Genomic DNA, 72089 nt, shown 5'->3' on the forward strand with positions numbered 1-72089 from the left:
TCCCAGTTTGCAGTCATCAGCGAACTTGGTTAACCATAGTCCTCCTGTGTTTGCCTGTATTTCTGAGAAGTATATGCTGAAGAGTAGGGCGTCCCAGGACTGAGCCTTGTGGGACACCACTTGTGACTGGTTTAGAGTCGGACCTGGAGCCCGCAATTCTTACCGTGTGAATTCTGTCTGTAAGCCAGCTGGCAGCCCATCTCAGGACATAGGGGTTTATGTTCAGGCTGGTGAGTTTTTCTATAATTCCCAAGTAGGGAATGGTGTCAAAAGCCTTGGCGAGGTCAAGGTAGGCTGTGTGAACCACCTTCCCCTCATCTATGGCCTTGGTGAATGTCTCAAAGAAGTCAACCAGGTTTAGTAGGCATGATCTGCCCTTAACAAAGCTGAACTGGGTTGGGTCAAGTGTTTGGAGGTTCCCAATGTCTTTGTTAATGAGTTCCATGATGATGCGCATCATAGCCTTGCAGACCAGGCAGTCAGGCTTATGGTACAATAGTTACCAGGGTCAGTTTTGGCCCCTAGTTTGTGGAGCGGAATAACCATTCTACGGGCAGGTAACCTGTGGAGAGGCTGAGGGTGGACTGTGTGTTTAAGTGGAGGGATAGTTTATTCTGTAGTTCGTGCAAAATGCAGCCTGGAACACCATCTGGCCCCACTGATGCTGTGATTTGGCTTTTGAAAGGGCTGTTTTCACCTGTGCATCTGTGATGTCTGGGACACTACACTTTTCCACTATTGTTGTGGGCCCTTTTGGGGGTGAGAGGGGGATGAAGTTTGCACTGAGTCTATCTGCCAGGATGTTGGCAATATCAGTAGGTTCAGTATATTTTGTGCTATTTTGTACTAGATCAGAGCATATCTGTCAGTTGCCACTTAGATTCTTGGCATAGCTAAAGAAGGCTTTGTGGTTATCTTTTGAATCCTTGGCTATTTTTCTTTCAAAGTTAGCCTTAGATGATTTTATGAGGGACCTTACTTTCTTACTGATACTGATCAGGGATGTCTTTCCTTCTTGGGATTTGCTTTTTTTCTGAACTAGTTTCCTCCTTCTGTTGTATAGCCTGTTTATGGCAGGGGTCCACCAGACTGGTTTCCTTCTCTTAGGGGAGTGAGTCTTGGTTTTGCTAGGGATGGCATGATCCATGCATCCTTGTAGGTGCTCATAGAGTGCATTTGTAAAGGTTCCTGCATCTTGGACACTGTTATCCTTTAGCGTGGGGGCTGTAGAACTTACCACCTCTGTCTTAAGTAAGGTGAAGTTTGCTATAGAAAAGTTTTTCACTGTAGTTTCCTTGGTTGGGGGTGTTGGTGTAGTGTGGACATCCAGAGTGATTAGGTTATGGTCTGATCTGACAAGAGACGGGTTGACCTTTGGTGCAGAACACCTGTCGCCCATGTTGGTGATGACCAGGTCCAATATGTTTTCACCTCTGGTAGGGGAGCTTACCAGCTGATCCAGGGCATTTGAGTTGATAAATTCCAGGAAGTCCTGGACCTGGGAGTTTATACTTGAGTTGTTTTCCCAGTTAACGGTTGGGTAATTGAAATTGCCCAATATCAGGGGGTTTGGTAGGACCTTCATGTTTTCCAGTGTCTCCAGAAAGGCAGAGTGGTGGTCCTGGGTCATGGAGGGTGATCTGTAGCAGGCCACAATTTGCATTGCAGATTTGCCCGATGTTAGTTGCACATGGATGATCTGAGAGATATTATGCTATGCCACTAACCTGGAGGTGTAGGTATCCTTGATGAATATGGATACACCCCCTCCTTATGTGTTTCGGTCCATGTTCTGTGGCCAAAATGTGTGGTATGAGTTGTAGACCAGTAGTGCTGGGGTGCTCTGTGGAGCCTTGAACCAGGTTTCAGTTACTGCACAGATGTCGACGTTCTCCATACTGACAAGTGCTTCAAGTGCATGCATTTTGAGATTTAAACTCCTGGCATTGAGTAGCATAACCCTCATTTTTTTATTTTTGCTGTTTACGGAGGTGGGTTTGACTTTTGAGCCTTGCCTAAAAAAGGCACTATATGGGCAGCAAGAGCCTTGGCCAGTATTCAAAAGCCTAGGGGTGACAGGTGCAAGCCATCTCTTGTGAAGCAACGAGGCTTGTCGAGTCTGTCATCCCAGGCTGACAGACACTGGATCCCCTTTGAATGACACCAGAAGCTTATCCAATTGTTGAAATTGGTCATTTTTTATTTATACTGCAGTATCATTCTTGGTGAGGGCAGGATGCTACTCAGGGTCAGGGTCATACCCGCCTGGGCTATGAGATCAGAGAGCTCTTCCAATACTCTTCTCATGTAGTCCAGGGAGGTACGTCTCAGGTCATTCACACCAACATGGACAATGACAGAGTCATATTTGTACTTGTTCTGGAGTGACCTCAGTGCTTGTGTTATGTGTCGGATTCTGGCTCTCGATAGGCAGCTAACAGTAACCTTCTCCTTGTCCAGCCTAGTGAGTGGAACATCAGTGTGCCTGAACATAGAGTCACCTATTACTAGTGTGTTAGGTGCGTTATTTCACCTTAAGGGCTGTGAATGTGCAGCACACTGATTTTGTGTTTGATGTGTTGTCTGGTTTGTGATGGGAGGTGAAGGATTTTTGGGTGTCTGCTTTGGAGGTCTCTGATGCTTTTGCAGGTTTTTATTTAGAGCCTCCGAGTATCATTTTGTGTATTTATGTGTATTTTTTGCCAGTGCTGGCTTAGTTTGTCTATATGAGGCTGGAGGTGTGGTGCAAGTGTTAACCTTCTCCTCATGACTGCCTGTTCCAGTTTTGGGTGGAGAGAGCTTAGCCTCCATTTTAGCTATATAATTGCATCTCTCACATATGTTAATGTTTTGTGGTAGGAGGAGAGGTTTGTCTGTGTACATGAGGCAGTTTTAACATTGCCTCAGGATACCCAGGTTCACCAGCTGGACTGGAGAGTATACCTGAAATTGCCCTTTGGTCATGCCTGAATAGTAGGGTGAGCTGCTTAGTCACTTGGTTAGTGAGGGGTGAATAATGAGCCTTGCCCTGCTGGGCAATCAAGTGTCAGGGTATATTAGTGCTTGCTATTAGGTCTGAGCAAGTGCTGGACTGTAGGATGCTTTTTAAGGGCTTAGGTTGAGAGTTAGACTACTTTCAAGGGAAAAACTGAAGAGGATACTTGTTGGAGCCGGGAATAATTTAGCCCTAGCTAACCGGTGCTGCCTGGATGTGCAAAACCGTGCAAACATGTTTTTTTACAGCAGGGAAATGAAAGAGATATAAATTAGCCAAAAATGGCCTATAAACTACTAACTTCTGGGCTGGAACCACTCCTCCAGGGACAAATGGCTGCTCAAAGCTCCCTCTCTCACAGGTGAACAGAGAAACCTCCCTCTATCCAAGCAAGGTATGGGCAACTCAGAAACTTATTTCACAGCCCTGAATTCAGCACTAGCCTGAAAACTGGAGTATAGTAGCTTAGAAAGGTGGGAAACAAGGAACATATTTTTTTGAAAAGATAAGGCAAAAACAGTAAAAAAAATACACTTAAAACAGCTTTAAATGACTACAAACAGTATAAAATACACTTTAAACAGTTTTGATAACTACATGCAATCAGAAAATGCTTTTAAACAAATTACCCAATTAACCTGTTCCTGTAGTCTTCAATCAGACAAGTTCTAACTGCACACTCCTGCCACTGGGGTGCAAGGGATCCTTCTACAAAAAAGAAAGCCTGGATTAGTGCTCAAGTTAATCAAACACAGCTAGATTCAGCAGGGCTGAATTTAGTTTATGCAACAGCAAACAAGACACACCAATTTCAGTAAGAAACAGTTCAAATATTCAGGCACTATAAGCCTCTAACCAGAAATTACCATCTCAGAAGGGCAGAGTCCAGCCTCTCCTCCCACAAGAGTGCAGACCACAAACCTTCTTAATGTAAAATGACTGGCCTGAGGCCCAAGTACTTAAACCAGAACTATGACACTTTTAGAATAACAGACACTGAGAGTTCAAACAGCAGTTCCCATCTTAGAAGGATGTAAGCTACCTGTCGTGCCACAACAGTGCAGACCACAAACCTTCTTAATGTAAAACAACGGGTCTGAAGCCCAAGTGCTTAGACCAGAAGGCTTAGAATGATAGCTACACTTTAATCAGGTTACTACCAAGCAGTAATAAATACAATTGAATAAAGAAGGCCTGGATTAGTGATCATGTTATATGAACAAAGCTAGATTCAGCAGGCCTGGATCTAGTCTATGCTGCAGCAAACAAGGCACAACAATTTCAGTAAGAAACAGTTCAAATATGCAGGCACTATAAGCCTTTAACCAGAAATTCCCAGTTCAGAAGGGCAGAGTCCAGCCTCTCCTCCCACAAGAGTGCAGACCACAAACCTTCTTAATGTAAAATAACTGGCCTGAAGCCCAAGTGCTTAAACCAGAACTAATACACTTTTAGAATAACAGACACTGAGCCCTCAATCAGCAGTTCCCAGCTTAGAAGGATGTAAGCTACCTGTCCTGCCACAACAGTGCAGACTACAAACCTTCCTAATGTAAAAAAACTGGTCTGAAGCCCAAGTGCTTAAACCAAAAGGCATAGAATGATAGTTACACCAAGCAGTAATAAATACAATTGAGTACTTTTAAGATGACGCAAAAGCAAAATAAAGTAATAAAGTAGGAAGAAACACAAATACAGTGAAAGTAGATGAATAAAGTGCATTTTTTTGAGTGAGCAAATGAGATGGGCCCTGGAGGAGTATCCAAATGCAAATTTACAAGAGAGGCGGGCAGTTTCAAAGCCATCAAGATTAACACCAAAACAAAAGCAAGGAGGGTGGGTGGGAAACTAACTGAAAAAACAAAGCCACAACTTCCAGCTAGATAGTATTCAATGCAACACAAATAAATCAATTTAAATGCTGTATTATTTTAAAAAGCGCAGATAAATATTTACTGAAGTGTACTTATACGTCCAGTTGATTGCAGGTAGGTCTTAGCTGGTCAAAGCTCAGAGTTTAAGCAGAAAATAATCCAAAATATACCTCTTATATAAGGCAGAAACCAAATATCAATGAAGTGAAACTTTTCCCACTTATCACTGGCTATGCAGGAATTCTAACTAGCACTAAATTCTAACAAGCATTAACTGAAAAAACAGAACCATAACTTCCAGCTAGATAATATTCAATGCAACACAAATAAATCAATGTAAATGCTATATTATTTGAAAAAGTGCAGATAAAGATTTACTTAAATTCACTTATACGTCCAGCTGATTGCAGGTAGGTTGGGACTATTGAGGCTGAGGTAGGGCTCCACTCCATGTTCAGGACATATGGTGAACATATATGTATATATAATTATCCATATAGCTATATAGATATATACACATATACATATAAACATACATATATGGATATGTATATGCACACATATATATATATCCATATAAACACTCAGATATATACATATACAGAGAAATGTATGTCTACACATATACAGATAGAGATACATATGCACATATACGTATGGATATCTACATATATATTGACAGCAGTAGGTATATCAGAATAGATATTTATGCACATATAGTTATAGATATCTACATATATATGCCAAAGTAATTAGACATATCTGTACACATAGGATGTGCATACATATATAGCTATATATACATATATCTTCATATACATATATGTGTGTATATATATATATATATATATATATATATATATATATATATATATATATATATATATATACATATACATATATCTATATATACATGCATGTATATATATATATATATATATATATATATATATATATTTATATATATCTATATATATATATATATATATATATATATATATATATATATATATATACATATGAAGAGATGTACACATGGCCATATATATGTTGCACTATACAGATGTGCATACAGACATATGTATGAGTATGGTTACCTATCAAAACATCTGCTCTTCATAACATTTAAACTCAAAACATCTAGACCATAACATCTAAACTTCAAAACATCTAAAACTCATACCATCGAATCTCAAAACATTGAAAACTACGAAGCAACTATAAATAACATCCCACACACTGTTTGCTACATTTATGCAGGGGCAAGCCCCCCTGCACCCCCCCCATAAATTAAATATACCAACTCCAAGGTCGCACTACAGTGGCACTGTAGTGTGACCTTGGAGTTGGTATATTTAATTTATGGGGGGTGTGGGGGGTGCAGGGGGGCTTGCCCCCTGCATAAACATAGTAAAAACTCTGTGGGATGTTATTGATAGTTGCTTTGAAGTTTTCAATGTTTTGAGATTCGATGTTATGAGTTTTAGATGTTTTGAAGTTTAGATGTTATGGTCTTGATGTTTTGAGTTTAGATGTTATGAAGAGTAGATGTTTTGATATGTAACCATGAGTATACATGTGTATGTATATGTAGACGTATATAGACCTATTATATGTATATAACCATATTCCTGTCATGTGTAAACCTCATGGTTGTGTATACCCTTCCAGATGTATCTCATCTTATGTGTCTGCTATGTGTACATTATGATAAAACAACATATGTGATGCAACAGTCATATTATTAACAAGGACTACACAATTTAGGAAGTAAAGGTAATTGTTCAATACTACTCAATATGTGTATTGACAGCTATATTGGTGAAACAACAGCTCTTTTCACAGTGGTCATGGTGTAGTGGTTAAGTGTTGTGACTTTAGTGTACATGGTGCCGGGTTCAATACCTTGTTGCTGGGCAGAACAAGGGCTGTTGGATACAGAGTGGTAAAGGCAGTTTTGATCAGCTTTAAATGGGTTTGCATGAAGCTAAGCTGTGCTGAACTATGGATAAACATAAGGGTGCTTACACAGTGTAGACTTCACTTACCAGTGCACAAATCAGCTCAGCTGTTATATTGCAGCAATGTTTATACTTGCTAAGCATGGCTTAGCCCTAGAAACCAGGTCCAAGCACCCAGTCTGATATAGCAGGGTAATGACATCTGTAATAACTGTACGCAATGCCATGTACAATACATGCACCTATGTGCTGTCATTACAGTAGCAAGGGGTGTGAGTGTCATCTGTGGGACACAGATGTATATGAGGCCTGTACAGCACTGTTATCCATGTGAATGTGTCACATACAAGGGTAGTAGCCAGGGGTACGTGCTGTCACACTGACATGTAGTGTATAATGGCAGTACTACTGTTGACATTCCTTACCCAGGCAAGAGCAGAGTGCTAAATGTAGTACTGACAAAAGGCACACCTAGTAGGCATAGCTGGACACTGAGGCCTCCCTGTTGTATCCCTAGTATGTGAGCTGTGTTACAGTATATACCCCTTGCTGGCTAATGATCCCTCATGTGGAATGTAACTTTAGACTACCGTCTGTACAGCACATGTTAGTGAGGGCTTCTGATATGTAGTTATGGCATACATATTGTTGTCAAACATCTATCTGTCAACACACTCATCCTATTGCATAGCTACTTGCCAAGCTGATGACTGTCAGTCCCTGTACAGATGTGCAGATGGAAAGGCAACGTAAGCTTAATTGACACTGACATGTCTGCCCAGCTGTGTAAGAACTGGCACATATAGGAGATGTCACCTTGTATGTACCACATGCCATGGGTACCTCCATTACATTACCACAGTCAATAGAACATGCTTGGGTACAGGTCTCCATCACAGACACTAACCATGTGTTGTAATGCATGTTGCATGCATGTCAACTTGATCACCTCAGTGACCAAATGCAGGAGGCACCTGGAGGATTGGCTGATGCATGTCATTCTCAACCTGAGGGTCACCACAGTAGTGTCTGTTGATAGATTGCCTGCTGCCACCTGGCAGGTGGCAGGATAGCACTGTACACACAACCCCTACACAACCCATCTCCCCTAGGACAATAGCTATGTACACAGTTATGCCCAACTGCAGAGATGCACCCCTGTACTGACTCATGTGTACATGTGCATGACTGAGTATAGCAATGTCTGTGTGTTAGCACACCTGTACTTGGGAATTTCATGAGTGCCTTCACAACCAACGCGACACCCATTGCCATAGTCAGTTGTGGATGCTGCTGTATGGGATATTACATGTAAGCTGTTAAGCTCCTCCCCATACTGGCAACATGAGCCTTGCAGTTCCAGCACAACAGTGTTTTATAAATGGGTTGATATGCATGGTATACCCATTGTGTTCTGGCATGTGTGTGCAGTTGTGCATGTCCATATATCTGTAGGGTACAGCATTCTGAGGCCACATACTCCTATTACAATACTCATTGTCACACAGTAGTACAGATAGTGTTGTTGCTGCCCATAGGTGAGGCATGACAGTGCAACACCCTACTACGCATATGGCATGTGCATTAGATGCATATCCCTGTAGTACCACTGTTGGGGCATACTATGGGTTGTATCACAGTCGTGGCCAATGTGTGATTGTTGGTATGGTACAGTGTCATCATGGGTATTAGGGAGTACAATATCTACTGGGGGATATTGGTGCTGTGTACACTGTCATTACACCAAGGTACACCTGGTATATGTCCCATGTATCACATTATGGTTACTACTGTCACCATCAACCATACAGGTAACTGATACCACAATCCAAGCTAGTCATGCATGTGCTGTGTGCAGCCTACCTGTAACACATTGGACACACACTCAAGTTAGTTAGCAGTGATAGGCCCTGGTATCTTGGATGTGTGTCTGCCTATGTGTCTGTTAATGTGTATATGAAGGTATGTCACACTATATATTGTCCATATACACCCATTACATCTCCCATTAGCATACTGTACATGTCTGGGGATGTTCTGCATGTAACATGTAACCTGGGATACATCTCATCCTAAACACTGTGTGGTGTGTGCAATGTAAGCCACACACTTCAGTATCACTACATGGCTAGGTAGGGGTCTAGTTCCAGTGTTGCCAAGTAACAGTGTGCATGTATGCAGATGGGTCTACATCAGGTTGCAGGGTATACATGCCTCAGCGGGCACCTGTCCATGTGGCACAGGTAATAACCATTTTAGTAACTTGTGACATGTGTTCAACTGTACCCCAGATATGTCACAGCCAAGGTGTCACCACAGTGCCTTACCCCATTGTGGAATATGACTGCACACCATCCTCATGCTGACACATCTACACCTACAACACAAATGGATAACATTATAGAGACTACAACCAACCAGTGTTACTAACACCTATAATGCATCATTGCTGGATGGCTACACTACCTGCCATATATGCATTACACTTTACTCCTTACACATGTTACACTGCAGTACTGTGGTACACTGTAGTACAGTCATTGTGTGCATCAGAACCATATTAGCCTGTCCCTGCATTGATGGTATGGATGACAGGGATGTGGCACAGGTATCATCATATGCACAGGGCATCCTTGCGCTGACCCAAGTACACCTACGCCACAAATGGATAACATTATAGAGACCTCAATCAACCAGTGTTACGAACAGCTATAATGCATCATTGCTGGATGGCTACACTACCTGCCATATATGCATTACACTTTACTCCTTACAACATGTTACACTGCAGTACTGTGGTACACTGTAGTACAGTCACCATGTGCATCAGAACCATATTAGCCTGCCCCTGCATTGATGGTATAGATGACAGGTAATTGGCACATGTATCATCATATGCACAGGGTGTGATGTTGGTTTTCCAGAGGCTGAGGGTGGGCCATACATTTGACACCATGTGTGTGGGTGTGGGGTGTACTGGGGTGAGCTGGGCATGGTGCTGTGGTGTGTGTGTAGGTATGGGGTTGCCCTTGGTATGTTTGTATAGTGTGGGTATGCATGCACACAGTTGTGCATGTGGCTGCCCTACACAGGTGTGTATGGACAGCTGCAGACCATACCTGGCAGGGTGTGCAGTTCACTGCCTCCAGCCACAAACACGTGGACTGTGCCTGCCATGGGTTCCATGGGCTTGTCCAGGTACAGGCCTCAATATGCTACTCTCACCTGCTGATGACAAATGTCCGCTGGTGCCAGGCCCATCCTAGGACTGGCCAGGACCATGTGCACATGGCCTGCTGTGGTGTGGTATGGACAGTACCACCCCACACTGCTGGGGCTGGTACTGCCAATATGGAAGCCCCCTTGATGTCCTAGCATGTCCACATTGACTGCCAACTGTTGGCAATGCTGGCCTATGTCCACACAGCCATCACTGCACTCCCACCACATGTTCAAGCACAGACAGACCACGGTCGATGAGGGCCATCATCTCACCAGACCATCTGTCCATGAACTCAGTTAATGCATGGAGGGCACCAGCCAGTTCACAGGTGTTGTCACTTGCAGATGTGAGAGCAGCCCTCTGCAGCCTCAGGCCCTGTCTGGTGAAACATTCTGTATGTGCCTGCACCTCCATGACAGCCTGAAACATGCACCTGCTGGTACCAGCTATGCCACCTCTGCCAGGGGCATGATGTCCAGCGGCCCTACCATGAGCACTCTGGGACATCTGCCTATGTGGTGCCCTGCCGGGCATCTGGCAATGCCTGCTATGACCTGACACAGTAGGCATGGTTACCAAACTTTCCTGTGAACTGCCACCAAATGCCAGCTGTCCCTCTGCTATGGCCACTGGTGATAGGGGATATATAGGCACTGAAACTGTGTGCGAGGTTGGGGTGGCTAAAAGGGGGATATCAAATGTTGGCACAGTGTCAGCCCCTGACAACCCCACCTGTGCCTCAACAGTACTATTATCATCTTCGGTGTCTGTATGGACACCAACATCAGACTGCATGCAGGAGGGGCCCTGACCCACCTCACCACCTATGGGGGAAAACAATAAATGTACTTTAAAACTTCTACAGCATTCCCTAACAGTACACACACACACACACACACACACACACACACACACACACACACACACACACACACACACACACACATACACACACGCACACACACACACCTCCGTAATACCTACCTATCCATTGCTTTACAGACAGTCCCACATATATGTCCATGTGGTACCCCATCCTGCATCACACTTGTTAACATTCACACATTGATCCCACTCATTAACATATCAGTCCTCTAAATGCCTATACAAGAGGTCACAAGACAAGGCCTATTACTACATTACCTGCCTGACTTGTGTGTAGTGGTTTTATATGGCCTTGCTGCCATCATTCGGTATGCACCCTCTATATATCCGGACATCATGAGCTTGGCCCCTATATGTGTGGGCTACTTTGTCTATTTATAATATCATGCACTGGTGTGTCATGTGTATGTAATGCTCAGTATATGCCAGATATGCTGCTCATTCAGCCTATCATGTGACAGCTATAATATATGGATACACTTCCTGGTGTTGACTAGTACTTCCCCAATGAATCTGTAGTGCTGCATACGTGGGTTGTAGTTGACCTCTCTGCTGCATGCGATATTAAGGATGTACCTGGTGTCTACCTTCCCTCTTGATGCCTTTTCCATGCTACGGGCCATATTATACTATCAGCTGTCCTTTGATTATACACATGACAAGTATTCCTGGTGTGTAATGTGGCAGTCCATGTACATGTACTGCATGATCCCAAAGGGAGGTACTGCTGTATGAACACCCCACAATCAAACATGTGCATACATGGTCAGCCACACAAAGACACACACATGCACACAAGCATCTTGCATGCATCAATCTCCCTTCACTTCACCAGTGTGACCCTACAGACAAACTAACTACCCACCAGGATGCACACGCTCACACATACAGGTGAGGTTCCACAATGATAGTACACATGGTCCTCCTATTACACCTCTGTCAACATGCATAACATATGGAACCCAACAGCATGCGGTGCATCTATAGTCAATCCATGCTGGCAACAGTATACATGTGTGTGATGCATGTCCTCTGTCACTAGGTGAAGCCCCTTCCCCTGGATACCACTGCGCCCATGAATACAGTATTGCTGTGCTCCTGTTCTGCACCCTGCCATGTACTGTGCACCACACCTCACAGGTGTACAGCCCATTGCTGCATGTGTACTACTGTGTCAGTTATGTCAGCTTTAATGCTAACAGCCCCTATGTTTTCCAGCAACAAATACCTGGTATGATATGTGGACAGATGTCATTTGTGAATGCCTGACATCTGATGCACAGCTCTCAACATCAGCGGGCCATGCATGACCAATCCAATACTCTTAAACTGACAACCATCAGCGCATACCATGGCTATGGGGGTGCACACACCTTTATTGATATGACACACTGATCCTTGATCTGTCATAGGACCACATCACAGCATATCTCAGCAGTACATGAGCCCGATATGTGACATATGTCCTGTACTTTCACATGCAGTGTCTACAGAATTTGTTAGGTGTGCAGATGCTGACCATGATGCATACACACCATGTGGGCATATGTTTGCACACTCTTATCATAATGGTTTGTTGCACCTCTTGTTGTGTGTACTACAGCAGTCACTACTCCTGGCAGGGGTATACCAGCGTGGGCCATCTGCATTTGCTAGTATATGTTCAGTCTGCCCTACACGTCCCCCTATTCTGCATGATTGCAAGGTTTACTTATGTGCACATCCCTTGGTGTTCACACACTGCAGTCACTATTGCTGTGGGAGTAGGGTTACAGCTGCCACAGGTCCTGAACCTGACTATATGCAGATACAGCCATTCTTAGCCTCATTAGGATCCCTGCTGCAGTGCACAGGTGAGTCATGCTGACATGCTTCCCCCCTCCGTCAGCCTTTTTGCAGATGCATGACGAGAAAGCCCTACACATGAGTCACTTTGCAGTGTCCCATAAACTAAACACCACATGTTACAGCCTAGTCCCAGCTGATAATGTGGACCACTGTAATGCCTTATGCCACAGGGTATCTCTGCAGCAGTTGCCATTGTCCTACAGGTATATACACTGGTGTTGCACTGCATATGGGTGTTGTTCCAAACATGTCCCTACTGTAGGCCACATGTCCCACCATTATGTTACTCCCTGTGGACACATTCTGCAATGACAGGATGTTAGTTATCATGCAGGTGTCTGACATACCCTTCCAATACCTCATCATGGTCACCCCTGTGATGCTGTGCATTTTCACAGCAACAATACAGTCACATGTACAGCATGTATTCTGGGTAGGTGTGTTAGATGTGTGCATAGCATATACCATAACCGTTACATGCCCAGTGTATTGGAAAGCATCTACATAAACCATACTCACCAGCTACAGGCTGCTGCCTTGGTGGTATCCTGGAGGGACCTACATAAGAGGGTGAGAGATGCATAGTCAGTGGCCGCAACTTTGGCAGTGCTACAGGGTGGGTGCAGAATTACAATACATCAACAGTACATTTCCACAATACTACCACATATGGACATCTGTTTACCGCTACTATGCAGCAACAGAATATATCTTTGACATGTCAGATATGCATGATCTACCTGTACTGATGTGGATGTATACACAACAGTAGTCTACGGATGTGCTCTGTGGCCTTACCTGCATGCTCCTCGGCCCATGTGTGGGTGGCACCCACCTCCACAAAGGTATCTGGAGGTTAGTGTGTCTCTGGACTGGCAGGTGCCACAAGGCTGGTCAGGAGCTCCTCCACACGTATCGGGGGGATGGATGGCATTGTCCCACCCTGTGGTGAGGTGATCTCCCAGACTGCAGCAGCACGCCTATGGGCATTGCTAAGCAGGTCAGAACAATGGTGCCGGACCTGCTCATAACTGCGGTTGTGCAGTCCAACATCATTGACCCTGTGGACTAGGTCATTCCACAGGGCGGTCCACTACTGCTGATCATGGGCGTCCCAGCCAAACAGGACAGGGTAGTGCAGGATTAAATAGATAAGCACTACTCCATTTTTCAGCAGCTGTATACGATGGGAGCTGTGCATGTGACATCTTGCCTGAAAGACATAAAGATGGAAACAGGTCTGAGCAACTCATAGAGCAAGGTTACCACAGTTCTTAATACACATCTCTGTCACCCTCCCATCATATCAGCGACAAGAAACTGTACACACAACTCATTAGGTATGGCTATAGCTTACCTACCAGTGGGACAGATATTGTATTGTACCACACTTTGTGCTATGTGTTTGTAGCCATGTTCCCTGTGTGGACACTATCATTGCTGGCGTGTTACAGACTATTCACCTGTGTGCCATTGTCAGGGCCACTATGGTTCCATATATGCCTGTGGTATGGCTGCTTTGTGATTGCTGCAAATCTGACATTCTGTGTTTTTGGAGATATCTATGCATGCTGTTGTACATGTTCTGGGATTGTGTAGACTATTACTACCAACATATGTTCTATAACAGTGACACAATAGCATGTATATGTACTATTGCCCAGCAGAACCACCTCTTCCAACCCATTTGCTCATGTTACCCGGCCACATCATATGTGTGTGTCCCACCCTGGGGCCTCCTCATGTACTGGTCCAGCAATACCATCAGGTGGAACCAACCCTGGGGATGTTGTCCCACCCCAAGGGGCACACACAGACAAGTTCCTGTCCCCTGAGGTCAGGTCCAAGGTCTGTTGCATAACGGGCTCCACAGACACATGTGGGATGTGCTACATCACTCTGAGGCACCCAGTACACATTCACAGGGCCGACATGTTCTTTCTGCTCAGCCTCCAAGCCAGGCACCTTCAGCACATGGACTGCTCTTGTGAGTAGCAATGGGTGGGAGGCTTGTTCCCATTGTGTCCATATTGGGGCCCATGGGGCATCCAAATCACAGACCGCACACAACATCCAGGGTGTTTACCCACCACACGTGTCACATACCACCCCTGTAGACTGTCCTCTATATCTACCAACCCTGACCACCTCCACAACTATACCTGCCATACTTCCCCATAGTCCCATTTCATACTTCACAGACAAGGGCAATGTGGTCCCAACATGGGGTTCACATGTGACATACCCGCCCATGTTGCACATACTGACAGCTGTAGATATCTGTGTGTATTGCTATGCGTGCTGTTTCCTCACACATAGCATGCATCATTGAGGTAGTAATATAGGGGACATGTATTTACATACAAATATGTTTGTGTGTGTGTTTGTATACATGTAGACTTGTGCATATAGGTATATATCTATATATGTGTAGATATATGTGATGTATATATGTGCTCATATATATGTCTACACATAGGTATCTTTATATTTGTGGACATACATGTAGACATGTATATATATATATATATATATATATATATATATATATATATATATATATATATATATATATATTATTTATATGTATATGTGTACACATATGCATACTGCATACCTATATGTGGGGTACATTAAGACATCAGGTCCACAATCTCACAACACCTTCCTGCACAGCTGCACTGTTCTGCCTTGCTACAACACAGACAGGTGCCACATATGGATACAGCCTGACATTAGAGGGGGTATATGTAGGGCCATATTGCAGATAACCCTGTTATACACCTATGGCATTCCTGCATGCTACAATACAGATTAACCTGAGTACCTGCAAGGGGTGGGCTGTGGATCCCACATGTCCATTATAATGGCAATACTTCCACAACCAGCTATTGGCCATGTAATATACATACTTCCCATTACACAACACACACTATGATGGCTTGCATCTTATCAGTCAGTGCTGCACTGCATGGTTGAGGGGTATAGCCCACTACCCACAGGGATGGACTCTATTGTCCTTAGCAGTTGTTCAGCTGAACATCATTACAACAACACCTGATGGCACATATAAAGCATTCCACATCATCTATCTCATTATTATGGACCAAGTACTACATTCAGTTACATGCATATATACTTCACATCTCTCTCTCTCTCTCTCTCTCTCTCTTTTGTAGGTGATGCACATGATCAGGTGATGGCCTCTGCACCAATCAGTGTCCTCCACTTGCTACCTGCATGCAGCATGCTGTGTAGTACTTCCAATTACCACTGTCATGGCAACCAACTACTATAAATACCTACATAATGTGGGCATGATCCCTTTACCTTTCCTATATGATGGACATACTTCCTGTGTGTGGGCATCAGTGTTACAGACAGCAGGTAGCAGTATCTCTTACAGGAGAACATGCACACTCAGACCAGCTACACATTTGTAAGAGGTTCCAGAACTACAGACAGAGTATGAGTAGAGTTGTATGCATTGTATAGCACTGGTATTACAGGGTTTGTGTGTACATACTAGTTTGACATGGAATGCAGTTTGTCTGCATAGCTCCCAACTGTGGGCCTATCCTCTTGATGGCCAGAGGTGTGCCTATTATGTTTTTTCTGTCCACAACACAGGTCTTGTGTCAGATATATCACAGGCAGTGTATGTGTTGAGTGCTATCAGTACATGGCTACATCCATTTCTGTTTCTAACTTCATATTCCTGACTAAGGGTATGTTGCAGACTATTCTGTAACACCAGTGGCTTGCTTAGTGTATTACAACAGTTTTTCACATATGGGCCTGTGTTCCATCCTCTGTCCTCCACCTACATACCAGGCTTTGCATATATGACATGCTGTCAGAGGTTGTTATGTAGTGGGCTGTGAGTATGTCATGTTGCCATTCCTGCCATCAATCCACTGCTGTTGTGCCCCCCACACATACTGTGTGGTTGGAGCCATACATGTGTGGTCTTCACCTACACAATACATGTGTGCCATTATGCACACCAGAGGCTAGTGTATGTAACAGTGGTATGCGGCCCTGTATTATTGAGTCTGAGGGGGAGCACCATAACTAACCAAGGCTGTTACAACATGTGGGGGTATCAGGGGTAAGCTGCCTTAATGTATCTGGATGTACATTACCATACAATCCACCTTGGGTAAATGCAGGCCTACTGCTTCCTGCCATACAGACTGTTCGGTTTGTCAGCATGATTGTGATGGTGTCAGTTATGCCTTGTTATGTAACAGTTACATCCCATTGTGTCAACTGAGGTCTTTACCCCTTAGAGATTGTGTATAGAGTGTAGATAGAGGTTGCTGAACTATACATCTGCATTGCTTACTGTTGATTGTTTGGTATCCTGTAGCCTACTCTGTCTTTACTATTGTACTACTTGAAGGCCTCAGCCTGGACAGCAACATATGTAAACCTTTCCAGATTACTGTATGGGCGTAACTGTTTCACAGTTGCATTACACATTTTATATGGATGTCAGTGTCTAAACAGCTATATCACATGGCATATACAACTGTAATAGTACAGAAATAAAGCTTTCTCATGTATGCAAACCTGTGTATGGTGTTATATCCTTTGACCTCTCTGTGGGTATATGTTGCAGGCAAAAATTGTCATTTGTATGGGTGGCTCATACAGTGTCTTACTCTCATAAGGTTTTGGGGAGTTGCTAGTGCGACAGCTTTGCTCTCATAGATGTATGTCAATCAGCTGTATTTCCTATTTGCTGCCTATATGTCTGGGATTATCCCACTAATTTCCCAGGGGGACAGGTTGACAGGCAACAGATATGGGCCACTTTATTAGACATTCTGGATATATCTGTACAGTTGTGGGGTATGATTCTGTATGCAGACTGCTACCACCACTAGGAATCGAACCATGGCTGTCTGTGCTAAAAATGAAACAGTTAGCATCTCAGTTGCATGTGCTATTCGGGTTTTGTCTGCCTTTTCCCTGTTTTCTGTCTATGTGTCTCTCAGTTGTACTAAATGGTCTCTGGGGATTACACCAATCATATACAGGCATTCCTACACATTCTATTTATGGTGCACAGTGTGAGTAACAGTGCTTAATACACCAGTACTATTACGTGAATGCAAATCTACATTACTATATCATACCAGAGTATACACATGCAGTCCAGCAGTTAGACATTTATTGTCAGGCTATTATGCTTTTATTTACATGCAAACTATATGAGACTCTTCCTGCCATATTTTCCAGTGGATGCAGTACTTTCTTTAAACAATATAGGTTTAATACAGGCAATTAATTTACTAATACGTTTAGATTTATTTCCTATGACAGTACATGCAAAGTTATTACTGACCTGCCTCACGTCGCAACCTCTCCAGGTGACTGCCATTGGCCCCCTGGTTCGCGGCCTGCTCACTTGCAGCTGTGGAGGACATAAGAGGAATATTTAGCCATACCTATCCATGATATACATGAGCTGACAATTATTACACACATAGTGGAGTGATACTTACACACAGCTGGGACAGCCCCTGCCATTCTAGCCTCTTGGATCCACTGCTCCAAGAGGTCCCCCTTATGCTGCTTCAGGCTGGCATAGTGATACCTGACCTGCTTACCAGTTTAAGGTATGCCAGTGGCACTGGTGAGGTCACAGGCAAGATGGCCCCAGGTTTCCGCCTTATATTGGGAACCCTGGTACTGGCCCTGCAGCAGTCTCTGCTCATGATCTTTGACAAGGAGTCCTGCCATGACTCTGGACTCTTGGATGCTCCAACGCTGCACCCAGAAGTGCACACCTTCTCCCCTTTCTGCCATTGTGCCTGCAAGGGGAAGCTACAACCAGCTATGAGATGTATTCCTGCCTGTAGGGTTTAAATAGGGCCAATTTCCCACACTTTTCTGTGATTGGCCAGTTCTGAAAAGGCTAGGCTATGGGAAAACCTGCTTACCTAAGGTTGGCATTGTTTAAAGGGGTATATCACTGGGCACAATGTGTTAGCTAGCCTACATATTGCTTACACCTCCTAAGCTGGCCTGTGCAATGCTTAGCGTTGCTTACATTAGACTTTGCATTATATTTTCTTTTTGGCATTTATTATTCATTACATCTTATATATATGCCGGATATCCATGATTCATGTGTACGTACACTGTATGGGGTCCTTGTGTTTTATTGGAGTCTTCAACACTCTTTTGGAATTACACCTCACATCAGTGCTTACTGCTGTACTCCAGTTCACATATTTATGTTATTTAGTGGGTTATGGAACATATGACTGTATACTGATTCCTTTCACAGGTTCAGTTTGATTTTACTACATAGAGGACTTGTTTGGTGATACCTCATTCTTCTGTACTGCTGTGATGGCTTGGTGGTTAACTACTGTGACTATAGTGTCTAGGGTCCTGGGTTCAGGACATGCAAGGCTGTTTATTTTGTTGATGGGCAGAACAAGGGCCTTGGGATCCAGAGTGATAAAGGCACTTTTGAGCAGCTGCAAGCGAGTTTGCATGGGTTTGCACGAGAGTAAGCAATGTTAACCTCTGGTTAAATATGCTTACAGAGAGTTAGCTTCAAAATTGCTTAACTCATTCCCTCCAGTAGAGCTCTTTTGAGTGTGTACCTTTAACTCCCAGTGGGCATGGCTTTAGCATTTAAAAAAATGAAGTTATAACCTTATATTTTTAACAAATACCCATTGACAGAGGTCATATATCAATACAACTGTGTTTGCCATCATGTATGCTGCAAGATAAAATTTTCTGATACCTTGTATGTAACATGGTTTTGGAATTATTAATGCAAATATTAACAGGCAATATTTGACGCCTAGAGGAGCAGTAGGAGGTAACTGCAGAAACGCCTGAAGACATCACTCGGCTGTAATGATTTGTGTGCGCATTGCTTACCCCCGCACAAACAAGCTTAAAACCACTTACTAGTGCTTAAACATGCTTACTACTGCTTATTGGTGCTTACACTTGCTTACTAGTGCTTACTCCCGCTTACAATTGCACTGATTTAGACAGTAATATCTAATGGCTCTTGGGAAGGTGGGGGATTTGGAAGCTGTATGGAGTTGTCATTCATTACACATTTTACCTTCCATTTGTATCCATGATTCCTGTGTATATATACTGTATGGGGCACATGTGCTTATCTGCGGACTTTGCAATATTATGACACTGACACCTCACATGTGCATTTAATGCAGTACTCCAGGTCACAAATATATGTTATTTAGTAGGTTATGCAACTAAAATATTGGTCATAAAGTGATTTGCCATGGAAAATGGAATGTGCTGCAGTGGGACTTGAACCAGGAATGTCTGCTCATAAAGCAAATGCTCTGCCCACTACACTATTGCTATACTGCTTCATTTTCATATATCTTCCTTGTTATCCTCTTCAGCCACTTACGCTGCATTAACCATGGCTAAGCGATGGGCACACCCACGCACCTACAGTTAGCTTTAATCAGATTCATAATAAAAAAAAGGGTTTGTTTATTTGATTTGTATTTACTATTGCTGTTGTACTCATGGGGGAATGTTGTTGGGGATATGCGGACACCTATGAGCGGTCTCACTCATTTCTCTGACCTTTCTGCTGCTCTTCATTGCGGGGGCATGTATATTCTGAGAGCTCTGCTCTCAGACATGTCCCCTGCACTCTTACACTCTCCATGTAAGATTAGGAGCTCAGGCAGTGTGCCTTCATTAATATGCATGGTGCGCGGCCATCCTTCTCCTAAACGGATACTTCTGTGCAGAGCTAAGCTAGTCCTGCATGGAAGATTAGTAAATCCGGGGGTTCATTTTATCCATCAATGTTAGTAAGCATATCTTCTATAGATTTTTCCATAGCCTTCTGATACATTATGACCATAACCCCCCTTATCGTTTATGTATCAGACATTATTTGACATTTCAGTTCCTTTAATGCATTTCCGTAATCATTGTTAAAATTGTAATACCAGTTGTAATCCTTATTTGTTAATAGCTATTTCTCACAAATGTCCTGAAATGTTTGTAAGATCAAAACTAAGGAAAGGTTGTATGTAGAAGGCTTAGTCAAATTGCATTTTTTAAGTTGATATTTTGAAATACATATCCAATATTCACCTTTCTTATAAAATAAGTCTCGATTCCTTTAATGTATTGGCTGGTATATATAAAAAAAAATGACAATATTTTCATTTGCATGGGGTTAAAAGTCTCTTTTGTTAAATTCAAAATAGAAATCTCACCCTTCATTTGAGATGATAATGGTTGCTTCAGCTCCATGCTCTCCTCGTTCATGCTGTAAACTCTTTGACTGGGGCTGAATGATCTTTCTTCCATTTGTGTCCCATGTTTTATTTCACCCATCATAGTTTTGATGTATGTTAGAGAAATCTCTCCTACTTCCTGCTAGTTGAGTTGACCTTCCTGAAGGTCAAAACTCAGCCTCTTTTTTTATTGACTTATAAAAAATCTTATAGGTTGAGGTTGCAGACTTCTTCCTATTGGTCTGTGCCGCAGCAGTAAGTCCAGTGCGTGGGAGAGGGAAGACAGCACCATTACCACAGACTGCATCATATCTATTATTATTTCTTTTCTGTAAATAGTTTTAATCACTCTTTCAACTCATTCATAAATTCAAATTAAGAATCTTATCAAGTTTCTTATTGATTGTGTCATTGTACCTAATCAATAACTTCATCAGTTGCAAGCCTGTATTATTAACAAATCTTTTCAATCTTTTTTATCATTAACTGTAATACCGAAAACAAACTGTTACTCGACCAAAAAAACCCAGAAGAACAAACTGGAACAGTGAAATCAGAAAGCCACTAGTCCACTCAGTGATATTAGTCTTAACGCACTTTTTATTGTTATAAAACAAGCAACGTTTTCGCTACAGCTCCTGCTATAGCTTCCAAAAAAGCTATAGCAGGAGCTGCCCATACGCTGTGCTCTTTATAACAATAAAAAGCTTTCTGATTTCACTGTTCCAGTTTATTAACTGTAATACCATTAGGGCACTTTGCTAATCTTAATCCCTTAGGACATTATCTATGAAAATGAACTTAATGGAAAAAGATTGTCATAAACCAATGCCTTGTACTGTCTGGATTCTTTTCTCAAATTGTAATAATAATTCTTTAACACTAATTATATCAGTATAATTGATTTGTGTCTTATTGTTGATATTTATGAAAAGCTTGTGAATATAGATTGCTTGGTCTCTTGTAAAAGGAAATAATATTGTAAGTATTACCTTCAGACCCAAAGTCATATGCTCACAAATTACAGGTAGTGCCTAGAGACCCTTTATCCATGGAAACACAGTTAACAGAACTACCATATTCTCCTTGCCATCAGTTGTTTCGTTGAATATTTCTTGTGACACTACAAGTGAAGTAACTGTTTGTGATAATGTGGACATAGTTGTTTTGAGTGCAATTAATGCATCCAAAATAGTTTTGTTGGTGTTGGTAGGAGAATTCACAGATAATTCTATAACTTCTTCTTCATCACTGACCACAATACAAGTGAATGCAGTAGCATTTCAAACTGTCGTAAAAACATCACCACATTCAGCAGTAAACTAAACCAACAGAAGAATGGAACATCAAAATGGGCTATAACCATAAATAATTTATTTAACACTTTCATACACAAATTGTGCAAGACGTCTTCAGAATACCTCCTTCAATTAAAACCAACTATATATCATTCAACAATTACATGATACATCACATGTTGAATCACATTTTCAACACCTGACAACAACTACAAATAATTAATTAATTGCAAATGCATTTCAATCTGTTGTTGGAGCTCTTATCCTCTTGTGTATAACATACCCCCAATCTGTTGTAAAGAGTTTTATCTGTTGTGGGGCATTTTTCCCATTGTGTATAATTACTTATCAGCTATTGCAAAATGTTTTTGCATTGGTTTGTGGAGCCTTTATCCCTAACTCATTGTAAAATATTTAATTGATTGTGAACTTTTCTGCCCCTGGATATAATTACTCATTAATTATTGTCTAAATGTTTTTTAATCTTTTGTGAAGCTTTTCTCTCCAGGCCTCCACTGAAAATTGGCCATTGGCTCAGTCTAACTTTCTTAGATACCAAACGGCAAATAAATTAAACTATTAAAACAATTGACATATACAATATTAAATATTCTTACTTATGTAATGTTTTACATTTTAAAATGTTTTAACATTAATAACCCTGTTTAATTTGGGTGCTTTGTCTGCTTAAGCATAATCTCCAAATAGTTGATAATTTTTTCTACCTTATTTTTATTAAAAATCACATTCTTTGAGATCCAAATGGACTTGATCTAAATGTTTGTTAATCTTTTGTGAAGCTTTTCTCCCCAGGCCTGCACTGAAAACTGGCTATTGGCTCAGTCCAACTTTTTCGGATCCCAAAGGACAAATAAACAAATTGAACAATAAAAACAACGACATATAAAATATTAAATATTTTCTACTAATATAATGTTTTATATCTTAAAATGTTTTAACATTAATAGCCTTATTTAGTTCAGGTGCTTTGTCTGCTTCAGCATAAGCTCCAAACGGTTGATACATTTTCTACCTTATTTTTATTAAAATCACATTCTCTGAGATCCAAATGGACTTGATCTAATGCAGAAAAATACATTTTATTGCATTCACTGCATTCTGACATGTGCTCATGTAACACATTGGGACAGATTCCAAAAGAGTTACTCTCAATGTAAAATACAATAATATTTGCCTATTTCTTTGTTGGTAGGCAATGGTTTTATAAATGCATATTACATCATGAATTGTTATCCTTGTATTGAATGCATCTGATTATATCTAAGGACTAACTCACTGTTGGAAAGAATCTTCATATGTGGTTAACAAATAAATTACACAAATAAATGAATATAATATCGAAACTATTAAAACTGCTATAGTCATGCTGCGGCATTTAGTCTGGCAAATGGAGACTTATAGCTTTGACAATCCAAAATATTCCCAAAACTTAACTTTACATTTTTTTTTTAATCGTAGCTCCTTATAAATGTGGTAAGTGTGATTTGTTTCACTTGTATCTTCTTGCCATGGTCTCTAGTGAAATTACTATGTTACTGTTTAGGCTAAATGTATTGCAAAATATTACTATGTTACTGTTTAGGCTAAATGTATTGCAAAATATTAGCACTATTTACATAAAAATCAGCTAAAGATAGGCCCTAGCCATTTCTGTTGTCAAGATTTATTCTTTACTTTTTTCAATATGCATAATAAATGTAATAATTTATTTATTTTTTTTGAACAACAGAATGTATTTTGACATATTGAGTTGTGCATATTTCAGCCCATGTATACTATAAACACAACTTAAAGAAGAATGGTCTCAGGATAAGATATAGATAATTTAAATCATTACTGTTAAAAACTGCCACAGTTATGAGAGTGATTTTGTTATTACCTTTACAGTGTGAAGTATTAAATCTATCTCTCCAGTGCTCCTTTTGTGTCATTCAATTTCGTAAGCTCAAATAATATGTCTTTATATACAGATACAAGCAAATATCTTGTTTTCACAGCTGCTGCAGGGCACCTCCTTTATAGCTGAAGTTTCAGTACCATAAGTATCTTATAACTGTCTCTGATGATGAAGAACATCCCTAATTTTGCCCCATATTTTTGGTCCATCCCTCATAAAATGCAGATTACTGAGGCTTACAGTTTGTCAGTAATGCCAGACATTACAGTGTCTTCTTCTAATTGTTCAGAAAATGCACTTTGACTTAAACTTGTGGTTATATTAACTTTTAAGCGAATGTGACTAAAATTTTAAGTATCCATGATTTTGGGTATTTGTCACCCATTATTTTTTACTTTAAAGTTATAAAGAAGTTCAGTTCAGTGCAGATTGTGTTTAGTTTGAGTTCTGTTGACTGTAATTAGTTAGCCTGTTGTGGTCATGTTGTGAAAACAACACAAATCATGGCCTTTCCAAAAAATGAAGTGTCAAAGGATAATATGGAGACAGTCTGTGTAAGTGACAAGGCTAAATAGGGAGACGGGGTGTGAGAAATAAACTGAGTAGTTTGCAGTTATTTAGGAATAATTGAGTTCTGTTACAAAAAACAGCTTAAGGGAAGTCTTTGTATGATAGCAACAACCTGATATAATCAGGTGAACACAGGCCTCAGACTAGTCAGTTTGGTTTAAGACCTCAAGTATGGTAAATAGAATATTAATATTTTACAGTACAAATAAAGCAAAGGACAATAGGTTTTAATGAGTTGTTCCAAATACTGATGGCAAATCAATAATAATTGGATATAATACCACATGAACAGAGAAACTCAAGCAAAACAATGATGACAGGAAATGAAGTTATGTGATTATGGGCATGAAGAAGTGGAAAAATCCCTGACTCTGAATCATCCATAGCCCTACCATAGTTTTAGACATACAGATAATGCAACATTCCCAGTGACTCAGTAATATAAAATAAACAGTTCTGTACAACCTAAGATCAAATTTGTCTATTGAAGAAAATAACTGAGAATTACACAGAAAAAATATCACAATTCTTCCTAGAAATATTTTAAAAATGATATGACTGCACTTTGAATGTTCATTTATTCTTTATGAAGCTTCTTTGAAGTAGTCACCAAAGCCATAGATGAGGGTAAAATGGTTCACACAGCTTATCTAGATCTCGCCAAGGCTTTCGACACCATCCCCCACTCTGGAATTATAGATAAGCTCACTAAACTAGGTATAAATCCCTATGTCACAAGATGGGCTGCCAACTGGCTCATGGACAGAACCCACACTTTGAAAATAGTGGATTTCAAATCCGACATCAGACCAGTGACAAGTGGAGTACCACAGGGTTCAGTCCTGGGTCCTCTCCTGTTTGGTATCTAAAATCTTGATGATTGGATGGGAAATGGGAAATTCACCCCGGGGATCACTTCTGTGGCTCTGCTCGACAGGGGCACAGGAAAATAATTTTCTTGGGTAGCGAAAGCCAGGGTACATTTTTTGTCTAGGCTTGTATGGGCCCTAGGGCCGATAGACTAGTACCTACCTATGAACCTATGAAATACCTTGCTATAGAGATTTCTTGAACTATTTCTAAAGAAACCAAATAAAAATATGTGATTTGTAAAAAAAAAAAAAAAATAGGAAGTCAAAAAAGACTCCTTCTCCCAGTTTCATGAAGTAATTAATTAGATTTTAAATCTCCAGCAAATAGCTTTCATTTTGAGTTTTACGTGCTCTATTTAGTTACATTATATATAAGGACGTACAATATTTTCTTTCAAAAGAAACTATGTTCAGAACACCAACCTTATGTAGCTGTATTTTCTGTGGAAATTAATGTTTTTCCTAGAAAAAGAGAAAGTGATTTAGTAATTGATGTCAATGTCTGACAGCTCACTAAGAATCTGAATTCCTGCTGCAGAATCTGCTAACTCTGTTGGAGGTTTCTTAGTTTGCATTTATATCATCTGACCAGAAAAAAAGTAATTAGAAAATGGCACACATATTTATTAATTAGCACTTACATCTAGAAGTATACCCATTAATTAATAAATGTAATTACTGAGCATCTTAAATAAAACACCATAAGAAATAATTATTTATAAAAGCAAGATTTATTATATAATGTAAGAGCATGTCATTTATATTCAATTCACAAACAGAGCTTCACTGTACACAATATGGTAGATTAAAACCCTGCAATTACATTAAGTAGCAATTAGATGTGCAATCATTCTTTTTCTCACTTTACTATAAAAAAAAATGCTATTTAGAGTCCGAACATTTTCTGATGTTGATGTAATTGCAGGATTATCTTCTTATTTATGTTGTACTGGAAAGGGACAAGACGATAAAATCCTGTAACCACCTATTTGGAAAGCAAAGGCATCCACCACACTTAACTTGACCATGGCCTAACATGGCATTCAAACTGTAATGTAATTTTCACTTTACTTAGGATATGTCATATCACTGGACTGCATCTTATTAGTCCTACAAAATTAAATAAAAATGTACTTGCAACTTGTGTCTTCTATCTATAGATGAAGATCTTGTAATATGCACTATTTTAACTTAATCAAAAGGTCATTCACAGATAAATGTTTTGGTATGCTTGCTATGTTTGCATATTTTCCTTCTAAAGTATGATAGTCTGTCTTTCATCGAGTATTGTGTTTAGAGTGTAATAAATGTTATTGGCTAGATTTAGGGATATAATTTGTAGCAGCATAGGCTGCTGTAGGTGGCAGGCCAAGTGTGTGCAATCATGGAAAAAGTGATTTAGAGACAGCTTAGCTACAATGAGGATGACGCCGCTATCAACTAAGTTGCATGTCTCTGAATTACTCTTTTTAACCACCCATGCTTGCAAGAACTTTAGGGTGGTAATTTTCCACCAGCAGTCCATGCAGCTTGAGTTTACAAGCACCCTCCCACACATACTCTTACAAAAATATTCAGACATGCATTCACACACACACACACACACACACACACACACACACACACACACACACAAACATACACACACATGCACACATGCACACATATGCACGCACACATGCCCACACACGCACACACCCGAACATGCACACACATCCTTACAGTCACCCTCACAGTCATCCTCACAGTCACATAGAAATATGATCATCATCACTCTCTTCTCCACCAACACACTTGATTAGACTCCTGGACTACCACTTATGCACTTCAACACTCACACACACACACACACACACACACACACACACACACACACACACACACACACACACACATGCACTCATACTCTGTCCACTACTTACGCTATATACTGAGACCACCTAGGCAGATGTATACATAAATATATACATACCCACCGCCCCAACACACAGGCACACACAGACACACTGATACACTTACATATTAACAAACAGAAACAGTCACCCATCTATATCCTTACAAACATATACACACACTGCAACATCCCTTGAAACTACAGCACTGCTGAATTACACTCCACTGACCTGCAAAGTTGTCTATTCTATTGAGTACAAGGGTAATCACAGTCTTTTTGACAAGATAATTTTCATGGCAAACTATGTTTATTTACACAGTTGAGAAGTTCTCAAGAATCACTTAGCAACATAAATGGGTAGCAGCAGGCATGCAGGAGCAGAAAGCATAACTAATCGGTTTTAATCCACAAAAATCAAAAAGTACCTGGAACTGGAGCAGAAATCCAAGCAAAGAACAAATAACTGACCAGGAAGACAAAGACAACAGCAGATGAGTTCAATAATGGTAGAAACCACTCCAAATCGCAGTTGATGTAGAAAGAAACACTCCTTTATTGGTAAAACTACTGCAATTCACGGTTAACTGCTTTTGTCCAAACATAGACATCTTCAGAACCATGAAAACTCCACTAAACACTAAATTTAAGAGCTGAGAGAAGTAAAACCATACCTCCAAGAGCTGTCACTCAACAGTATGGGAAAATTCTTAAATGTGTACACACAAAGAAAACACTTTCACATTAAAGCAAGTAAAATGGCTAAAAACAAATCTAGAAAGTCAAAGTACAACAGAAATCCATTAAAGGATTGTTTCTTTCTACAACAACTGCAAATTGTAGTGGTTTCTACCATTGTTGGATTCTTTTGCTCTGGTCTTTAACTAATTGACTTTAGCTACTCCCCCAGATTGCCTCATTATCCTGTTACATGACCAGCAGGACTTTCCTCCACAATGATTTTTTCAATTTGCTGAAAATCACTGTGAAAGGGTAGTCTCTGAATTAGAAAAGCTTACCAAGAGGGCTGGCTGGTCATGATATGGCCTACCACTTGTGCAACCCTTTTTGAATCCCAGGATTATTTAGCAGGTTGGTATAGAGGGTTAAAGCTGTGAGATGTATTTCCACTGGTGCAGGGTTTGATAACCTCAACAATTATTTACCTGCTGTTTTATCTTGAATGTGTCACATAACCAGACAGTGCTTAGGGGCAACTAGGAATTTGGGCTAGGCTTCTCAATGGTCCTCCTGAACTGCAAGCCTAGGAACTATCCAATAACTTTTAAGATTATGTTCAAATTCTTTTGTGGTAATTTTTTTTTAAAACTAGACCCCTAATGTTATTAGGGACCCTAGCAGAAAACACTCCATACTATTGTAAACAGCTGAAGTGCCCATGCAGCTTGTAGGCTTGCAGGCAGATGGTAGATTGTGGTTTGGCTACCTTTGTCTGTTGCAAATCTATTCTTTTTGTTTGTTTTTCTATTCAGAGGTGAAAGTTGGTTTAAATAATGGAGTACTTTTTAACAAAGTAACCACACTCACTTATTTCAGTAATCAGTTATTTTAGACAATGGACACAAATGGAAATGACAGTCTATCGGAGAACAAACCATTTCCATCAGGGTATTGCATATAATGAGAAGTGATAAAAGGAAGACCATGGTTTCATGGGAAAATATTAAACTGCCATGAAGCATGTGTAGAAAAAAATGGATGCCATCTTAATTAGCCTCAAAAAGAGTGGCTTCTTTGCTACATTAAGCAAACATACAAATTAAAAAAAAAAAGAGAGAGAATTAAAGTAATCAGCTGCTGTGACAGCAGTTTCAAGAACATCCCATTCCCTTCTCCTCACTAACCATTGCTCTTGCAAAGCTGTGATTAGTGACAGCAAATTAATGCATGCATACATACAGACATACGTACATACGTTCTAAACACAAGTAACACCAAATAACTGCAGCAGCAGTTACAAGAGTATCTGTATGTGTGCCTATGTCTTTGTGTGTGTGTGTGTGTGTGTGTGTGTGTGTGTGTGTGTGTGTGTGTGTGTGTGTGTGTGTGTGTGTGTGTGCATGGATATTATTAAATATTTAACTTATATTTTAGATGTAAAATCCTTCCTCCTGCTACAATTAAGTATTTTAGTCCAAATCTGAAATATTAGACAGAGGGTTTTTTTACATCAAAAATATAAAAATGCATTTATGCTAAAAATAAAAGATTTGCAAAGTAATATAATAACTAGTTAATTTTCTAAATGCAATAGGCCCAACCGTGTGGGCATTACAAGGAGATAATGGACCTTCCATGGGGAGATAACCCTCTGCTTGAGACATCAATTCTCATGACACTGGGGATGGTCTATAATTTTCCTGTAACACCCACACTGTTAGGAAATATCCCTTGGTTAGAGAAGAATGGCGTATGTGGAAGTCAGTTCCATTTTGAGGGAACATGGGGTTCATGACCTATTTTGTTCTGGATTTTGAACAACATATTCCACCAAAATTTACCTTAAAAATGATATTTTTTCTTTTCCCGTGTTGCTTCATGGTACTGGTGTACCCAGTGGTAAAAGTATGTAATACCTAGGTCCATACCCCTGATCTGTCCTTATTTTTTAGATATGCCCCTACTTTTATCTTAAACGTTTGCTCTGTCCCTCCTAAAACTGGACATTTTTAAGTGCTATGTTAATCATACCAGTGTTTCAAAAAAATGTTCCAAATTTGGGACCTTTTCCTACACTATTTTTTTTTCTCCATAATTCTAGAGATAAATGTTGAGAACTACATCTACATGTTCTTGAGCACAACATACACGAATCACAGAAAGTCATGCAAGATGATACAGCTTTTTACATTTATGAGTTATATATCATCATGTGTGCAGTTTTACAAGATTTGGTATTAGAAAATTGGAAAATATTAAAAAAGTGAATAATTAGACAAGATACAAGTTGAAATGCTACACTTCCCACAAGCTTTATGTTTAGACCGTTAAAAGTGTATAGTAAACCAGACCACTCAATTCGTACACAGGATGAATGAGACTAAGGATCCATCCATCCTTAACCCCTTTTCCAATTTTTTGAAAATGGGGTTATGGTGTCACTTCAACAGTGACAATCATCTTGAGCCAAGGTTTATACCACCAGGTGCTAGCCCTGCTATGGTATTTCATTCATACAACTCGTTTGCACACAGACTCTCACCTACAGCTAATTTAGAGTGCCCAATCCACCTACTGCATGTCTTTGGAATGTGAGAGGAAACTGGATCACCCAGAAGAAACCCACATGACAATAGGGAGGACATGAAGGCTCTACACAGAAGGTACCCCAGCCAAGAACCAAACCAGAGAACCTCCTGCTGTTAGGCAACAATGCTAACCATTGTACTACTGTGGCCACACAGAGACTAAGGATGTCAGTAATAAAAGACATGCACACATAAGCTCACCTCCCATTTACATAAGTGCACACATAAGTACACCTCTCTTTTACATAAGCACACATATAAGTACACCTTCCTTTTACATAAGTGCTCACATAAGTACACCTCCCTTTTACATAAGTGCACGCCTAAGTACACCTCCCCTTTACATAAGTGCGCACATAAGTACACCTCCCTTTTACATAAGTGCACACATAAGTACATCTTCCTTTTACATAAGTGCACACATAAGTACACCTCTCTTTTACATAAGTACACATATAAGTACACCTTAGTTTTACATAAGTGCTCACATAAGTACACTTCCCTTTTACATAAGTGCACACATAAGTGCACCTCCCCTTTACATAAGTGCGCACATAAGTACACCTCCCTTTTACATAAATGCACACATAAGTACATCTTCCTTTTACATACGTGCACACATAAGTACACCTTCCTTTTACATAAGCACACACATAAGTACACCTTCCTTTTACACAAGTGCACATATATGTACACCTCCCTTTTACATAAGAGCAAGCATAAGTATACCTTCCTTGCATATTACATAACTGCACCTTCCTTTTACACAAGTGCACACATATGTACACCTCCCTTTTACATAAGTGCACACATAAGTACACCTTCCTTTTACATAAGTGCACACATAAGTACACCTCCCCTTTCCATAAGCAAAAAAAGTCTCTTCCATTTTATATGGCCTGTTTCCCTCTTTTATCTCTATATATTTATCTCATACAAGCCTATAGCTCCTTTTTATATACTTCCAGTTTGCAATCATAACTCTAATATAGTCCAGCTCTTTCTTTGGGTCTGATTTCTTTAACTAAGTGGCTTACTAGCTAATAATAGGCAGTATTAGAAGGAGCAAAGAATAATTCACAAAATGACACTAATATTGTTAGTCTAAGATGTCCTATAGTACAGAAATTAATCTGTGTTACTCGTTATTCATGTTTTCATATTTATGTTCATATTTTTATAACTAAGACCCCTATGTGTTATTGGGGCATATGGTGTCATATGCCACAGTGGTAGACAGGAAAATTCATTATCGGTGTCTATTTATATCGCAGTATACCTGAGATAATGCTAGTTATTTGTTAGTAATTAGAAAAATAAACAATATTGCCATATGTACTTAATACTTCAAAAAACAAATGACTTACAAACTGTTGCATGACATCAGGTGAAACCTTAGATGCTATTGAAGAAAACTATCTTTGATTTTTGCACTGTAAGCTGTATATATTGAGAGATATTGTTATTTATGTTAACTATAAAATTAAGCATATGTTTTATATTTCCATATATATTTGAATAAAATTGTACAGAGGAAATTCTTGTTGCCATTTGAAAGCTTATGTCTGGTTAAGAAAAATGTTCTAACAAATATATCTAGGTTATACAGTTTCCATGATATGATATCTTCTTTGTGAAAGTTTAACAAAAAATACAATTTCAGATTTGTGTGCATTATAATATTGTATTTATGTAAACACTATGAATGCAGTGACTATTGTCACTGTAAAGAATAAGTCTTACTGCTAACATATTTATTTTTGCACTTTTAATAGGATTTATTGTTCAAAAAATATTTGTGTGTTTGTCTTTTGCTTTTTAAGTTGATCTTTCAGAAGATGCTGTAGAGTGCAAGGATGTGCATAGGTGGCTAGATGTGTGACATTCCATACCACATAGGTGTTAATTAGTTACAAGAATGAATTATATAATGTCAAATCATCTAAATGCTTATGTTAAGTTGCAGGGTTGTGAAGGATGGAGGGGGGGGGTTAACTCCCTTTTACTTTTGTTTTCAATAGGCATTCATTGATAAACATTTTGAAGATTTATCAATCAAATGTATAAATGTAGGTGCATTCCATGATAACACATATGCTCCCTGTCTATCTCTCTCTCTGTATACATGCATGTTTGAGAGTATGTGTCTGTGTGGGAGGGGGGGAGGTGTGTGTGTGTGTGTGTGTGTGTGTGTGTCTGAATATATGCATGCATACACCTAGACATAACATTGTGCAGAAAAAACTGATGGTAGCTGGATCAACTTCTGTACATCAACACTTACCTTGATCTACCACTAAAATTATTGACCGTAAACCAATTAAAATTACAAACAAACACTATCCATTTCCAATTGCTGAAAAAAAAAGTCTAATACTAATACCAGGCATACTTTGAATGATGATACAGTTATGCAAATGTTTTTTTTTCATAAAATAATGTGAAGGCTTGGTGTTAGGGGCAGTGGTAAGCTTTTTTTTAGGGTTAGCATATATGAGCAGAGAGGATTTCTCTTCCTGACTGCACACAATGTCATCCTATTCTGTGATTTTATCAAAACAAAGCAACAAAATCATGTTGTGGTCTTTTAGTGAAGAACTTACTCCATCCAAAATGTATTTTATAACTCAAAGTATAGTTAAGAACTAAGAGCATCTTGTTTATTCTCTTTTTTTCTACATCTCTACCTATATCTTTTCTTGCTTTTTCAAAGTATCAGTTTCCTGCTGAGCCATGCAGTTTCTTCAGGGTCAACCTGTCATGAAGTTGGAGGAAGTGCTTCCTCCACTATCAACATAGACAGTAGGGTCTCTGCATCTTGGTCTTCTCCTTGAAAAATGCAACTCATATCAGAATCCCTTAATATCAAGTGCTATTTATATTTATTTTTTGTTTCATTTATTTATAAAACTGTTTCTCATAGCCTTGTTCATTTTCCTTTGGTTTTACTTACTTGGGCCCTGTAAGAATAATATTAGGGCTCTGATCAAGGTCATTTTTGTCTGTCAATATATATTACCTTCTCTTACTATTTCCATTACGTTGCTTTCCTTCTAATTTAATGTGAATGAGGACCATCCTATCATTTTCTTTTTCTTCTTCTGTAGGCTACTTCAATGGAAAGGGTACCCCAGAACATTTTGTCTTCAGTTTTACCTTACTTTTACTTATAGATAACTGCTGTTTGCAGTTTTATTTTATTTGTTTTTTTCTGTCTTACACTGGTAGAGGCAGGGTTAGAACTCTGTTCTGGTACTATATCTTCCGGTTTCATTACACTGGTGAAATCTTTCTTATTGGTTAATTTTCCTCAACAATCCCCTGCTATATAAGAATCTCTTTTTCTGGGTCATTCTATTTTGACTTGGTAGTAAGCTTAAAACTCTGCTCAGGTTGTGTATTTTCCTTATGTCATGACAATTTTCTTTCAATGCACTCTTTTAGAGGGTGTTCCCTTCTCTTTACTTCTGATAGTCAATTTAACTATCTGCTTTCCAGCACTTTCAGTTTTCAATGATACGTCTACATTATGCTTTGCAGCACATATAGAGTGCACAAAGAGCTAATCGGAGGAAGGGCACTGAGCAAACTTGGATCTGTAATATATAACATTTAGTATCCTGTTTTTTGCTTATTTTTATGAGTTATTTATAGCACTTTTATTGTCTGCTGCATAGTTTTCAAGCTAGTTTCACTGTGTGTGAGGTATTTACTGGATATTGTCTACATTTATTAAGCATCTGTTTGGGTTTTTTTGTTCTGATTTCTTGACAAGCAGTGTATCATATAACTTGTTTGCAGTTAAAAGCTTTCTCTAGCATCTCCTTGTCCTTTATCTGTTTAAAATTTTCATTTAAAGGCTCACTGCTGCTTTTTTGCTGTGATAAACTTTTCTGCAGTTTTTTCTACCTAAGCAGTATGGGTATTTGTAGCATTGTCCATATTCAGGCTTGTGTTTTGGGCCTAGTTGTTGTGGAAGCTGTGTGTCTGAGCACATGCTCAAGGCCATCTTAGTTTAGCCAAAGCCATACTGCATTTCAGTGAGAGGGGATTGTTTATGGTCATTGGCTGATTGGGGTTACCTGGACTACAGCTTGGAGTAAGCACCTCATTGGTTCTTTTGAGCTTTTTTTTTAAAGTTGTTTCAGGTTTCAACTTTCTGTTACCTAAGAAGTTATCTTGTGAGTGTTTCTGCCATTTCACACTGAGCTAATCGGAGGACAGGCACTGATCCAGACTTAGATCTGTAATATGTAACATTAAGTATCCTGTTTTTCGCTTATTTTTACGAGTTATTTATAGCACTTTTATTGTCTACTACATACTTTTTTAGCTAGTTTCACTGTGTGTGAGGTATTAACTGGATATTGTCTATATTTATTAAGCATCTGTTTGGGTTTTTTGTTCTGAGTTCCTGCCAAGGAGCGTATCATATTGCTTCCCACCCTCCCTCCCTATTAGTATCGAGTTCTTATACTTGATGGCTTTGCAGTTGCCCGCCCCTACTGTAAATTTGATCTGGGAGACTCCTCCCAGTCTAGTGTCATTACCTCATTCTACCTAATCCAGGGAGAACATTTGAGAAGGCCAACTCACTTAGTTTCTGCTCCTCCTTTCCCCTTTCTACTTTACAAAAAAAAATTCTAAGCTTGTTTCCTGCCTTTCCAGTAAGTCATCTAGTCCAGATACAGATTTGCTGTATCTAGGACTGTTTGCAAGCTTCTGAGCCCCCAGGCCTTTCTGTGTTGGAGGTAAGCCTTCTAGCTAAATTTTGTTTCTTAGAAGTAGACAGTTTTTTTTTTTTTAGTTTCAGCACTCAAACCTGTTTCTTTGAGTTCTGCACTTGTTCACAACTCATTGTAAGCACGAAATAAGCTACACATTACTACAGCACTCAACTTTCCTCACTTGTCTATAGGAAAACAGTTTTTAGTACTTAATAAATAAGCGCCTATCCAGGCATGTCTAAGGGTCAACTCCAGGTGTTTCCTCCTATCTACCTGATGAATCTGGGCATATTGGGGCAATGCAGAAATTGCCTCATGTACACAGACAACCCTCTCCTCCTACCACCCAACACTATAATCTATGAGAGATGAACTTATATAGCCAAACTGGAAGCAAAGCTCTTATCACCCAAGACTGGACTAGACAATCAAGAGGAGAAGGTAAACACTTGCACCACTCCACACTCATCACATTGTCCCTCACAACCTACACCACCAAAACACACACATAGAAACACAAAACACACACCTACATTCATGGAGGTTCTCAATAAAAATCTGCCCAAGAAACAGGGACCTCCAAAGCAGAAATGCAAGCAACCTCCAGCCCCCAACACAACCCAAATGACACATAGCCCACAAACTCAGTATGCCACTCAACCACAGCCCATAAGGCATAACAACGTATCCAACACTCTAGTCATAGGTGGCTCTATAGTCAGGCACACTGATGTTCCACTCACCAGGCTAAACAAGGAGAAAGTTACTGTTAGCTGCCTGTTGGGTTCCAGGATCTGCCACATAGTGCACACACTCAGGTCACTCCACAACAAGTACAAATATGACTCTGTCATTGTCCATGTTAGTGTGAATGACCTGAGGTGTACCTCCCTGGACTGCATGAAAAGAGACATGGAGAAGCTGTCCGATCTTGTAGCCCAAGCAGGTATGACCCTAGCCCTGAGTAGCATCCTGCCATCACCCAGAATGATACCACAGTACAAGGACAAAATGATTGACTTCAATAATTGGCTAAGCTTCTGGTGTCATTATAAGGGTATCCAGTATCTGTCTGCCTGGGATGACATGATCGACAAACCAAAATGCTTTGCCAGAGAAGGCCTGCACCTGTCACCCTTGGGATTCTGGATACTGGCTAAGCCTTTTACCACCCCTATAGTGCCTTTTTTAGGCAAGGTTCAAATGACAAATCCACCACAGTAACAGGTTCAAGCAAGCAAAATCTGAAGGTAATGCTACTTAATGCTAGAAGTCTAAACCTCAAAATGCACTCACTCAAGGCACTCCGTAAAATGGAAAACATTGAAATCTGTGCAGTGGCAGAGATCTGGATCAAGGCTCCAGCGAGCACCCCTACATTACCAGGCTATAATTCATACCACACCTTTCAGCCACCTAACCTGGACCAAAACAGTAAAGGCAGAGGTGTGTCCATATTCATTAAGGATATCCACACCTCCAGGCTAGTTGCTCAGCATAATGCATCCGAGATTATCCAAGTGCAACTAACTCTGGGCAAGACCGCAATCCAAATTGTAGCTTGCTACAGATTCCCCACCATGCCCCAGGATTCCTCCTTCCTTGATACACTGGAAAATATTAGGGTACAACCTAACACCCTAAGAATGGGTGATTTCAACTACCCCACCATTAACTGGGAAAACTACTCATGTACCAACACTTGTGCTCAACATTTTCTGGAATTCATAAATTCCAACACCTTGGATAAACGTATCCACACCCCCACCAGAGGAAACAATATCCTAGACCTGGTCATTACCAACATGGGCAACCAGTGTTCCACACCAGAGGTCAATTCCTCATTGGTCAGATTCGACCACAAGCTAATCACCCTAGATATCCACATCCCACCTCCCATTAGGGAAACCAATGTAAAACATTTCTCCAAAGCCAACTTCCTGCTTCTTAAGACAGAAGTGGCAAACGTCATGACACCCATGCTGACAGACAATAGAGGTACGACTACTGAATCCTACGCAAATGCACTTTATAAGCACTTACACGAGTGCATGGATAGTGCAATCCCTAACAGAACCAAGATGCTAACGTCCAAAAAAGCAAGCAATCTGCCATAAACAAACTATACAACAGAAGAAAGAAACTGTTGCAAAAAAAGAGTAAAATGCCATGATTGGAGGAACTCCCTGGTCAGCCTCAGTAAGAAGCTGAGATCCCTCATAAAATTCTCCAAAGCTAGTTACAAAAACAAAATCACCACTGATTCTAAAGATAACCACAAAGCATTCTATAGCTATGTCAAGAATCTCAAAGGCAACACTCAGATCTGTTCTGAGTTACAGCACAATGGCACTAAATATACAGAACCAACTGATACTGCCAACATCCTGGCAGATAGGTTCAGTGCTAACTTTACCCCCCTCTCATCCCCTAAAGGGCCCATCTCTATACAAGAAAAATGCAAAGTTACTGTAATCATGGCTGCACAGGTAAAAAACCTCACTCTCCATAGCCAAGAACACAGAATCCATGGGACCTGACAACATCCCAGGCTGCGTTCTACACAAACTACAGAATGAACTGGCACGCCACCTAAGTACCATGTTCAATCATAGCCTCACCTCAGGCTTTGAGTCAATTGAATGGTGCACAGCAACAGTTATCCCACTCCACAAAGGGGGAGCCACCACGGACCCTGGGAACTACCGTCTCAATAGCCTGATGAGCCTGGTCTGCAAGGCTATGGAATGTATCATCATGGAACTTATAAATAATGACATTGCTAATCTCTAAAGTCTGGACCGTAACCAGTTCGCATTTGTAAAAGGCAGATCATGTCTCCTAAACCTGATAGACTTCTTTGAAGTGGTCACCAAAGCTTTAGATGAGGGTAAGGTGGTTCACACATCCTACCTAGATCTCGACAAGGCTTTCGACACCATCCCCCACTCTGGAATTATAGATAAACTCACTAAATTAGGTATACATCCCTATGTCACAAGATGGGTTGCCAACTGCATCACTGACAGATCCCACATTGTGAAAGTAGCAGACTCCAAATCCAACTTCAGACCAGTGACAAGTGGAGTACCACAGGGTTCAGTCCTGGGTCCTCTCCTGTTTGGTATCTACTTCTCTGAAGTACAGGCTAATACAGAAGATTTTTGGCTAGTGAAGTTCGCAGATAACTGCAAACTAGAAGTCATAATCAAAACTCCTAACCATGTGGACATCCTACAAAAGGGCCTCACTGAGACAGTTGCTTGGTGTCAAAGCCATGGCCTCAAACTCAATGCCAAAAAAGTGCTTTGTCATCCCTTTTGGTAAAAACTCTGTAACCCATGAGCTACCACATAGGTGGTAGTCTACTTAACACCGAAAGTGTGATAAGAGACCTTGTGACCCTGGTGGACAGTAGTCTCTCCTTTGATAATCACATCACCACAGTAGTCAGGAAATTCTTCTCTGTTGCACACCTCATCATAAAAGGTTTCTCATCCAGGAAAAAGGAGGTGATTGTTCCCCTCTACTCATCACTCATTAGACCCATTATAGAGTACAACCGCCCTTTTGGTATGTACCTCTCAAGACATCTACAACAACTGGAAAGGCTGCAGAAATACCTCACAAAGAGGATTACTGGCCTCAAACAGATGCCCTACACAGACCATCTCAAAAACTCTAACGTTACTCCATCGCATATCGTCTACTCAGAGGCAATCTCTGCCTAACATACAAAGCTATGTCAAACCCAGAGCTGTTGGACATGCTCCACTTAAAGAAATCCCAATCCCTCCAAGCTACGTGCTATAGGGACCTAAACCTTGTCACCACAATAAACAGAACATGCTGGAGGGATAAATTCCTGTCCCAGAGACTTCCCATACTCTGGAACAAACTACCTATCTAGATCAAACAAAGCTCTTCATTAACACTCTTCAAGAAAAATCTTGATGATTGTATGGGAGATAGGAAATTCACCCTGGAGATCACTTCTGTGGCTCTGCTCGACAGGGGCACAGGAAAATAATTTTCTTGGGTGGCAAAAGCCAGGGTACCATTTGGCTAAGCTTATATAGGCCCTAGGGCCAATAGCCTAGTTCCAACCTATGAACCTTTGAATACTTTAGTGTATAAGGCCATTGTTTTTATTGGCTCTCCTTTTGCAGGTTGGCATTTTATCCATGTAGGCCAACAGACATATATCATAAAATGACGTAAGCTCTTCTTTATATATTTTAGAGAAATTTTTGTGTCTTTAAGGTTTTCTAAAACTATGCCCTGATATTTGCTGGAATACTACAGTCTCATGAATGTGTATGGTGGTTGCTTACTTCTTTCTCCCAAGTTAGACAAAGTTGTATCTCTATGCTTATTCACTTGTTGGTTCCTTCTTCTCCTACATGGAAAGAGTGGTCAGGTGAAAATGCATTCCTCTTGTAGCTTCCACAAATCTTTACAGTAAGATCTTTCTATATTATCATTTTATGTGTTAACTTAGGTACTACAGCAACAGGATGAACAGCCTTTCCAAATACATGTTGTATAAGTTCATAGATAGTTACATGGTATGTAGTACAAGACGGCATCGAAGGGCATAGCCCAATTTTCCAACTGCCCCAGAGTACTCTCTGTTTAATTAACCTGCTCAGGGTCACACAGTATGCAAATGAAGGCTGAAGAGTTCATAGCCTTAATTCTCTGCACTGACTGCTAGACTATGTTTCTGTTTGAGAAAAGGGATACTGTTTGTTATCTCTGTGGCTGTATATTCCCTAAACATCTTTATTAGTAAGGGTTTTCTTTTTATATGCACACAGCTTTTTTATCAGCAAGACCATACTACCCAAATTGAGATGACTTATAACTCTCTAACATCAGTTAAGACATTGCCTGTAATTATCTTTACAGTAGCACAGAAATAGAATACATTTTCAATCATTCTAGCAGATACGTTACCAAACTCAATAGGTATAATATCACTAACAGCATACTTTTCGGAGGTCAATTTCCCCAAGTATAGCAATGTTACTATTACCAACATAAACTCTAGCTATGTCACCTCTTTTTAGCATTTCCTTTTTAAAAAGTGTTTCCTATTGTCTGTAAAAAAAAATTTGATAGAGTAAATACTATAGGTATAGACTGCTTCATTCTACACATGATTTCTTGACATAAAGTCTTTCTCAGTACAAAAAATCTGGACAAAGCCAAAAATAATGATGGGACAGAGTCCCCAAAATAGCAACATATTTTAAATATTGCTCTTACAGTTTGAACTGTGTATTCCGAATTCTGTTTACTATTGATACTATACAAGTTTATTAATATAGTATTTTGATTGTACATACAATATCTTAAACATGTATTTCTTAGTCTGATATGCATTGTAAATAATGTTTTTGACCTTTTGCTTTGAAATACTTTGTAAATAATGTTTGTTGCATTGTCAAAAATGCATTTCTATCATTGTTTTAGAGCTTTTCTGCGTGGGCCTCTGCTGCAAATGACATTTCAGTTCTCAAATAAGTACATACATAAATGGAAGACATTTTAGAATGTATATGATATATATGATATCAGTGTTACATGTTTATTATCTGAACAATATGTATTTTGTATGACATTTTAATAACAGCTTTTGTTTTAATATTTGCATTTCTTTCTCAAGTTATCCAAATATCTAGCTGTCTTTCTGAGTAAATCTCCAGACCTTGATGACGTAGTTAGTTTTGTGGTCTTTAGGACTGCTGTCAGTATATGAAGAACTTCCTCCTCTAATAATTCTCTGGAGAGTTTATTTGAACTTTTTTTTAACATCCTGCTTTAGAAATGCTTCTTGTGGCCTGTTAGTGGGCAAGTCTTTGCATACCTGAATATTTCTAAAGGCACAGGGAACAGTCTCTATATTCAAGACAGTAACAATGAGATTTCAAACTTTTAATCAGGTGTTGCAGTTCCCTCTAATCATTTTTTTTATTCTATAGAGCAAACAACAATAAACCCAAGCTGCAGTTGTTTCATTGCAATACCTTCTGGTTGCTTTTCACTTTGACCCTTCTTTGAGAAAGGAAAGACAATCTGTGTGCTGCTCATAATATAGATTCAGTCTTACCTACTGTTTCAGTCTATCCTGCAACTTGATTGGTTTTCTGGAGTTTTTTGCTGATGTATGAATTCTTTCCTTTAAGTTCCTATTCCCAGTAATTGAACATGTGTTAGATCAGTGGTGGCTTGTGATATTGGACTGCAGGACTGCAGCCCCTTCAGCTGTGAGCCACATCGGTACAGTTCGACAGTACTAGGAATCCTCCATACAAAGTGAATCTGGACTGCTGCCTTTCCAGTCCAGATTCAGGAAGAAGGAAGCAGACTGCTGATTGCCCAGAAGTCTATGTAGTGCTAACCGCATAGACTGGAAGGGAATCAGATTGCAGAGTCAGCAGTCTTGGAACAAGCCAAAGAACCAGACGTGTGCATTCCAAGCTGAGAACTGGAAGTGTGCATTCCGGCGCAAACACAAGAGAGGAGAAAGCTGAATGAAGCTGTAAGCTGTGAATTTATTTATTGCAGGAGAAACAGCAGATTTATTTACTGTAGAAGAAAGCTATGGATTCATTTATTGCAGGGGCTAAGTACAGAGACTGAAACAGAGTACAAGTATGGATTTATTGCAGCATGCAGGTAGTGTGTGTGTGTGTGTGTGTGTGTGTGTGTGTGTGTGTGTGTGTGTGTGTGTGTGTGTGTGTGTGTGTGTATGTGTGTGTGATGGCCCTCTTCATATCTGGTGGTGGGTAGAGAATACCTCAGGCTTGAGCCCTGTACCTTAGAGTCAGGTAGCAATAGCCTGAATTCCCTATCCACCACCATCTGTGACAACTCTGCAGAATTTTGCCTCATATTTATCTTCTGTTCCACATAAAATCTGTGGTTTCTGGAATGGATGTAATTGAATAAATAGTTGTTGATGGTGTAGTAGTGCAGTGGTCGCATTGTTGCCTCACAGCTAGATGTTCTCTGGTTTGATTCTTGTCTGGCGTGCCTTCTGTGTGGAGTTTACATGTCCTCCCTGTTTATATGGGTTTGCTCTGGTGTCCTCCCATGTTACAAAGACATGTGTATGGAGTGTTTCTCCCCGAGCCTTTGCTGAAAATTGCCTTTTGTTCCAAGTCAGACTTTCCTGGTTAACAAATGTTAAATAAATAATAAATTACAGACATTTCAATTTCAGACTTCATATTCTTCAGAAGGTACATGGTAACGCAAAACCTTTTATTCTACCAATTTTCTAAGTTTATAAGATTAATATTTGAAATGTATCCCTATTTTTGGGAATGTATACCCCCATTATTGGCTTCACCCAGGTTTTTTGTGCTAAGGTTGACAGCTATGGTGAGAACTGTATTCACTGAATATGTTTGAGGGCTGCATTCCCCCGTTATTGGCTTTGTTCAGGTGTTTTGTGCTAAGACATTGACGTTATGGTGAGAATTGACTTCAATAAATAGTAGCCTTTTAAGTTTCAGTCTTCCTCTCTTTAAGAAAACACCTGCTTTGGCATAGTGGTATGTTGCTTTGAGTGTTTTGCACGAGGTCTTGGGTTCAAGTCATGCCACTGAAATATATGGTAGTAATACAGTATTTTATTCTAGCAATTTTCCCAAGATTATATGAGCAATGTTTAAAATGTGTCCCTGGTTTTGGGGCTTTTGCCCCCCCCCATAAATTTTGGCTTTTTCCAGATTTCTTGTGCTGCAAAGTTGAGAGATACAGCTGAGTGTCTAGTAGATTTTACAAGGAGCTGAAAGCTGCAGGGAAGAGAAGTTTAATGCTGCTTATGCGTTGTCTGCTTGAATTGTTAATAGCACAGCAGGTAGTGTGCTTGTTTTTGATGCAGAAGGTTGTGCGTTCTACTCCCGCAGTATGTAGATGAATTGCTGATACTATACTGTGTTGTAAAGGGGATGGATGTCGCAGTCCTTTTTGGTGACGATACCTAGTAATGAACCTGTTATCAGTTTGTCATCTATCCCCTATTGCAATAGTATTAGCTTATCTTTTTTTAATGTAACATAGACAATTTATTCCTGAAGGGCAACAGGTACTTTATTTGTAGATGAAACAATGAACTATAAAGTTGTTTTCTGGCAGCAGCCTCTTCATTAGTTCATAGGTTCATAGATTCATAGATTAGTACTTGGGTAACTGCCCTTTTGGGCCACTTTAAGCCTAGCCAATTACCCCATGTGAGAACCAAACCCTGTACCTTGTGTCTGTAAGGTCAACACCTTAACCATTATGCCAGCCTCCCACCAAAAGATATATACCTTCAATCTGTAAAGCTCTTTCCAGTGGTGAGAATCAAACCTTGCACATTGTGATTGAAAGGCATACACCTTAACCACTGTACCACTTTACACATTACAGATCTCTTTAATGTGGAATTATTTAGATGACTTTGACTTCTTTAGAGATTGTACATATTTACTGATACTGGTGGATTGTAGAAGTTTGAGTAGACTTTTATGATGGATATGTTTTGAATTGGGCAGTTTTGTAATTATTGGTGCATGCATTTTGTTTCACAGTTTACTGGAAAAATGTTCAAAACAATAAATTAAAATGCCCTCTAACAACTGTACTGTATTATGCAAGGAATATTATTTAATATAATCAGGAAGGTGTATCAAAGAACACATGCATGTTTCATGTGCAAGGGGCCTATGATTTGAAAACTGCCCAAAATTAATCTTTATCTGCCACTGGCAAAATATATTTTCTTTGAATGTGGGTTTTAATGCTGTTTCAATGAATGTGAGTTTCAAGGGCAGAAAAGTTTTAATACTAAGTATTTTCATTGTGAAACTGCATTGCTTTGTTTAGCAGATTGTCTATTAGTATTTGTGATGTAAAATGCAAAATAAAATTTTCAAATGAAATCCAAATCATCACAGAAGTAAATCAGTATGCACATTACAGTGTTTATGGTAAATGGGGCAAAATAGCCATGTAATGGGACATTGGAATGGCTGCAGGGGGAGGCTGCATTTGACAATGAGTTTGTGAGGGGGGAAGGGGGGCAAACTCAAAGACAGCCCTGGCTGAACTATACCTCTTAACTGTCCAGATTTTTGCAGAATGAATACATTTTTGCTTTTTATTTTTGGTTTGTTCCTCATAAAATGTGTGGTTGTCTGACAAATCATTTAGGAATGACATCACTAAATAATGACACAGTCTTCATAACCTTCAGAAAAATGCATGCTAAAGCAAGACCTGTTATTCTATCAACTGTCTTAAGTTCATACAAGAGGAATTTTTAGTACTGTTTGCATGTTCCCCCAATATATTTGACCTCGTCCAGATTTCCTGCATTAAGAGGTTGAGAGGTACGTGCAAATAAATCACTTTATAGAATTAGGAATATCCAAACCTCTCAACTGTCCCTGATTTTGGCTCAAAATGTTGCTCTCCCCCTAATAATTCCTCCGCAAAATGGCAATTTTGGAAGAAAATGGAGGGTTTACAATTATAAATAACTGTAATGATTAGCGTTAGAGATTACTTTTATTTCAGAAATGCATGTCGATTCTTTTATTTTGTCAGCTGCTCAAGTTAACAGTGCTAATATTAAAAAGTGTCCCTTCTTTGACAGGTTTCCAGCTGTATTGTGCGGTAATTTTATATTTTTGCATCACATTTTTGGTCACTTTTTTCATAAAATTGTCGTTTTTTGGCAAATTAGTGGCAAATCATTAAAGACTGAAGTTAGAAAATAATGACAGACATTTGAGTTTCAGATTTCATACCCTTCAGAAAATTCATACTAATGCAAGACCTACTATTCTATTATCTTTCTAAGTTTATAAGAGCAAAATTTAAAAAAATGTCCTTATTTTTGGGCCTTTGTCCCACTTCTGTGTATGGCTTTGTCCAGAATTCTGGCTCTGAGGTTGAGAGGTATGACAAATGTGTCAGGGCCATCACTGTCAGCCAGAGACATTTCAAATTGTGACATACTTGTTTCACCCCACTCCCCCATGTAGTGACTCTGCATGTGTCCAAGAAAGGCAAGGAGAAGTTATGCAGTGTAAGTGTGCAGATTATTCCCCCATCCAAGGTAGACACAAGTACAAGAGTGGCTTTTCATCTTTCCTTGATTTTGCAGAATGTTCTGATTTTCGGTCTTATTTTTATACTGTTGATTTATGCTTCTTATTATTTAGAAAATGCATGCTGTTGCAGTGCCCTGTTGTTCTGTGTTTAAGTAGTAATGCTTTAATGACCATCAGATAAGCTTGTCTGAGATTGTAAGATGCAAGTAAGCTTTAATAAGCATACTGTTAAAGAATTACCAACACTGAAGGCCTTTTTGTTCTTGCCATGCAGAGTATATTTACATAACTCGATAACATATAAGCCTTAGGTATTGAAATGCGTATGACAAGTATTTGTAATAAAGGACAGTATTACAGTATTTTCAGAAGCTCATTACATTTGTTAGAGACTTACAGTCATCTTTGCAGGCTTTATCCATAAACTAAACAGAATGCCAATCTATCATGTGTGGTCCATAACTTATGCAATAATCCTTTAAGCAATTTATCTTGAGCTTGTTTCTTGTTTGCTGTTCATTTTTTACTTTGATCATGTTTTCCCCATGATACATGTAGATAGTTGTCAGGCAGCAGGTCTTTTTTGGATAATAAACATTTTTACAAGGGAGGGTATCACCGCTACTTTTAGCATGTTACTTGGTATGTTTATAAAGCTGAATATAAATAATAATTAGAACTGCAGTGCAAGGAGAAGTGGTTTGAGTTGAGTGTTGCTTGTTTTTTAATACTTGATTTTGACTGGCATTCCAGTAATGTATTTAAAAGTTATTTATTTTTTCATGCCTCCCAACCTTTTTCTTTCCATCTAGATATTAAGTAAGCTGTCATGTAGCCAATGCACTGAAATATTTTTTCTTCTACACTTCATTTTGTCTTGATCGGACATTTATAATGATGGTTTGGCACTAAGGGCAGCCGTATTTAATTAAAGTTACAGTTGTTGTGGTTTTGAGCATAGCCCTGCCCCTTTCTAGTTGACCATATCCCTTCCCATTGGCCCCACCCATTCAGCTGTCTCCTGCAACCCCTCTTTGATTTGAAGTCACCAGCCACCACTGTGTTAGATGAACACCTTATATCGGCCTACTTCTATATTCCATTAAGTCTATGTGGAATTTTATGTAATAATTCCTTCTAATGCTCTATGATTTGTTCATAAGGTTCAAGACAGTTTTTTCACCTTCTTAACCTCACCATTAAATTGTGCATTTTAGAAAATAATCAAACTCTCATTGTTACTATCTCCAAACTTGCATAGCTTTAATTGCTGTGGGCTATTATCTAGTATTATCATGTTTAATATTAACTTGCCTGGAAGCTTTGAAAATAGAACTATCAGTCACTGTGCACTGATCGTGCTTCTGCTGATAGCATCTATTAACTTCATGACCTATGGAAATTCAAATAATAGTCAGACAAGGTCAGATATATACTGTCTTTATACTGAAATGGTTTTATTCCAGCCATACTACATCATCTGCCTGGAAATGAACAAGCAATAATCTCTTGTTTTGGATTATTAATGTGGTAAACATGCTGCGGTGGTGGTGCTGCGGTAGTGTTGTCACCTCATAGTAAGACGTTGTCCAGTTCGATTCTCAGCTAAAGCGTCTTCTGTGTGGAGACATGTGTGAATGGGCATACCTTCGTTGAAGGTTGTATGTCAGGGCTGGCAAATCGGTACTTAAAAATCTACTGCCAATCATTAGCGGACCGGAGTTCCACTGTGGCAACCCCTAACCGGGAAAAGCTGAACGATACAACAATGTGGTAAACATGCCACAAAATAGAACTGTGAAACACATGATTTATATGTACAGACATATATGGTCAAAATAATACATTACTTCTGGTTGCTTCTCACTGGGACTTTGGTAAATTGTCACTATGACCCTTCTTTCAGAGTGAAAGTGTCAGTGGCACAACACTTGCCTTTGGTACAGAAGGTTGTGTGTTCTAATCCCACACCAGTGAAATCAATTGCTGACACTGTATTACAGTATAAAGGGGTTCTGTAATCCTGAATGTGCTATCTTTCAGATGAGATGGTAACCAAGGCCTCATCTACTTGAGTTAATGGTATCTCATGTAGATGTATAAGATCCCATGGCAACTGTCAAAAAGAGTAGGGGAAGTTCCTTGATGCCCTGGACAAATTTCCCCTTGTAGTATATATAACACCTTGGGTCTCCCACTAGGATTAACTCAGTCAACAAAGGATAATTAAATTATTAGCTCTTTATATATATTTGAAAGTGCTGAAGTGTGACACATGTTTTTGCCAATATTTCTTTCATTAACTGATTTTGCACGGTTGGTTTATCAGCCTTAAAACACCAGCCTTATATGCAGTTAATCTTTTCTTCACATAAAAAAGATGATGCATTGTCATGTAATAAATTCTTTGAATCACTTCCTTGCACACTACAAACTCTATGCCTGTACTTTGTGCTTACAATGCGTAGTAATATTTTCATGATGTCTGTTGTATCACAAGCATTTTCTTTGGTTGCAAATCTATTTATTTTATTATTTTTTAATGTTTATCAACATAAATTTTATTTCTATATTTTCTACAAGACAGTATGTTAACCATGGTTGTACTCATCCTTGTAAAGAAATTAGTGGCATCTTTCTCCTGCATTTCATGTCTCTTATGACACAGTTTACTGGTTTAATTAGTTTTATCTTTATTATCTTGAAGACAACATTACACATTTATAGCCCTTTCATCTTTGAGAAATAATTTCACTTGTTGGGCACTGAACATTTACTGTATTTAACATTAAATCTGTCTCAGTCAGCACTCTATCATCATGTAGTTTCTGATACTATAGACAACTCTGCTTTGTACTAACAAATAATTTAACTCTCCTAACTTATACTCTTTTGACTTGATTTTTCATTCAATAACTTTACTTGTAATACTGCTGAAGGAATGTGCATACTTCTAAGACATAAATAACATATATAAGGGGCAGATTGGTTTCTTGGCTCACAATAACTTTGAGATTTCTGATGTCACTCATATGTATTATTCTATATTTATGGCAATACATCATAGATGGATATGCACTCTTGTGTTCTGACTTTCAGAGCTTTAGGTATTCTCAGAGTGAACTTGACACCTTCTCTTTCCCAGAATATCTCTAATGTTTCATTAAAAAAGGAGAGTAGCCCACAACACTTTCAGTTCATTTGCGATGAAGGAAGAGATCCATCATAAATGTAGCTGTCATTTGGTCCTTCCCAGGTGACATCTGGAGCATAATTTCCCCATGTTGGAACCCTTTTTACAAATGACTTTACTTGGCAGTGCTAGTTGCATTAATAAAAAATCTTTATTTTGACAGAGTTTTTATTCCCAAGGTCTGCGATGTTCCTTTGATGGCTCTGAGATGTCCTTGGAAAAGATCACTACTAAGAACCTATTCAGAAGACACATTTCATTTAAGGACTGCTATTCTCAGCACTTGATCTCAGGAAGAAGTCACTGTGGCTTCTTCTATGAGAATTTCTCTACATTTAATAACAAAACTACTCCTTTATTCTCACAGTCCTTCGGCCTTGTTAGAACAGAAAAAAATATATGGCACTGTTGTGAAGATAGATGAAGGCTGCCAGCCTAGCCAGATAGAAATTTGTAGATAATTCTGTAATTTGTAAATATTAATGTAAGCCACAGGCTTGTTCTCTTAAACATGATAAGACTGCATTGGATATTGAACTGCAAAAATGTAACAACAGTGCACTCTGCTGTAAGAAAGCTAAGTCAAGCATTTTATGACTGTCTTTGGTGTCAGAATTTGGAGCTGATATGTCTAGAGGGAGGCATCCTGCCTTTTGTTTTAAGACCAGAGTTAATGGCTAGAATTTGCATGTATAAATGGCCTTTATTGCTCTGGTTTCAGACCAGGTGTAAAGAATGTAAATGTAGTTTCTGTTAGCCTGGGAACACCAGAGAAGTGTGAAGAATGATGTCATGTGAAGCAGCTCTGCGATATCAATTTAAAGAGAGAGCATCAGAGAGCTCAGAGAATTTTGTCTTGAGAACATCCGACATCACCAGCACTGCCTGTTTCTATATGTAAGTTATTTAGAACTGTGTTTTCTCTTAGATATAGATAGGAAATAGGAAGATCAGACTAGTTTGTTTTTCTGTGATGTCACAACCTTTGCTACTGTATTATTTTAAGTATTTATCTGTGATCTCTGAACTCTTGACTAGCACTGTGTAGCAAGACATGTTGTCTTGTGTTTTTATTATTTATTATTAAATATTTTTAAACCTTTCAACTGTGGCTGTTTTATGTAGAGTTCATTGCATGTATATCGTGATACTGTACCAAGTCACTCTAATAAGCCTTGACTGTTCAGTCACACTTACCATTTGGATAATAATATTGCACAGTAATAATTGGCCACCCTTTCAGAAGGGCCTTTGAGTAACTGATATTAGTGGGTGGTGGCAGCTGGTATTACTGTATAGTCTGGGTAAAAGGGGCACAGCTGGAGAACCTGTGCCAGCCTTCTCCAGGAGTGTCTGTGTGGTTGTATAAAACTCTTATCTCAAAGTGTGCGTGTGTGTCAGCTACTTGGACAGGGACATGAAGAAGTGGCTGGACAGTAAAGGTGATGGAGGTTTTGATGTGCCCACTAGGCTGAGATCTGAATCCTATAGCTCTGCCAGTGGGGAGTCTGATTGGGGACCTGCAGAGAAAGGGAGAAACCAGCCCCAGACTGACTGTGATCTCTGTGTGCTCTTAAGGAAATTGTACCTTACTGTGTGTGTATTTATTATCCTTTCCCTATATGGATGCCCTTAACTGGTTTTAGTGGTAAGGATTGAGGCTCCTTGATTGCTGGGCTAGGGCACGGGCATCACATATTAAGTGCTTGGCAGTGGTGGGATATCAACACCACATACTAGTTGGTTGGCAAATACTAATTGGTTAGTAGTGGTGTGGGCAGAGTGGTTTCTTAGCTCTAAATCTTAGTTCATTCTGAAGTATGCTACTTTACCCCCCCACCAAACCTTTCTGAATGCATTATTATATAATAACTGCCTGTTGTTGTCTTCATGCTTACCCTAGAATGTCTGCTTTTCTCTTTTCCTAGTTGAACTCTACAGTTCCTTACAAAACGGTGTCTACAGGACTGTAATCAGTTTCTCTCAACATTTAAACAGAGTAGGTTACACACAAAACGCATTTGTTAAGCTTTCACTTACAGTGCTTTGTAATTAAGCAGGTCACCATATTGGTCAGCCATAGGGCTCTTTATTTCTACTTGAGTGGTTGCCTCCTTCCCCTGTAACTGCAGTAAATTGACTCTTACATTAGAGCTGTAATACTTACCTTATAGCTTTAGGACACCTTAGGAAACCTTGTAAACTGCAATAGCCCCGCTACGTTCGCACTCGCTATGTTCGGGCTCTCTTCGCTCCCCTCCCTGCCCCCAATTCCCTCCCGCCCTTAGTACCTCTAAATTTATAGTACTATAGCCACTCCCCCACTTTCTAGATCCTATCTGCTGTCATCTGGGATAATTCCACCCACCCCTATTCTACTACCTACATTTAATAGCACCTATTAGCTTTCATCTGGCATTCTCCCACCCCACCCCTTCCAGTACCTTTACCTCACCACTCTATCTTCTGGTGTTGCATCACCAGGTAAAACAGTTCCTTCACTCACTAGCTGAATCACATATAATGATATACTCCTCTTTACTACCCCTCTTGTTCACACCCCTCTTGTTCACACCATACCTCCTTACCTTGTATGAAAACCAGTTTCTTATGGGATTTCAGGTCCCAAAAGGCCATACTATCACCTCAGCTGTAAATCCTTCCACCTTCAACCATACTTACAGTACCAGATCCTATCCAGCATCTTGTTCAGTCTATCAACATCTCAACCCCAGGCACATTAGCTCTAGATCCAAACACTACCACAAACTAATAAACAAATTCCTGAAGTTCATCACCAAGTATAGACTCAACCTAATACTTGGTGGTGATATTCACCCAACCCTCTCCCACTCACTTCAGATACACATACCCCTCTACTTGTAATCTAAGCTACAAACCTACAATTAATAGGCCAACTAACTCTCTCCTAGTCTGTCATCTCAATATTAGAAGCATTAATAACAAGGTACATGAATTGCATGCACTTCTGGATATCCACTCCCCAGAGATTCTCTGTTTATCTGAAACCTGGTTAAAACCTAACACTAAAGACAATGAAGTGTTACCACCTGGGTACAACATACACAGGCTGGATCGTGCTTCGAGGAAGGGGGGTGGGGTAGCTGTACTCTATAAATCTGAGTTGAATGTCGCCATAGATGTAATACAACCTCCTCAGATTAATAACTCTGAGATTCTTGCCACCAAATTGCAACTTAATAAAAATAAATGCATTAATATAATTTGTATGTACATTCCCCCAGGTAACAATATATCTACATTTGAAGATATCCTGCACTGGTTATCATGTCACTACCCCCAAGAAACCCTACTACTTGGAGACTTTAACATAGACTGGGGCACCTGTTCCTTAGAATCCCCAACCACCCACATTAACCTGCATGCATTTACACAAATCATATCCACCCCTACCAGGATAGGTAAACCCAACCAAAAAGAAAGTATACTTGACTGGGTACTTATAAACAGTCACCCCCAACTGTACACCTCTGGTACCCTCCTTAATGGCCTAAGCGATCACCTTCTCACATATGCAATTAAGCACAAAACCATTAATTCCCAACAACCCTTGCTAAGAAAGGTTAGAAACAATAAAAACATTGACCCTGCCAAATTTGAACAAGAACTAAACTCATGTAATTGGTCTATTCTAAAACACCTCCCCTTAGAGGAAGCAGTAGCATACTTTAACAACAAATTCCTTGAGATCCTTGATTTGCATGCACCTGTTTGTTCAAAGAGAACCAAGGCAAAAACTGCACCATGGCTTTCTATAGAGTCTAAACTCAAAATTACCCTTAGAAACAAAGCATGAGCTTTATGGCGTTCTTCTAAAGACCCTCAAGATCACATTAAATACAGGCAATCCAGGAATGAAATCAAAAAATCAATTTTACAAGACAAAAAACAATACTACTGTAATTTACAGACAGTAAATCAAAATAACCCTCAGAAGTTTTGGGCAGGTTTAAATAATCTACTATATCCTGGACAAACTTCAACCCCAATCCCTGCTGCTACTATTGATAAAAACCCTGAAGATGTTTCTGATAGTTTTAACCAATTCTTTACTGAGACAATTCAAGCCCTAGCTAGCCAACTACCTCCTAGCTCCCCTGATTCTGAAAGTAGCACCCCTAGAAACCTACTTGCGTTCAGCTTCTAACCAGTCGCCACTTCACTTATCCGTACCTTGATCATAAAATTAAAACCCACTACACTTTCTGCTGATCAACTCCCTGCCGAGTACCTACAAAAATCAGCTGATGCTATTGCTTACCCCGTCTCAATACTAATCAATCGAACCATAGTAGAAGCTAAAATTCCCACCATCTGGAAAATATCCTATGTAATCCCACTTCACAAAGGAGGCAGCTCTACTGAATTCTACAATTATAGGCCAATAGCTATACTCTCTCCACTTGCAAAGATTATGGAAAAATGTATTCATAGACAACTCATGCACCACCTAATCCAAAATCACCTTATGGCAGACACTCAGCATGGCTTCCGTCCTCATCACAGCACTACTTCAGCCCTCCTAGCCTTTACTAACACCATAAACCATAATCACAACAATAATTATATATCCTCAGCCCTCTTTTTGGATCTTTCCAAGGCATTCAATATGGTTGATCACCAACTTTTAATCCACACCCTGCAAACATTCTGTCTAGATACTGGAGCCCTCCAATGGTTTCAATCCTACCTGAATGGTCGACAGCAGGCTGTCCTCTGGCAGAACAAACTCTCTAACCTTCTACCTAACACCCTCGGAGTACCACAAGGCTCTATACTAGGGCCCTTGCTGTTTTCCATCTTCATTAATGACCTTTATACTGTCACCCCAAAAGTCAGCTGTATACAATATGCTGATGACTCTACTCTGATTTGCTCAGCCACATTTTCAGTAGAGTTATGGTCAGCTACCCAGACCACCTTTAATACAATAGAAAACTGGCTTTCTGAACATCGTCTAATCCTAAATCCAAAAAAAAACTAAAATGCTGTTATTTTCACCAACACGTAGGTCTACCGCTTTCACCTTTACCATAAAATCAAATGATGGCACAATAATCTCCCCTGACCCATCTACAAAACTATTAGGTGTCATCATAGACAATAATCTCAAATTTGACCTACATGTTAACCAAACTATCAAAACAATCAATAAAAAACTAGGGTCACTTTACAGAATAAAAGCCTTCCTAACCCCTCCAGCTAAAATTGCCATAACTCGCTCTCACCTTCTTTCAACCCTTCTGTATGCATTCCCTCTACTCTCGAATTTGAACAAGACTGTCCTTAACAAACTCTCAATTTGCTACAACCACATTGCCAGGTTTGCCACTGGGCTGCCTTTTAGGACACATCATTGCATAAATCTAAATCAGCTTGGTTGGCTTGAACTACCTAGCCTAATCCAGTATAACCAACTGATTATGGCCTATAAAATCCTCTATAATCCGGACAATACTCCTGCTCTTAAAAATATTATCACCCCCTATAACAATCCTAGACCGCTTCGATCCTCTAACAAACTACTAATTCAGACTAGCAAAATTAATAACACAGCCGGTGATTCTCTCTTTGCAAACTCTGTAAGTAGATCCTGGAACTCTCTTCCAGCTGATATTACCTTACTTTCCACCTTAGGTCAATTTAAAACTAGACTCAAACAACATTTGTCACTTAACTGGCTATGTCAATGTATCAAACCAGGCTAACTCGAATGTGTAAAAATCTGTTAACCAGTTTACTGTGTAATTTAATTTAATCCTGACTTGTGCTCAGGACTAACTGTAACCTGTGGAACTTGTTTAACTTGCTTACTTATGTAATCTCTGTAAATAGTCTGTTTGTAATATGTGATGCTGGTATTATGTAATGCTGTATCTGCTTACCCTTGGAGCTTTTCTCCCCGGGCCTCCGCTGAAAATGGACATGCATCCAGTCGGACTATCCCGGTCAACAAATGTAAAATAAATAAAAATAAAATAAAAATTCCTGTAGCTTGTGTACAGTGATCTCTGAAAGTGGTTTGTACTCTAAATCAGCCACGCAGTGAATACTCAGAGCTCAGATCACACTTGTTTTATTTCTTTTGCTAGCTTAGTTAATCAGGGAGAGCAGACAGCATGTTAGCAGAGGAGTATGTAAAGCTGACAAGGAGCCAGCTGGCTGAGATGTGCCAGGCTAGGGGACTGATGCATGGAAACCTGACTAAGGCATGCATGATTGCAGGTTTGGTCACAGCTGCATCAGAAAACAGCAACCAGGAGGACAATCAGACTGACTGTGAAGATGTACCACCCTCAGAGAATGGATAGCTCAATCTTTCTGCAGAGGACTTAAAATTCCATCTGGACCTAAAGATACTTGAGTTGGAGGCCAGGCATTTGGAAAAAGAAGCAGCTGAGAAACTGTGGTGGTTGCAGCCCGAGGAGAATGAGAAACTGCTATACCTGGATGCTATGGAAAAGGAGAGGCAGAGGCAGCATGAGAAGGAGATGCTGACTCGTCACAATAGTCATGCAGATAATGGGGAAGGGAGTAACTGGACCCCAGAAGCACAAAAGGTCAGTAAATTTCTTCCGCAGTTTAAAGAGGAGGATCATTTTGATAGTTTCATTCATATGTTTGAGAGGGTATGTAAACAGTATGATGTTGACCAAAGGCTCTGAGTACAGTTCCTGACCCTCTTACTCCATAGTAAAGCTATAACTGTGTTGTTTAAAATGTTTGATGTTGACTTCTTTAATTATACTGTTGTTAAGCATTGCTTGTTAGAATGTTTTAAGCTAACACCTGAAACTTATAGGAAAAGGTTTCATGAGCATAGATGCAAGGCAGATGAAAGTTCGTGTGAATATGTTGCTGAACTGAAAATTTATTTTCAAAGGTGGGTGAGTGGATGTCAGGTCACCACTTTTGAAGGGCTGGCAAAATGTTTGTTGAGGGAACAAGCCCTTAGCACTTTGACTGAGGACATGAGGATCTGGATAGCTGATAGACAACGTGCTACTTCAGATGAGTTGGGGAAGAAAGGAGACCTATAACTAGCAAGCAGGGCATCCCTGCACAGGAAAGGGGCTCCCAGTACTGCTCATGGGTCTAAAGGAACCCATGGTGGGCAGCACAGACTGCCCCAACAGATTCTGCCAGTAGCAGGGGAAGCCACTACACCAGGTACATGCCCAGGACCTAGGGTTAAATGTTTTGAATGCAACCAGTGGGGTCATGTGGCATACAGATAAACACAGAGCAAGTTGAGGAACAAAAGGTGAGAGAGCCAGTAAATGGGGAAGGCAAACTGCCAATAGTAGGTTGTCTTGAGACAACAGGGGCATCAAACTACCATACTGCAGATGTCCTGATAAGGAAGGATTTGTATGAGGCAGTACCATGTGTTTATGCAGTTACATGCAGTCAGGTCAGGAGACAAGCATGTGGGTCTGGTAGCCTGAGAGAGACCCAGACAGGCTGCATACTTGCAGTCAGGACTGGTGGGGTGGTTACTTCAGGGAGGGAGCTACTCTGTAGCAGTGAGAATGAAGGTGAGCTACAGCTGCTTGTGGGTACTGATGTTCCCTTGGACAGAGTGACTGCAAAGGTAGAGGTGAGTAGTACTCAGGTTGACAGGGAGACAACACTGTTAGAGGATGCCAGACTTCCTGTGGAAAGGGAGCTGGGAAGGGTTACAAAGAGACAATTGAGACAGGCTCAGCTCTCAGAACCTACATTGCAAGGCCTGAGAGAGGTAGCTAGTGAGGGACCTGATTCTCAAGGTAAGGGGGGATCTGTATACTGGGACAAAAGGTTATTGTATAGAGAGTGGACCCCTGAGGGAGGGCTAGAAGGTGAGAGAGTACAGCAGTTGGTAGTGCCTAGAGCCTACCATCTGGTGCTTCTAGCCATTGCCCATGATATTCCCTTTGCAGGTCATATGGACATAAAACATACAAGGGACGTATTGTGCAGTCTATTGGCCTGAAATTTCCAGAGATATAACAGGGTTCTGTAGGACCGGTAAGCAGTGGCAAAAGGTAGGCAAGGCAAGAGACAAGGTGAGAGTTTCTTTGATGCCTTTGCCTGTGATTGAGGAGCCATTTCAAATGATAGCTATGGATATTGTGGGGCCTCTGAGTACCCCAAGTTCCACAGGGAAAAAGTATATCCTAGTGGTAGTGGATTATGCTACACGATACCCTGAGGCAGTGGCTCTGTCCTCCATTGAGGCAGAAAAGGTGGCAAATGCTTTGTTAGAGATTTTTAGCAGGGTAGGTTTCCCAAAAGAAATACTGACTGACAGAGGTGCCAAGTTCATGTCAAACCTGCTGGCTTGTCTGTGGACATCCTGTGGGGTGAAGCACCTGAAGACCACCCCGTACCATCCCCTGACTAATGGTCTTGTTAAGAGGTTAAACTCTATAATCAAGTCCAAGATATGGCATTTGCAGACCTGTTTAAGAGAGAGTGGGACAAATATTTGCCCCATCTCTTATTTGCTTATAGAAAGGTTCTCCAGCAAACTACAGGGTTTTCACCCTTTCAGTTGCTGTATGGTCATAGGATGAGGGGACCTCTAGATTTAATTTGTGATGAGTGGGAAGGTGAGTGTGAATCTCACAAGGAGTCTGTTGTGGCTTATGTCCTAAACCTCAGGACAAGGCTCAGGGAACTCAAGGGCTTGTCCCAGGAGAACCTGGCAAAAGCCCAACAACTGAAAAAGGTGTGGTATGACAGGAATGCTTAAGCTAGAGAGTATGCTGTGGGGCAGCAGGTAATGATTCTCATTCCTATCGGACAAAACAAGCTGAAAGCAGCTTGGGAGGGACCCTACAAGGTGGTAAGAAAGGTAAAAGTGATATTAACTACATGGTGGAACTGCTAGGCAGGAGTCAGGGGCACAAATTGTACCATGTTAACATGATGAAACCATACCATGATAGGAAGGCCCTTGTGCTGAGCATTTGCAGTGGATTGCAGGAGTCTGAGGGAGATCTGGTGACTGATCTCTTCAGTGAGGCTCAGACTGACACCTCAGTGGAAGGGGTAACAATGTCCCAGCAGCTATCTCCTACTCAGGTTCAAGAAATCCGAGCAGTTTTACAGGAGTTTGGGGACATGTTCACTGGGAAACCAGGATGCACCCACCTGGTGCAACACCAGGTAGATACAAGACCTCAAAGGCCTATTAGACAGGCCTCTTATAGGGGTCATGAGAGAGTCAAACAGACTCCGAGGGAGGAGATACAGGAGATGTTGGAACTAGGGGTAATTATAAGAGTCCAACAGTCCTTGGGCCTCCCCAGTGGTGCTGGTGCAAAAGAAAGATGGCAGCACCAGTTTCTGTGTGGACTATAGGAAATTAAATATTCACACAGTGTCAGATGCTTAACCCATGTCTAGGACAGACGAGACCCTAGAGCAGCTGAGAGGGGCTAAGTATCTTACAACCATTGATCTTACCAAGGGTTACTGGCAGGTGCCCTTGACTCCGAGTGCTAGAGAGAGGTCAGCTGTTTTGACTCCTTTTGGCTTGTATGGGTTCACAAAGATGCCCTTTGGGAGGAGAAATGCCCCAGAAACTTTACACTGGCTGGTATATCATATTCTATCAGGATCAGAAGGGTTTGCCCTTGCTTACCTAGATGATATTGCATTCTACATACATTCCTGGCAAGAGCATCTTCAACATGTTAGGGAGGTGCTGGGCAGACTACAAAGGGCTGGGTTGGCCATTAAGCCCAGCAAATGTCAGGTGGGTATGGAAGAGGTCTCCTACGTGGGACATAAAGTGGGGAGTGGTAAGATCAGGCCAGAACCGGCCAAAGTAGAATCCGTTAAGGCATGGCTTGCACCTGTTACCAAAAAGCAGGTGAGGGCATTCCTAGGGAAAGCAGGGTACTACAGAAAGTTTGCCCCCAGTTATAGTACCATAGCTGCTCCCCTCACAGACCTGACAAGGAAGAACAGGCCAGATAAGGTAGTGTGGACCCCAGCATGTGAGCTGGCATTCTAAAAGATTAAAGAAGCTTTCGGAGGACCCCCTGTGTTAGCCAGTTCAGATTACAGCAAAGAATTTGTTGTGCAGGTGGATGCTTCAAATCATGGAGTGGGGGCTGTACTTAGCCAGATTTCTTCAGAGAGAGAAGAGCACCCAGTGGTTTATATCAGTCATATGCTCCAACCCAAAGAGGAATGCTATGCAGCTGTAGAAAAGGAACGTCTAGCCATAGTGTGGGCACTGCAGAAACCTCAGCCTTATCTTTATGGAAGAAAATTCACTGTAGTTACAGATCACAGCCACCTAATATGGTTAAACAGAGCCAGCCAGCAAAATGTCAAATGGCTAAGATGGAGCTTAGGGCTGCAAGCATATGATATGTCAGTGCAGCACCGCAGTGTGGTTAGCAATGCAAACACAGATGGGGTCTCAAGACAGGGAATGGGGTAAGGTATATTCAGACCTAACCCTCTTAAGCAACGTTCCTCAAGGGTCACTTGAAAAACTAGCTTGCGTTCTCCGGGGGGGGGGGGTGAAGATAGGTGAAGGCGGCCAGCCTAGCCAGATAGAATTTTGTGGATAATTATGTCATTTGTAAATATTAATGTAAGCCACAGGTGTGCTCTCTTAAATGTGAAAAGACTGCATTTTATGACTGTCTTTGATGTCAAAATTCAGAGCCAATATGTCTAGAGGGAGGCATCCTGCCTATTGTTTTATGACCAAAGTTAATGGTTAGAATTTGCATGTATAAATGGCCTTTATTGGCCTGGTTTCTGACCAGTTGTAAAGAATGTAACTGTAGTTTCTGTTAGCCTAGGAACACCAGAGAAGTGCAAAGAATGATGTCATGTGAAGCAGCTCTGAGTTATTAATTTAAAGGGAGAGAATCAGAAAGCTCGTAGCATTTTGTCTTGAGAACATATATCACCAGCAGTGCCTGTTTCTATATGTAAGTTATTTAAAACTGTGTTTTCTCTTATATATAGCTAGGAAATAGGAAGATTAGATATTTTGTTTTTTTTTGTGATGTCAGAACTTTTGCTACTGTATTATTTTAAGTATTTCCTTGTGATCTCTGAACTGTTATCTAGCACTGTGTAGTAAGAAGTATTGTCTTTTTTTTATTATTTATTATTAAATATTTTTAAACCTTTCAACTGTGGCTGTTTTATGTGGAGTTAATTTAAGCTCTAGAGAACATTGCATGTATATAGTGATACTGTACCAAGTCACTCTAATAAGCTTTGACTGTTTAGTCACACTTACCATTTGGATAATAATATTACACCATGATTATTGGACACCCTTTCTGAAAGGCCTTTGAGTCGCTGATATTAGTGGGTGGTGGCACCTGGTACTACTGTATAGTCTGGGTAAAAGGGGCACAGCTGAAGAACCTCTGCCAGCCTTCCCCAGGAGTGTTTGTGTGGTTATATAAAACTCATCTCAAAGTGTGTGTGTTTGTTTCAGCTACTTGGGCAGGGACACAAAGCACTGGTTGGGCAAACAGGGTGCTGGAGGTTTTAGCTTGCCCACTAGGCTGAGATCTGGACCCTACAGCTGTGCCAGTGGAGAGTCTGATTGGAGACCTGGACAGAAAGGCAGAAACCAGTCCCAGACTGATTGTGATATCTGTGTGCTCTTAAGGGAAATTGTACTTTAATGTGTGTGTATTTATTATCCTTTCCCTACATGGATGCCCCTCACTGGTGTTAGTGGTGACGAATGAGGCTCCTTGATTGCTGGGCCAGTGCATGGGCATCACACCTGTAATAATGGATTTTGTATTTCTACCAGCCAGATGATCTTCAAGCAATACCTTATGAGAAAAAGATATACTGATAAAGGATGAAGGCATGGAAAGTAGATACAGTGGTACCTTCGTACTTTCATTAATTTGTTCCAGAAGGCATGTTGAGTTGATAAAATGATGAGTACCAAACACATTTTTCCAATAAGGAATAATGTAAATTGAATGAATCCATTCCAACCCCCCAGAAAATCCATATTTTATAAGGCATTATATGCATTAATAGAGTTTTACTTTACTAATAAACAGTATAAGTTCACTAAAAACAGTATAAGTTCAATAATAAACAGTATAACTTCACTTTTAAACAGTACAGTGTAAGTTTACTAATAAACAGTAGGTATAAGTTCAGTAATAAACTGTAGGTACAGTATAAGTCCTCTAATAAACAGTACAACTTTAAATTTAAAATTTTAATTTTATATAACTTTGATGGCATGGTGGTGAGGAAGATAGTGAGGAGGATTGATGTTATTGTTTGGAAGGAGAGTCTCCTTCCATAAAACTTTCGGTCAGCTGCCCTTCAGGGTTTTTTTCTCTTTCTATTTTCTATCCCTTATCACCACTGAACCCTGCTTGAGACTCACCAGTTTTAATTTTCACTAGTAACCTATCCAATGATGCTTGTTTTTGTCTGCAGTTCAAGATGCCTCTAAAGTGGGACATTGTTTGGTTACTGAACAAATTAACATTGTGGCTTATTAGAGCTTTGTCAGGGTGATATTTTTCTACAAAACTTTGCACTTCCACCCATTTTGCTCCCATTTCCTTAATTAATGAACTGGGGACATTCTGCCTTACCTCCTCCTCACATGAAGACAGTTCCTCAGCCATTTTCTGATGTTCCTTTCTTTGAAGCTCCTGCAGCTCCTCCATGCCGAGCTCTTCTTTATGCTTCTCATCTAACTCCTCCACATCATCAGCATTGACCTCCAGGTCTACAGACTGCTCTACAGTCAAAATTTCCTCCACAATACCTGTAGGCCTAGGCTCATTCTCAGAGCCTTCAAAGTCCATATGAGTTACAGCTTCTGGCCACACCTTCTTCCAGGCAGAGTTCAGGGTCCTGTGAGAGACTTCCCTCAGGGCTTATCAATATAATTTAGGCAGTGGAGGATATCAACATTTTTTTCCAGAATTCTCTCAAGATCAACTCTATATCTGAGGTCACTTCAAAGCACTTCTGGAAAAGTGCCTTTTTGTACAGTATTTTAAAATTAGAGATGACCTGCTGGCCCATGGGCTGGATCAGAGGAGCTGTGTTAGGGGGCAAGAACCTCATAGTAATGAAGTTAAAGTCCTCCAACAAGTTGTCCTCCAAGCCTGGAGGATGAGCAGGAGCATTGTCCAAAAGAAGCAGAGCCTTCAGAGGTATATCTTTCTCCAGGAAATATTTTTTCACAGATTTTCGTTCATCCACTCTGTGAAGAAATACCTGGTGACCCAAGTATTACTATTAGCCCTCCACATCACATTGATTTTTATCACATTATTTTTCTTTAAAAAACTTGTGGGTTCTCACTGTGGTAGACTAGCAAAGGCTTAGGTTTTAAATCCCCACTTGCATTCCCACACAACAGCAGAGTTATCCTGTCCTTCATTGGCTTGTGCCTGGTAATACCTACTCCTGTCAAATGATGTAGGTCTTGCTGGGCATTTTTTCCAGAACATGCCCATCTCATCACAATTGAACACTTGTTGGGGAATATAACCCTCAGCCTCTACATACTTCTTAAACTCCTGAACAAATTCATTGACAGCTTCTTTGTTGGCACTGGCTGCCTCCCAATGTCGCACCACACTATGTATGCTACTTCCACCCATGACTGGCTTTAAATGCTTCACCACTCTCAACACTCATTCCAAGCTTGTTTATTAATAGATCAGCATGCAACACTTTTGCTTTTCCATAAAACATGGCCTGTGAAATACTATCACCAGCTAACTGTTTTTCATTTATCCAAATCAACAACAATTTTTCCACTTCCTCTAGTGTCTGTGATCTTTGTTTAGTCACAGCTTTCACTTCTTTAGCAACATCAGCTGCTTTGATGGTTTCTTTATTTTTCACAATGGTAAAGATGGGTGTTCTTGGCATTCAGTATTGTATAGAGAGATCAGATGTGGATACCACTCTCATATTTCTCAATTATGTCTTTTTTTCTGCACTATCATGATTCTAACTAGTTTTCTTTTCTGTTGGCTATCACTAGCCTTCTTAGGACCCATGATTCTACAGTACTGCAATTATTTGCACAAAGAATAGCAAGAAAACACAAGAAATACAATAAAATATACAGTGGATCAGTTTTAGAAAACATGACGAGTACCATGGAAATGATGTGTGCCAAGATGAATCTTTTTCTAGTTAAAATGTCACAAATACCAAATTTGATGTGCTTCAAGGCCAGCGAGTACCAAGATACCAGTGTAAACTGAAAATCTTAGTAACAAAGGCCTCTTTGGGCAGTTGGACTCAAGCCACAATGACAAAGATAGTCCAACACAGCTCTAAAAACAGAGCTGTACTTCTTCATGTTCCTCTTGATATGCTTCTTCCTGCTGGAGTTCCACCAAATGTCCTAAATCACCATAAGTAGATAATATGACCATGTCTTTTATTCTCATTCAGGCCTCAGTAGATGTTGTTTTGATGGCAGAGTTGACTGCAATTCACTGTCACATAGCCACTTGCCATGAAGGTCTCCCAGTAATGTTTGAGTAAGTTACCAAAGCAGTTCTTGCAGGATATCTTTGCAGTTCTGAGACTTGACACTCCATACCAGGCCTTTTTTACTATTTAACAGCCCACAGTGTGATCTGCTAAAAAGAACAACCCTTCTTATAACCACAGAGTTGTCTGCCTTAAGATCAGATATTTCTTTACAGTTGTCTCCCCCTTTTTGGACCATGATTTACTAAAGGAAGTTTGCTGAAGACTATGTTACCATTTTGCATAGAGTCAGCACACCACCATCGTTACTTTTAATCTCAGGGTAGATCCACTTGGTAAATGGGAAAGGAATGCCTCTAGTCTAACATTTAGGATTGAGACATGAGGAGAATCTAGCTAATGCAGTGCAGCTAACCTTGACTCACTGATATATGACACACTGACTGTGAGAAATCCATCTCACTTGGCTCCCCTATGGATGCTGTTTGGTTCAGCAAAAACCTAAAACTAATGAGGAAATCCTTCAAACTGCACATCAATTAGGTCTCAGACATCAATATAAATATTTAGATCTATTAGGTATGGCTGACCAAAGGCCAGCAACGGTAAATCTTTTGTTAAAAGCATTTAAAGACACATTGGAAAGCATGTGCTTAAGTCTTATTTCCAGTTTACCTACCCATCTAAAAAACAGTCAGAATCTGTTGGAGCTAAGACTTCTGAAAATGTCTCTATATGAACCTTATAACAGGCTCACATTTAGTGTCTTTAGCTATAGCTGTAGGCTCAAAACTGGATACTGGACACAACACTGTCTCCAATAATGAGAGCAGAGTAATGGATTGTATTGGGAATAAAAAGTTTACATGTCTTCAATTCTTGCTGATTAGAGTTCTTAATTGACAGCCACACATGATGTATATCATAGGTTCATAGGTAAGTACTAGGCTAGCTGCCCTTGTAGGCCATTTTAAGCCTAGTTGATATTCCTTCAAAGGTAAGGATTAAGCCCTTTACCTTGTGCTTATAAGGTTATCACCTTAACCTTTACGCCAACCCTGAACTCCTCGTTATGCCAACCACCAGTCCCTGAATATTCTGAAATTAATATAAACTGATAGAAGATATGGCTAATGAAATGTTTGATGAAGTTATCATAAGGGAGAGATAGAAGCTGACTCAATTTGCTTTAATTGTGTGTATGATGCAACTGACAACATCGTGTCCAGTAGTATAACGACATATATGGAAGACAATTAAAGCCCTACCAGAGGATGCTAAGGGGAAGTTACAGAATCTCTTGTGGGTAAAGAGGTATATTTTGGATACCCTATCTAAAATATTTAAAACGCTGAAGAACAAGGAAAATTCAAGTGAGTCATAAATGAACCTAGTCCAACCTTACAACTCGAACATACCCTCCACTCATCCAACAAACTACTTCTAAAACCAAAGAAATCCAGCAACACTTTTGGTGACTCCTTATTTTCAAATCAAATCCTAAAAAGTTTGAACAGCATTCCCCACCATATACTAAATACCCCTACTACTTCCAAATTCAAAACTCCTTCTTAAAGAACATCTAAAGAATAATTGGCTCTGTTCCTGTATTACCCTGGATAACCTTATCTTTCCTCTCTCTCGCTTCACTTTGCCTTAACTGATACCTCCTGTTAAATCTCCTCTTAACCTTTTCTCTTTCCCCTCTTCATATTACCTAACAGTAACCTCTTACTAAATCTCTGGTTCCACTATCCACTTTTGCATCTTAAACTCACTCTGCTGAAGGAGTATAACTTGCATTTACCAAAAATTTGGTAGCACTGTAGAAATCTGTATACTTTGCAACTGCATCAGCTTGCTAACAATCCTATTAATAATGCTTAATGTCTAACTTTTTTGGAAATGCTATTTAATCTGCATATTGAAATATCTGTTGAGTGTAATTACTATTTTAATCTTTGAATCTGTTACTAAATTTCTGTTGTATTCTTGAGGTTTGTCCTCCGGGCCTCCGCTGAAAATGGGCTGCTGGCCCAGTTGTACTATCTCAATGAACAAATGTAAAATAAATAATAAAAGCAACTTTTTCATCTTATGGCATATAAGTTCATCAAGAATAATCTAAACAAAGAATGTCCCTTTTAATAAAAGTATTCAGAAGTAGAAGAGCTTAAGCAAAAAAGAGACTTCAAGAAGAAACACCCCTATAGAAGAAGCATAGGCCTTGGTTGGCAAAAAGGTAGAGATGGGTTTGTAGAGGTCCTCCACGCAGGAAGTATACAATTAGTATTGGCGATGAAACTTCACCCTTCCATCTTTACCCTGTTCCCTTCCTTCCTTTTTTTAACCCGTTGCATCCTATGGTAAAGGCTTTCTAATTTCAAGAAAACCTTTTTCTTTTAACCTCTGATAAATAGGTGAGGGAGAAAATTGATGCAGGTTATAAGCCAGAATTCAAAACCTTTCATTTATGCAAATGTCTTGTATTCTGAGTCCAAATAAATACTGTTACCATGATCAGTCTTTGTACAGCCCCTATTTTGTGAGGCGATTGAAAAAGTCCCTAATGAAGATCAAGGAAAAAAACTACTCCAGATTGTTTGTGACCACAGAGAAGGAAGGCACTTGAAGGCCAGTCCCAGAATTTTCAAGCTTGGAAAAAAAAATCCTAAAGTCATAACCTAGCAAATTCTCCTTTTGGTTGTGCAGAAAGTAGCAGTTTTGACCCTGGATATGAGGGATGCCTCTGTGCATATTCCCATCCACAAAGATCAGTAACAGCGTCCCCACTTTGAAGCAGGATATGGGCACTACTATTTTACTGGCTTGTTCCCTGGTTTTTAGTTTACCCAAAGTGTTCTTCAAATTTGTGGGCATGGTATTTACCCTTCTCAGAATTGGGGGTACACCTTTGCTCCTACCTGGAGGGTTATTTGATTCAGGCACCCTCCTTAGGGGAACTGTAGAAAATTTTACAATACTCCATCAGCTGCTTTACTGATATGTGTATTTTTCTGAGCATACCAACATCCAGCATCCTTGAAGACCTTTCTAGGAGTGCTGCTGGATAGAAAAGTAAATATACTGTTCCTACCTTAGTAGAAGAAGATTGCCCATTGGGGCAGTACTTAGTTCACATGGGCAGGTGGACACAAATGACAATATGAACATTTTTTGAAAGCAAAGGGCTGTATGTCAGTCTCAGTCTTGATGGTCCCTATGGCCAGGCTTTATATGAAGAAAATAGAATGATACCACAGGATTCCCTGATAGCAGAAGCAGTATCCTTTGAAATAAGTATAACTGCTGATAACTTATTTAAAGCATACATTTAGCTGATGATTCTAACAAGTGGAAGCCAGCCTAGAGATGCAATTTGTAGTGATAGATGACACCAGATGCTAACAATAAATGCCTAAGACTTTGTTTGGAGAAGGCATAGTCACATACTGATAACCTGAAAGCCCATGGTATATGCAGTACCACAATGGTGGCAAACACACACATTTGAAATAATTGGTGTCCCTGACCATTTACATGTATGGATTCAGAAAAATTAAGCACTCAAGGATGGAAGGAATGGTTACAGACAACACCTTAATAATGTCCTACATAAACAAGTGGTGTAGGGGACTTTTATCTGCTGTATGTGATGGCCTAGGACCTTGCTTGCATCACATGGATAAATACATTCCATTTGAGTTGAAATTCCTTGCAGAGGAGCTTAAAAAAATCTTCCTCAAAGCTACTTGTGGCTTCAGGTTTCTTTTCTTGCTGGGACACAACAGCAGCACCACAGTTAACTGGTGGAGCATGAAGAATATATGGAGACAAAAATAAAATAAAATATGGAATGTGTGGTAGCAACTGACCTGCAATCCTTTGTTTAACAAGAAAGACCATTTCCCAAATTTCCTTAATGTCACAGTCGCATACATATTTTGCATACCCCAGTGATATGCAAAACACAGAAAAACTAAAAGTGGAATTCAAAAAAGTTACTCTGTTGTGTACACCTTCTGGTAACCATTTCCTATTCAGAAACAGCCCTGTCATAGTGCTTAAGCAGGAAGACGTGCAGCACCATGGTAGGTTGTCCCTGTGGCCAAGACAAATGCTAATGACTCATACAGAGGGAGAGGAATCTGCTAATTAGCCATCCACTCTGCATCAGAAATGCCTTTGGAAAGGCATTTATGCATCTGATTGATTCAGAGAATGACTTCTCATGGGTGCCTGTGTTATTGAATATGGCCAAAAACCTTTAACAACAAAAATAGAGAGGGGTTCAGTAACCCATCCACGAATGGAAACAATGGGATACATTGGTAGATCTCTCTGATTCTTATGAACCTTCGGTGAACTGTACAAAACTAGTATAACATGATGTTCAATAGTGAAATACTCACAGAGGTCTAAAGAAATCAAACCTGTCATATGAAGATCATACAAGTAAAAATCAATCTTTTTAATCAAGCTTTGATATCTATGCAGATGCTCATATGTATGACCATCTTGTAGTATTTCACGCATCTTCAACAAATAATGCCACCTGTCCATAAGCACAATACTTCCTCCCTTATCTGCTGGATGAATCTCCAGATGAGGATTGCTATGAAGCATTTTCAATGCAGTCAATTCACCTTGAGATAAATTATAAAATCCAGTTTTACAGTTTTCAACTAAGGCTTTTCGCAAATCATCTTCACAAACATCAGTAAATGGCACAATCAGAGGATGTGGTGTAGGTATAAAACTACTTTGTATCTTAAAATACTGATTAACATAGACACGCTGTCATGGGAACATCAAACTCAAACCCATATTCCTGAGGTAGAGTTGGGAGTGCATGTGCATGTGTATGTATATGGGCTGCATGTGTGTGTGCATTTGTGAGTGTGTGTCTGCTCTGGAGTTTTTGTAGGAGCTTAGGGGATAGATAGTGTGTGTGTGTGTGTGTGTGTGTGTGTGTGTGTGTGTGTGTGTGTGTGTGTGTGTGTGTGTGTGTGTGTGTAAATAAATCCTTATTTCCTATATTCAAGACTAGGTAATGATGTAAAGGAAGGAATCACTTGTAAAAAACAGAAGGTTCATCACATTGATTCTGTGACTCTGAGAATGATGTTTTATTAGACAATGCTCCTGGTAGTTCTAGTCAGTTGTGAGACTCTGAGCAAGTTATTTAATGAAACAGTGCTCTGAGCTGGATTTACTTAATGGATAAAGACTAACTTTTCTGTAAATCTTTGGTGACTTACTAGAACGTGAAGGATAACAGTACTCAACAGAGAGCACATATAGAGGCAGCAGCCTACAGTTGGGTTTGGTCTGAGAACTTACACACACATACACACACACAAACACACAGAGCATCTATCCTGAAAAAAGATAATAAGAGCTCCAATCATGAGCATTTTTTCAAATGGCTATTTTGTTTTACAGAGCTTCAAATGGCTAAAATAGTGTCAAATGGCACAAAATAGAGCTGTAAACAGCAATGTGTTACATGTGTTAGTTATAATGGCATAAAAAATTACACTGGTTGACACTTCTCTTTACACTGGTCCTGGAAGACTCTCTCTTTTTGGCTTTGCATTTCTCAATGAGAGAGAGCTAGAGTGGAAGATACAGAAAGGGGGGGGGGAGATAAAGCTCTGGTAGAGCAGCCACTGACAGAATCTTCATGCAAGACCCATGCAGTGCAGTTTTGGGGAATGGGTTTAGACCAGGCATTAAACTGATGGTACTTTTTAAAAGAGTTTTATTCCAGGGACAGTGGAATTTAACTGGGAATACAGTTTCACAAGGGGGACACATGCCATTGTGTGGCCCTTTGAAGTACTGCCACTGCATAAAACCCCCTCTCAATGTAGACCGATAAAATAATTTTTCCAAGACCTAAAGCATTGTTGGGATATCCCAGAAATAAACCTGCTTACTTCACAGGACATCTACCACTTGAAAATGCTTCCATTCCAAATTCTCACACAACAGGGTTTGTCCAGTGCTCAAATTTTATTTTGCTTTATTTTATTGTATTTATTTTGAATAGAGAATTCATTTACATGTTTGCTCCTTTCCTCTTTCCCAAATACTGCAAAAGGCAAGAAGAGAAAAAACTAGACTTAACCTGTTTCTGTTTGATACAGCTATGGTTTCACCAACTAGATTATATGACCAGAGAAGGACCATTACCATTGCCAAAGTTCACAACAAAGTGGGTCTCTAGTGTGCTCATACCTAAGATACCATAGAGTGGCAGCATGAACAGTGTAGCTTTGTAGTCTTCGGGGATCACTTCTCTCATGAAGCATTACATATTCTGGAAGAGTTGAGGAAAACAAGTATATGTAAATCCCATCTAACTAAATGAAACATATTCTAAGTGGCCTATTTTTATTTAGCATTTGTTGACCAAGAATATCCAACTAGGTTCCACAGAGCCTGTTTTCAGCAGAGGTCCGGGGAGAAATGCTCCAGATGCATGTCTTTGGAATGTGGGAGGAAGCCCACGTGAACACAGGGAGAACATACAAACTCCACACAGAAGGCACCCCAGCCGAGAATCGAACCAGAGAACCTCTTGCTGTGAGGTGACAATGTTAACCACTGCACCACTGTGGCGCCCTATTTCAAAAACAAAACTCAGAATGCTGGAGTTTTTAGCTGAAAGATTCTACATCAGGTTATATTTTATACATATCAAAGTGTACCTCTTACCTATTGCAAATTGTGTCATCATGGAGCCTCTCTTCTTGTTTCTTGATGTACTTCCATGTATTTTGAATGGGGTCTTGCACTTTGTTCCCATAGGAATCCTATTGCAAATTTTTGGCACTTCAATTTTGGATAAAGAAACTGGCCATTGTTTCCTTTCAGGTTAATAGTGGCGACCCTTCAGTTTTTAACCTAGTGTACACATTTGTTGGTGGCCATTACCTTTTACTAGAAGAAATGCTGAGCATCGACAAGATACTTCTACAAGAATACTAAACAATCTTTAATTAACACAGATTAATTCTTATAAATAGTCACTCCTTAATTCTAAAATGTGTCTCAAAATTGTCTATGAGATAAGCCATCCTAAGCCCAAAAATGAAGGGAAAGAGGATATTGCATTTAATGATGTGGAGAGGAAACTGAGGTAATGTCTAGAAAGAACCAGAGTCTTTACAAAAACTGATTAGCTTTTTTCTCTCTCTTATTTCAAGCAAACAAGGAGTATCAGTGTAGAAACAAACATTATCTAAATGGCTGAACAACTTCTCTGTGGCCTTTTATGTGCACAATGGCAAATATTAGAAGGAAAACTAAGAGTACCCACTTGTTTATCGGTTTGTAAAGGTACATTCCACCAAGGCAACAGCCACTGCAACAGCTTTCTTTAAATTGTCTCAGCTCAGAGTATTTGTAAGAAAGTCTCTTTGACCACTATCCTTCAAGAACTACAGTCTGGGGAGGGTGTTGCCAAGATGCCAGTCTGATAGCAGCAGAAATCCATAGCTCTGCTTAGACTTTAATATCTTGACAGGAAATTAACTTTTTTAGAAAAATCTAACTAAAAGTATACTAAAAGTTAGATTAACATAAACTCTTTATTATTTTCTAAAAATTAATATGTAGTCAAGAGATTTTTTTAATTATTCCTGTCAAGAAGTTTTCTACTGGAGATGTCAAGATGAGTAACTCAAAGAACCCACACCAGGAGACTGCAGTGAAGAAAGAGCTACATCTTATAATAACAAACATCCAAGAACTGTCACTAAAAATAGACAAATTCAAAAACAAAATGGATATTATCAAACAAGAATGCAATAAACAACTGAAACTTCTAAATGGAATAGTAAAAAAAAATCTGAACAGATTCTTGCCTTAGCAGAAACAGTAACTGACCTAGATACTAGTGTGACAGAAAATGGACATCACAATGAATTTCTTCTGAAACAAAACACCAGGCTGATTGAGAAACTGGAAGATCAAGGAGGAATAACATAAGAATATATATAATTCTTGAGAAAGAAGAGGGTGCTAATATGATTCATTTCCTCAATAAGTGGTTTTCATCAGCACTAAACAAGCCTGAATCCCTCTCTTTTTGAATTGAAAGGGCTCATTGGTCCCTGGCAAGTCCAAATTCATCACTGTGTTCATCTAACCCCAGGTCTATAATAGTTAGATTTCTTTCCTCGCAAGACAAGGACTTAGTGCTGAAATCAGCTTGGACTAATTTCCCTATCAAGATGGGTGAAAAAGTTATTTATTTTCACAATGACTACACCTCTGCAGTCCTATCCAGAAGAAAGGAGTGTGTTCTCTAATTAAGTCCTTGAAAAAAGACAATATTAAAGCTCAAAATCTTTTTCCTTCAAGAATAAAAATCACCTTGCCAGAAGGAGTGAAGATCTTTGATTTCTCACAAGAAGCAGTAGAATTTATCCAAAAGAAGAAAATACTGTCAGACATAGAAGAAATGGAATGCTCATCCCAGGGTTTGAAGAGACAGGCAACAAAAAATGAATGGTCTGTGAAGAAATGAGCAAACAAAACTAAGAAATTAAAGGACAAATTAATACATTCCTTCTAATTTTAAATGCTTTGTTTTATGAATCATAATATATATGATTCTGGAAAGTCTCTATGTTGTAAGGCAATGT

This window comes from Protopterus annectens, chromosome 8.part0 (assembly GCF_019279795.1).
Source record: "Protopterus annectens isolate FY-2018-M chromosome 8.part0, PAN1.0, whole genome shotgun sequence".
NCBI classification, from domain to species: Eukaryota; Metazoa; Chordata; order Ceratodontiformes; family Protopteridae; genus Protopterus; species Protopterus annectens.